Source organism: Pleurodeles waltl, chromosome 4_1 (genome assembly GCF_031143425.1).
Source record: "Pleurodeles waltl isolate 20211129_DDA chromosome 4_1, aPleWal1.hap1.20221129, whole genome shotgun sequence".
NCBI lineage: Eukaryota > Metazoa > Chordata > Amphibia > Caudata > Salamandridae > Pleurodeles > Pleurodeles waltl.
Window position 1 is genome coordinate 1,017,838,760 of NC_090442.1, and position 72,089 is coordinate 1,017,910,848.

The following is a 72,089-nucleotide window of genomic DNA, read 5'->3' on the forward strand; positions in this document are numbered from 1 at the left end:
AACCCATTGCGCTACATCATACCTGTGCCAGGCATAATGTATGCAAAGGGGGTGTTCCGGGGCTGGGAGGCCCGAAAATTTTCCACAGTCAAATTTTCAACATTTCACTGCGCCATTTTTTGCAACAGTTTTAACACCTGCTCAGAGCAGGCATTAAAATGACTCACCAATTATGTTCAATGTGCCTCCCTGTGCTTTGCAGCACTAGCTTAAAAAATGTTAATGCTAGTGTAGCAAGGCGCCACAATAGCGTAAAAAATGTTGACGCTATTTTGCTAACGACCGCCATGGTGCACCATATTGTAACTCTGATGCAACCATGGTGTCATTAGGTGCCGGTAGGGGGGGGGTGCAAGAAAAGAGGCGTATCATTTATGATGCACCACCTTCTTGTAAATATTCCCCTTTGTGTACATTACCAATCCTTACCCTGGACTTTGGGTCAGCCCATTGCTTATCATTGGCTGGCTTTCTTGTCAATCCCATTTGCTTGCTTCATATTCAATGCCTTTCTTTCTTCTGCTTCTCAGTGCCCCTATTCTGGAGCATAGTTTATTTACTATCATGTTGGTTGGATGACATCTATCCTTCCACAGCAGACATAAGGGAACTTCTTTTTCCCTTTCTTTCAGCTCTCCATGGAATTGTAGTAGTTTTCTTGCTCTCTCCCAACGTCCTGCTTTCTACCTTAATCCTTCACCCCCACATTATCCATTTTGCTCCACTCCTCTGTCGCTTTCCATGGAACTCCCATCTCCATTTTGCTTGGCTTCTGTTTCTGATATTTTTCCAACCTGCCCAGCTCTTCTATTGCTCCACTGCCCATCCCTGCTCACTGTTTCTCCCTGCCACTCACCGATCTCAACATGCCCTGCTTCTCATTGCTTCCTCCGTGCCCTGCTCCTCACTGCTTCCTCCGTGCCCTGCTCCTTATTCCTTCCTCCTTCTTTGGTTAGTGTTTTTCCATATTTCAAGGGACCCAGTAGATGCAATTTGCTACTGGCCCCCACTCATTTTTCACACTTTTTAGGTCTCATATACCAGACAGCACAAGCTTTCTAGTTTCAAAAGACCCATTGTGGGCTAACAAAGAATTTACAGTGGGCCCAGAACACCCTCATTGCTTACCATTGTTTGGCTTTATTGTCATTCTTATTTGCTAGTTTTTTGTTCAGTGGCTTTTCTTGTACCATCTTGTCCATCTTAAATTAGTACCTACACTAGAGTATAGCCTCTTTGCTATCCTTTTGCTTGTTTGACTTGTACTCTTCCACTGCTCACTTTTAGAGGACTACTTTTTTCTTGTTGGTTAAGTACTCCATGAGAGTGCATGGGTTTTTACACTCTCTCCTCGTGTGCTTCTCTCAAACATCCTCTAACCCCATGCTCTGTGTTGTTCTCACCAGCATTTGCTGCTCTCTCATGTGCTCCTCCACCCACCCAAAGCTCTGTGTTGCTCTCTTTCTCCTGTGTTACTCTCTCTCATCGAGTTCTCCTCCAGGCCTTACCCTCCAAGTTGCTCTTTCCCCCGTGGGCTGTTTATACACTGCCCCTCGCTTTACTTTTATTTTAACCAATTGTCCCCTAGTGATTCCTTCCAACCACTCCACCACTGCCTCCCCACTTTCACAGATATTTAGGTAACATTTTGGCCTTTATTTTAAGGGACTGGCATCTGCCATTTCTCGCCGGGTGTTACTAGAGCTTTTTAGCAGACACATTTTTTTTATTGCCCATTCTAAGTGCTCCAGTCGCCTTGGTCAATAAAAAACAGGAAATGGCACCTGAATCATTCTGTAAGAGCATGCAGGCGTGTTTTAAGGCACACGCTTACAAACTGACATGACCGTCAAATGCGGCCCGATCATTGCACCTTTTTTGTTCTTTTTTTGTCAATGCTAAACAGTATCAGAAAAAATCAGCGTGCTTTTTGCCAATGATTTTCAGCATCTCTAAAAAGCATGGGAAATCTAATAGGTCTCAAGACGAGGCCTATTGGCTTTGCCATTGCTTCTTATTTTTGGAATGGTAAATTAGCTGGAGTGAATTTTAATCATCACACTGGGTTTTATGTTTGCGCATAATGCTCAGCGTCAGCAACAAACATTCTCCTATTTTTGCTGATGCATCAGCAAAAAAAGAAAGGCCACTGCCAAGTCATGACACATATGTTGGTGACAAATGCATCATCACACTTGCAGCCATTTTTTGACTTTTATATTTCTGTTGATGCTGTCCAGCATTGGTTACAAACATTTTATGCCTTTTTCCTGATGCTGGAAAAGTCAAAAGTTCCTCAAAACCTTTTTACAGGCAAAACATAGAGGCTTTTGCCAACGTTTGCTGCATCTGGTCTCAAACAGCTTTAATTGTATGCAGTCCTTTTGTTTCCAATTCTTTAAAATATACATAGAGTGCATTTTAAGTGTGCCCCAGAGGAGCATTTTTCTCCTATTGCATGCTTTTGGCTACTTTGGTGTACCATTCACCACTTTTTGAGTGCTTGCATTGCAATGCATGAGTGACTATATCTAAAAAGTAGACTTGATTTTTACACATTCACCTAATAATGTCATACATGGATTCCGTACATGACATCATCACCACCAGCATTATCACCACCACAAGCATAAGCACCACTAACATTAATACCATCATTACCACCACCATTCCAAAGCTACCATTGCCACCACTACAATAACCACAACCCCCCCCCCCAACAACAATATCACAACTACCATCAGACTGACTGTGTGAGTGTGTGTGTGTGTGAGGACTACCATTAATTAAACAAGGATTGGTAAAGCCAACACACCCAATAGGTTTATCATATAACTGAAATAAATACAAGCCTGATCTATTGAGTTAAAAGCCACCTGTAAAATTTGTAGCATTTGTTGGGGGGAGGGTGAGAGCCCACCTCAAATAATAATCACGACCCTTATTAAGGGTGAATCACAAAAGTCACTAAATAAACTTGTGTTCAACCCCTTATAAGTTATGGCACAATGCAGCCAGGCTCAACTTAGAGGCAATGTGTGAATTATTTATGCAGGACGTCATAAACTGAAAACACAACACAAGAAAAATACCAAACCAATTTATAAAAATAGAGAATATTTTAATAAACAAAGTTACACCAAAATAATAAAAAAATAATTTGTAGAACTGGGGTTATACAGATCTAATGTATGCATTTAAAAATAGTGCCAAAAAGCACCAAGCAGCAACAACGGGCAATTGGTTGTGCTAGACCAGGACAAGAATAAGATTGAAAGCTGACCGTGATTTAGCCTGGGTCGGATACAATGGCCAGCTTTATCCCGGTCACAAAGTTACTATTTCACTTAGAAACTTTCATTATGGTAGAACATCCTTAGTGGATCCTTTAGCCAACTGTGTCTGAGTAAGCTTGTTGATGACAGGGAGCCTTTGTTCGAGGCCTCAGAGATGTCAGATACAGCATTGGTCTGGTGAAGCCATTGATGAAGGTTGTTGGGTCAATGCTTTGCATCAAGTCTATGAAGCTTTTAGTTAGGCAGGGAGGCATACACTCTGACAAATGCCAAGATCCTGGACCTTGGGGACAGTACTTGGGGGGGGTTCAGGACTCACTCCCGCAGAGGCCAGCAGAGGTATCAGGTCAGGCCCAGTTGGATCGGGTCAGCTGGAAAGAATAAAAAGGACTCTGGAAGCAGGTTGCCGCCCTGTAGCTCAAACAAGAGGTCAGCCAATTGACCCTTAGAGTCACTTCTGGAGCCCTGGCCTCAAGGTAATCAGGTCCAGTCTTCCTTCAGGCTCTTCAGAAAGCAGGGGATTCCTTCTTCTCATTCTTCTCAGGTCCAGGAATGTTCTGGGAGGGTACTGGGGATGCCACATTTATGCCTAGTGCTAGTCTGTGGGCAGGGGTAGCCTCTGGCCACACCATAACCAATGTGCTAAGAATTCCCAGAGGTCACCCTGCCCAATTTACAGCACTTTCACTGTGTTTTACTTTACCCTATCCCAAGATGCATCTCTCTCCCTAAATCCAAGATGGCATGACTTTCTTACCTTAGGCAAAGCTCCCTGGGCACACACAGAGTTGAGGCTACGATAACAGGCAAACCCTCCATTGTGGTCACTCCTAACCAGTGGAAGCTCCCCCTCCCACTGAGTTTAGGGCCAAGCCAACCAGATGGACCAAGGAAGAGGTGTGGGATCTTAATCTGCCCTCTTTGAAGTGTAACTACTTCTCGGGCACAACCCCTCAGACCATTCGGTCAAGGGAAGGCCAATAGCCCCCCACACCCAGCGCTTTTGTGTTCAGACTGGGAGCAATTCTGATTTCAGCACTGGGGAGCCACCAGCAGTCAGTTGACAGTTGAATACTGGCGTAATAGGACAGGACTGGTAACTTTTATAAAAGTACCTTTTCCAACATAGTCAGAATCCAATTTCACTATTAAATTAGATTTTGGATATCAATTAGAATGACTACTTGAACTACATTTTTAGCTGCTTCTAACCCAAAATTTTCATCATAACGTGTTATGATGGTAAGAAATGATTTCCTAAGGGGCAACTGAACCTGCCACAGTGAAACAGGCTTTATGGGGCCTTTACCAGACAGCTCATGTGTAATGTTCATTTCTACATGGCCTACTTTTAAATACCATGCACTGTGCCTTATTGGGCAATAAGGCCTACTTTAGAGGTGACTCCCAAATATTTTACAGGGAATGGATAGGCCTGTCAGAAGGTTGTTTGGCTGACTGATTTGGCAGGCTAAAAACTGCACAGCAGGCAGTAGTGGCAGGCCTGGAGACATGCTTGGGAATGCTATTGTAGTGGTTAGCACAGTGAGTTCTGTCATCCACTAGTAGCATTTAGTTTATATGCTGTGGGTACATATAGTACCATATACTAGGAAATTATGTGCAAATTAAATGTGTCAATGAGATGTATGCCAATTTCAGCGTGTTTTAAGGAAGAACACTTTACTACTGGTTAGAAGGAGTAAATTCCACAGAATCCTAAAGCTCTCAAAAAACACTTCAGGCAAAAAATCTGGGTGAATACCATGCAAAAGATGGTAATTTCCAACACCACCTATGCTGAACAACATGAAGTACACTGGTGGCGCGTTCATTTGCCTTCAGCTCTAATCTAATTGTGTTCCCCTAGTGTCTGCCCGCTGCATGGAGGTGCCTGGCCACCAACACAGTACGCAGCGCTATACTTGAATGTTAGGTCAAAGAAACTATGCAAGCATCCATGAGATCATGGGAATTGGCATAACATCCCAGCATAACACAACGGTTAGATCACCTTGACAACACCCAATTCCAACAAGTTTTCGGCATATAACACAATATTTAGATCATCATCTCTTGCAGAATCCTAATATTTTTAGGGCCATGTAACAGGACAGTTAGGTTACCATGTCACGCACAATCCGTTAAACCTGAGGTCACTTAACATAACCCTTATATCATCTTCTTACATACAGCCCCAATACTTTTGGCGGCACATAACACAGCAGAGCACAGTCTACGATCCGAAACGTTCAGGCACACATAACACAACAGTGAAGTCACCACCTCTCACACAATCTACACAAGTTCAAGCGCACATAACACCGGTAAAGCACCGTCACACACAAAATCTCAAAAGGAGGCCAGGCCACTGGGGCTGCGTTCTTGTATCTGAAGATAACTGTGACCACTAATGGTATTCGAACTGCAAAAAACACCAGAATAATACAGTATCCACATACCTGGGTTTCCTACTCAGAATATGACGCCCTTTGACCTTTCTGATGTATTTGGAAAAGCGCCCCCCCAACATGGGGGAAACGCAGCCCCTTAGAGATCGGGGACGCCGCGGGCCGGACCCTCTGCACTAGTTGTGTGGGGGCTGGCCAGTTACTTCCGCCTGCACACCTCGCGAGACGTGTAGGCGGAAGTACACGTGAGTAGGAACGTTGGGCCAACATTGTGGCCGTTCCAGTTTGGGCTGCCGCGCGCCAGTGGGGGGCTTATAAGCAGCCCCCCAGAAGGCTCGGCCTTCTTCTTTGCAGCGCAGCAGCGGCCCAGACGGACAGAGACGTTTTGTCCCACCCACCCTCTCCTTATTATTAGGCGGAAGAAGAAGTACTAAGTAACCTGAAGCAACAGAGAGATCCCCAATGGTGGGGCCCCGGTATAACACCAGAGGTAGGATCCTGAAGTCCTGGACCAACCTGGGGATGTACACACCAGATTGGGGGTATGGAGCCCAGATCACTGGGGTGGTCACGGGGCTCATGCCCTGGGCCACCCGTTACACCCCTTGGCTGATTGGTGTTTGGAGATGGGGTGGAACCCTGAGCATGTGGGCAAGGAACAGAGGAAGCAGGGATACCGCCCCCCCTAGGGATACAGGTGACGTCCAGTCCCTGTGTGGTCCAAAGGAGGTTCAGGACAGGAAGGGATCCTGTCAAAAATGATTTATGGTTACAGATGTAAATTGTACAAAATTCCTTTGATATTAATTTTGGGTTTGCAGTGCAAGTTTAATGCAGTGATTTATATAATAAATGAATAATGTTTTGATATTAACAAAGTAAATAAAATAAATACTTCTTCCATCGAAACGAGGTGTCGGTCTGTGTATGACCGGTGTTGGGGTAAGGGCCTGCAGGCGGCCTCTGAATCCTATTGGAGGTAGGTAACGAATCTACCGGCCTGGCCGGTTTTCCCTGGACATCATATAATTTTGCATATGCGCCCCGGGGTTTGGTTTTGCGTTGGCGGTTAACCCTTTGAAGCGAAACACCATAAACCCCAGGACAAATTAATCTCTAATTACCTTCCTTTCACCCTTAAATAGACAAACGAGGGCCAGTTTTGACAGCGTCATTGGAGACAGCTATTCCAGTTGTCCAAGCAGCATTCCTACAGGATCTTTCTAATTAATTTTAAAATCTCCTTAACGTGCGATAGCCCTTAAAGATGTGAAATCACGCAATTGCTGATCGTGCCTACACACTAATGAGTGTCGCTGACATCCAGTGAACTATGCGTGCTAACAATTAATTACTTCTTGTCAAGTAATCATAAGCCGTTCTCTGTTTAGTTGACACAAATTCAGAGAACCCCCAAAACTCAAGCGTAAGCCATTTTTAGTGAGATTTTGGGAATAGTGACGCACTGACAACATCTGACAAGACTGGGCACCTATATTCCGCAGCTCTGCCAAGTACGCCGTCATCTGCCTCTGTGCCATCTGAAGACATGATCTGAAGTCTTGCATCTTAGAACCAGATAAAGCATCCTGGGTTGCTCATTACCACAGGAACGCACGTTCCATTCAGTGTAATGTTCTCTTTCAAACGCAGCAGAACGAATCACTTAAGTAACCTGAGCGCCATCTTGCGTGAAGGCTTCAATCGCACCCACTGCTGACAAACTGTCAGATCAAAAACACTGTCTGATTGCGAAACGACCTGACCAACTCTGCGCTGTAACCACTGTGGGGAATAACTCCTCAGACTTGGCGCTCTTCACTGGTACTGAATCCCATGATTCATTAAATACGCCGCCAGGAACTAGTCAGCACTGGCAATGCCTACAAAGGCCAAGATCCCTTCAAACCAGGCCTACCTCACGACTTGTGCGAGAAATGGGTGAGATGCAAATAATATGCGTTCTATATTTTCATAATGAAGCATTTTAAGGCTCACATGACTAGGCTTCCGAATTACTTATAAGGTCATACAACACACATTTAAATATGCCCTCTTCTTTAACTGCCTGTGGTCTGAGAGTTAAATGTGCTTCAGCACTAAATAAAATTACGTTTTTAAGTTAGCACAAATAGGCCACAAAACTAATTTAATAGGCATTAATTAGATTGCATTGAAAACGTGGCTTTAACAAGTTGTACTGTGCACTTTATGATTTCGTTTGTACTGTATTTTCCTTTCTTCATAAATAGTCGAATTGTGGTCTGTTCTGTGCTATTTATTTTTTAGCTATAACATTTTACGAGTTTGCAGAGGAAGCCTGTTGCTGCGAGGATCATTTATATAATCATTCAATATTCAAGGTTGATGTCTTTGATAGTAGACCTGTTCCTTATTCGTAATTTCAAGCAGCATTGTTTAATATTGCAATGTCATTTCCACTTGCCTGTAGGTTAAAAGTCACAAATGACTATTCATTTTGAGAGGGTTTCTATTGTGAACTTGTTTTACGTAGTGTAACTGCTAAATATTGATTGGTTCATATAAATGTCTCTTTGTTAGTGCAACCTAGGGTGCCATTTCACACCATGGCTAGGCCCTGATTCTCTGTTGCTGAACTTCAACAAAAACTGTTGTGTAAGCGATGAGTGGCAATAATTTTTTCCAGCGGCGGCTCATCCACTATGGCGGAGGAGCGTTGCCCCCGCTAGCAGCTGCAAAACTCGAAAAATGTAACGATAATAAACCATGTTTATTAACATTTTATTTTTTTAAGGGGGGTATGGGGGATGACAGGCATGAGGGGGAGTGTTGTGCACTGTTGTCAGTGCGCATGTGGGTTTGGCTGTCCTTCTCAGGACGACCAAACCGACATGCTCACTGAGCTGTCTCCAACCGAGCTGCATTGCCGGGTTGGAGACAGCATACACAGGCTCCCAGTCTGCCTGGGAGTGCAAATCGAGGGCGCTCAGGCCCATCCCAACACTGGTCTCATGCTGCCAGCAGCATGAGAGCAGCGTTAGGATTGGCCACAGGGCAGTCTGGGAGCCTGTGCCTGCAGTGAAGCCTCAAGTGCGGTGTTGCAGCGGGTATCAGGTAATTTTTTTTTTAAATTTTTGTTCTGTTTTTGTTTTGTGCCCGCCAGTTTGCCATGACACCAGTCTCGACCGTACTTTTCCCTTACCTATGAAGGCAAGTCTGCCACACCAGACTTCTTGATCGAAAACTTAGAGGTTTTTCATGATTGTCTCTTGCTTTTAAGACTGACAACAGTCCCTTTGACATTTGTTCTTTTGGTTTATTATTTTGCTTTGTGGTGGACCATATTTGGTACTAGCTATTTATCACTTTAGGGCTCAGTTTCCAGTGGCTATGTTAATTCACAACTATTTGCATTTCAAGTATTTTGAGTAGGGGTGGGTGGAATTCGCAGAGCTTTCCTCCATGGAATTCTGCAGTGTTACAAAAACACTATGTGAAATTCCGTGGAGGTCCACCCACCTGTGGAATCAGAATAAGAAAGAAAAAGTAGATGCTGGATAACAACCGGCGCAGATAAGATGAAGTGCTAGGGTGCCTCAGCATGCCGATAGCAGGTGTTTGAAGTCCCAATTTACAGGTGGGGGACTGTACCAAGACCTCCACCCAATAACCAACTAATTCATACTGGTTCCCACTCTGACATCCCTTCCCCCTAAAGGATTGTACTTATTTTCTGGCATCCCTTCCCCCACCCTTCCAGGAGACAAAGCAGACTCAGAAACCTTCCTGCGTTAGAGAATATAACAATTCTCAGGCCGTATTTATTAACAACCACATAAACACAACATAAAAAGAACATTATCACATTTTTTCAGTATTTTTATTTTTGCATCCTTATTTACAACACCTATTTATAATATGCATCTCAAATTTGATGTAGCAAATCTCGTACACAATTTAAATTCTTAAAAGAGTCATGGTTGACCACCCCCTAAGCACCTGTGGCATCGACTGTAGACTGGGGGCCGTGTTCACCCCAAACAAGTTACACTTCAGAAGACGAAACTCACCTACCCTCTCAAGATAGAGGGGGCATGGGCCAGCATGAAACTGTCTGCCAAAACAAACCATGCCAGAGCCAACCCTAAGAAGGGTTCCCCCCGGCACATGATGGGGATGGTCCTGGGCAACAGGAGCATACCTTGGTCCCCTGGCGCAGACTCCATCTCCCCAAATTCCCAGGGCCATGTAATGGAGTACCGTGTGGGGGGGCTATGGACATTCGAGGTAACTGTCGTCCTGAGCCCCCCTTTTCTATAGCTCACAGCACCGCCACCCTGGTTTGAGCCAAAAGGCTTCTGATTCAGTCTTGAATTCGCCTGCACTAGTATTCTTGATGCCAAGGTTGTCCACCTGCTTTTGTGCCCAAACATGACTCCTTCCCTCCCACAGGCCTGGGTGGTTTCCTGACCAGTCACGTACGTTGATTCCTGCTAAATGCAGCCAAGAAACCTCAACATAGAGTGAGCCAGGGTGGAACCCTGAAAACAAACAGTTGCTTTTGAGAATCCAATCGGAACATGACTAACACAGCCCCGGGAGCACTTTCCTTAGCTTTCTAATGCGGGTTATGAAAATGATAAATTCAAATGAGCTTCTCAGTCTCAAATATGATAAGTGCCCAGTGTGCTAGTTTTCATCTCTAGCATATGTAGCACTTCTTAAGAAGGCTGGGGGCACAATTACCACCTCCCCTGTCAACCCTGCCATCAGCACTGTTCTCCACTACTCAAATTATCCCTTCGCTTACAGTGCTTCAATATTGCAGCTGCTGTGCGTCTGTACTTAGGGAAGCGCATCCATCATAAAGTGATGTGTTTGTGCAACATATGTATGCACACTTTACCTGTGTATATTATTGAGCAGTAGCTCTGCTGTCTCCACTGAGGCTGGGATACGTGCTCTAGAAGTCTTGACCACTTGAATTTTGGGTAACTCTGGCATCTGAGGCCTTAATCTCATGGCTGTGTTCTTCCGATGGACACCTCCGTGGCATCTCTTTATACTCCTTTGAGACAACAGTGGTGGTAACGTCGATGAACCAAATCCCAGTGTGAGGCTGCCGTTTGAATTGCATTATATTGTTCATTGTTTTCGCAGAATTCACACAGTAACTACTTTGCCCCTACATGCCCCAGGTTTCCACGTATTGGTTGTGATTTAAATAAGTAGGGTTGTGTCAATATTTTCTTTGTGCATCAGAAATAGACGCACTGACTCAAAGAGGGATTACTGCTGGGCGGAAATCTTAGTGTGGTTGATGGTGTTTTAGTATTTTTCATAGTTTCCATGTGAGTTTGATTACCTGTCCTGAAACTCCAGTCTGCCTCCAGGGAGACACATACCTTGCCTATACTTGTGTATTTTGTTTTGTACTGCTGTTCAAGTCTCACTTTCAAATCATATTGTGATTGGTGGGTTGCTTGTGTTAGTAATATATACATTCAACCTAACTAAAATGGGTGCTGTTTTGAAGAAGTTAAAAATCCCTGTTTTTGAAGGATATAAGGTTCCACCTGAAGACTCACCTGCCCATTTCATGTTCTTTCATTCAGGACTTCACACTTGTTTGTGGATTAGAGACTCGAATAAGGTTACTGCTGATAACCTTCAACTTTCCCTTGAATGGTACTTTTAAAATTAAAAAGAAAGAATACCTGAGGTTTGCTATATATGAGATGAAGCCGCAGCTTACCTTTGCACAGTTTGAGGATTTGAATGAATGGGATCATGTAGTAAATGAAAAAAAGAATAAGAAAATGATGAAATATCATGCTAGAAATGCAGTGAGCAATTGTATAGAGGCAAAATGGCACATGCAAAAGAAGGCATGGAGAGAAGAAAAAGTAGAGGCTGTGCGTGTGATTGTTACAGAAACAGACAAAAACAAATAATGACAAAGATGAAACCAAAAATAAGAAGGTGAAAGATCTAGCGAGTCTGATGAGGATAGGTTTTTAGATGATTTATTGGAATTCAAGACTACCTCTTTATAATGATGAAACCAGACCCCAGTCTGAGAAAAGAGCGGTAGAGCTGAGTACTGCTTCACAAGGACCTAACACTGACACATTAGCAATATTAGCACCAAGTGAGCCAGTAACAGAAGAAATGGACATTTACAGACTTAAACTTGAATTTTGAGAAATTGTTAACGTTACTATTAGTGTAGAAAGAATATAATCAAACAATGAAGAAGAACTGAGATACTTGAGTAAGGAAGAAGCAAGGTGTGTATGTGAAGCATATTACATGATAGAAGAATTAGCAAATGAATTTAGTACTGGTTGGATTATGCACAAATTATAGAATGTATATGAGTGGAAGTGAAATGCAAAGTATAGGTGTTGTGAGTATAATAATGAATGTTACTGATTCAACGAAGAGTATAAATGAGTGGGAAGATTTGAAAAGATTTAGAGAACTGATTGAGGAAAGGAGGAAAGACACAGGAACATTTGAAAAAATAAAAAACGTTTGTATGATTCAGAGCTTGAATTGGTTGCGCGATATCTATTGAGAGAAGAGAATGGAAGAGCATATGTGCATGTATAATGGGCGAGATCTGATCTCATTATATTTGCAAAAAGCTTTCCAAATCTTAGAACAGAAAGTGGATTCAGAGGTTGAAAGGATTGTCACAATTTAGAAGATACTTTGGATAGATTGAATATTTTGTTTGATTTTGTTGTTCCTAAAGATTTGAGAATTGAGAGGAGCTGTAGGTTGGCCATACCTCAGAACAGTTAGTCTCCTATAGTAATGGAAAAATATAGTGCAGTGATTGAACATTTGAAAACTAAATATAAGATTCATTTATTGACAGGAGGCTTGTTTTCAACCAGGGCGCCTTCAAGGTGATGTCACCTACCGAATTTAGAAACAACCACCAAGCTGACGGTTGTTAATACTGGTTGTTTCTAAAGCATTGATAGGAACCTCCATCATGGTGGTTCCTGTCAATGCTTTTTGCAGTTTGGTGCAGTGCTCTGTCAACATGACGGAGCCTTGCCCCAAACTGTTTTATTTTTTCGTTTCATAAAGAAAATCTCAAAGCAGGATTTTTTTTAAATAAAAAAAGATAATACCCACCTTGCCATGCGAGTCATCTCCCATGTTGAGGGAGCATTTTCTGCCTTTAACTGTCCATTACCACCAGGGTTTGCCTGGAGGTGCTGAACATTAAAAAAGGCTATATGTTTGCCCACAGAATTGGGCGGACAAACATATGGCCAATTTTCTGATTGCGCTTACTGTGTCAGGCTGTTGGAGAAGTTTGGCTACGGCGGTGACAGAGTAGTCACTGCCATAGGCAAACCTATGATCTAGACCACTGGAATTATGCAATTGTGCGATTGTGCAGCCACAGCGATTCTCACATAGCTACAGAATTGCCACATGTGCCACATAATCCATCATCTGCCGCATAATCAGCATATTTTAACAAAAAAATTGTTTCTAGATCAAATGGTTTTAAAGTTACTAAAAGTGCGTTCCATAGGTTACCGCTCAGTTGAAGACCCTTTGCATAGTTACATTTCTGTTGCTAAATTGCATTATTTGGGAGTTAAACAGATATTAATGAAGTTTAACAACACTTGGCAATGTTAACAAGTTTGAAAATGACAAAATAATGAAGTAATACTATCACAAAATGTGGTGCATTTGTCTTTCTTGCCGCATAATTTACTCAACCCTGCTGTATAATTTGCCCCTCCCCAGCCGCATAATTCCAGTGGCCCGCCCTATGATAGCCACATTTGAATTGGGTGGGTGGACCACTTTGTTGGCAGGATGGAACTCTGTCGTCCTTGCAATGGTGTTCCCCCTCTGCCACCGTATAATTTGGCCCCTAAGATTCCACATCAAGAAATAAATTGGCCCAAAATTATGAGGGTGACACAAGAGCCAAAATATGCAGTATGTGCCTATTATGAGAGATTGATGCAGATCTACAAACAGTATAGTGGAGTTGAGGACTGTTATAAATTGGGTTCCTGGTTGGCAGAGGTATGCACCCTGTCCAAGCAGGAATCACAGTCTTAGTCAGTGTACGTCACAAGCACACCCCAAATGAACCTGTGCCCACACCGTGATAGCTTGGCACAGAGCAGTGAGGCTTAAATTAAGAGGAAATGTGTAAAGTATTTGTGCAACACTTCAAACAGTAAAACAGTGAAAACACCATACAAAAATATACTACACCTGATTAGAAAATACAGCATGATTTAATGAACAAAATAAGACAAAAACAACAAAAATTCAGTAAGTTGAACTTGAGATATTAATTTTTAAAGAGTAAACTGAAATGTTATACTTAAAAACAAAGAGCACCAACCAGGACTATCTGGTCGTGCTAGACCGGGTCAAATGTGAAAAGTTAGGTTGAACGCAATGGAGCACGGTTTGGATACAGAGGCCAGCTTTGGCTTGCTGAAAAGTAGCTTGATTGCATCAACAGTGAGGGAGATGCGTGGAGCAGAGGAAGTAATGCGTCATCGCCAATCCTTTGGATGTAGGCAATGCATCAGTTCCGAGCCACACAAAGTTGGAGATGCAACAGGAATGGAGGCGCTGCGCTTCACCTATGGCAATGCGAGATCCTTGCAGCAGCTGCGATGCATCGGCTTCGATGAAGATGCACAGAGCTGTGCAATGGCATTGATGCGTGGATTCTGGATTGTAGCAGCACTTTATACCCACTTCTAAGGGCCCTGGACTGCATTGGTACCACTTGGTTGGGTAAGAGTCACAGATGGCAGAGTCCAGGTGCTGTAGGTGATGAGTTGGAAGTCTTATGTGTCCCTGATACTTCAGAATATCAGGAGGCAACCCAGTAAGCCTTGGAGTCACTCTTGTTCTGGGTTCAAGTGATATGGGTCCAGCTCTTTTCACACAGACAAGGAGGGCAGCAGATCAGCACAGCAAGAAAGCAATTCTTCCTGCGCAGCAATCCAGCTGAGTTGCACTGCTTGTAGGAACACAGCAGTCTTTCTTCCTGGCAGAGTATCCACAGGTCCTGAAGTGTACTGATTTGGTCTGGTTAGAAGTCCAGTTCTTAAGAAGGGCTTTGAAGTGCACAGAGGTCCTCCCTTCTTGTCCCGGCTCTAGACTCACTACAGGGGGTTAAGCAGTCCTTTGTGTAGGGACAGGATATAGCCTATTCAGGTGTAAGAGTGAGGCTGTGCCCAGCTCCCCCATCCAACCTGCCCGGATGGCCCATCAGGATGTTGATGCCTCATCAGTCAGACCTAAGCTCCCTTTTGTGTGGCTGTCTAGAAGGAATGCACAAAGCCCAGCTGTCACCCCATCCCAGATTTGTATTGGAGACAGACTACCGGCACACAGGGCTAAGAGCAGAAAAATGCCAACTTTCTAAGAGGGGCATTTTCAAAATTGTAACAATAAATGTGACTTTACCATTAAAGAGGATTAATCATTATAATTCCATAGGTACTAGACATGATAGATCTACCCCATCCCCATCAGGAATTACAGTTTATTGAATGTAATAAGGAATCCCTAGTGTTATCCTAAGAGAAGGGTAGGCCAAACAGTAGTGAAAAACGAATTTGAAAGTTTTTAACTACCAGGGAGTGTAAAAAATACAAGTATATGTCCTGGCTTTTAGTTATATATTTACTCTGCCCTATGGGCTGCCTAGGGCCTACCTTAGGTGTGACATATATGTAATAAAAGTGGATTTTAAGGCTTGGCAAGGGGTTTTAGATGGCAAGTCAACATGGCTTTGTAACATGGCATTCAGGCTGCTATGGCATGCCTGGGACATGTATTAAAGTGCTACTTAAGAGGGTGGCACCAGCAGCGCTGCGGGCCCACTCGTAGTATTTAATTTACAGGCCCTGGGTACATGTAGCGCTCTTTAGTAGGGACTTATAAGTAAATTAAATATGCCAATTAGGTATATACCAATCAAACCATGTTTTTAGGAGAGAGCACATGCAATTTCACACTGGCCAGCAGTGGTAAAGTGCTCAGGGTTCTAAGGCCGACAAAAAGAATTCAGAAAAATATGAGACAAGCAGGCAAAATGTTTGTGTGAAGACTAGCCTAAGGCTATGAGGCCCCGCCAATGAAGGTGTTAGTGGATTCATCTCAGCGATCATGTTAGGTTTGGGTCCAGAAATGAGTTATCATACTCAGCAAAGTGTGATGCATTGCCAGACAAAATTGCTGTATGAGATTCTCAAGTGTGAAGTACTGTAGTGATTGTTTTCAGGGGAAACAGAGAAAGATCAAGGAATAGTAGATGGTTGCATAGATGAAGTATTAGCATAGATGAAGCATTTTCAGAAAGACAGTAAGATATGTTTCCACATGTCTGATCCTTGTTTTGATTCTGATTTTCTTGGAGATGCACATTTGACCATGTAAGGAGTTGTTGAGCAGAGTAATGATTTTTGATTTATGCAGAATGGAACAGCGTTTCAAAAGGTTGTTCCACAAAGTAGAGTAGAGATTTTACAAATAGCTTGTACATGGACAATGCTAAAATTGATATGCAAAAGAAAAATTCACCTTGTCACGTTGGTGGGAAGCTTGGCTCTGGAAACCAGAGTGTCGATACAATTGAGAAAGAGCACGAGATGAGTTACAAATGGTTCCTCAAATGTGACAGAACATTAAGAAGATGCACAGAATGGGCTGACACAGCCAACTGCCCCAGCCAAACTGGCCTCTGCTCCGAATATACAGAATCAAAGACAGTTCAATGGAAACGTGCCTATAGTCCCAATGATAAATCATAATTTACTAAATGAAATGTAGAATTTTCAAAAGACTCCAGTTCTTCAACAAAATCCTACAGTATTTAGCAAATATTTCCAAAAATTGCAGCTACACTCGAAATTCCTACTGGAGTGAGTCAGCAATAATGGCGGTGTCTGAGGGGGAAGGAGACCTGGCTAGTGCAGTCCTAGAGTTAGGCCAGAGTGGCCCTTACTCGGACTTACTCGGAGTGATGTTAGTGATCCGGTGATTTGGGACAATGAATGCATGAATGCAGTACTGGAGCTCAAACATAGCCTCTGTACTGCACCCTCTCTTAGAATGCCTCATTATGAAAACATTATTTATTTATTCTATCATGAAAAAGAAGGGTGCTCACTCTCAGTAGGCACTCAGCAACATGGAGGGGCAGAGCTGCCAGTAGCCTAGTTTTCTGCTACATTAGATCTAGTAGTTACCAGCCTTCTGGGCTGCCTGGGCTGCCTGGGCTGCCTGAACAGCATTGTTTCTACCTATGGTGCCATTCAGCAGAGCAAAGAGATTGTGATGGGTTATACACTTATTGTATTAGCCCCTAATTCAGTTGAGATTCCACTGATTTGTACTTAGATTCAGCATCTGACAAGAAACCACCTGACAAACTATGAACAAATGTTTATTGTGGCTACAAAACATTTCGATGAAACAATGCAATACCCTGATTCCCACCACATTTCTGCTTGATGGGGAGGATACTGATCGTCAGAGACAACGTTTGTGGCAATGAGTGAAAGATCTGTGTACCAAACCAAGACTAGACATTTAAGATGTACCAATTCAATTGGCTGATTTTATTTGATTTTTTATTATTTTATTTTATTTTTTTATAGATGGCCTTGTTTTAAAGAACATAAAGGAATATCAAGGACAGCATATGTAATTTGCACAATAACATATTTGTTGAAGTATCATACTTATGTACTGTAACTTCAGCAAAAGTAGCAGAATTAATTGTCATTACAAGCACATGCTGTATGATCAATGGACTAAGGGCCTGATTACGATTTCGGCAAATAGGATACACTGGGCCTCATTATGACCCTGGCGGTAGAGAACCGCCAGGGCCAACGGGGGCGGGAGCACCGCCGACAGGCCGGCGGTGCTCCCTTGGGCATTCTGACCGCGGCGCTTTGGCCGCGGTCAGAAAGGGAAAACCGGCGGTCTCCCGCCGGTTTTCCACTGCCCCTAAGCTGCGCCGCCGAGGGGATTCTGACAATCCTTACCGCCATCCTGTTCCTGGCGGCTCGGCCGCCAGGAACAGGATGGCGGTAAGGATTGTCGTGGGGCCCCTGGGGGCCCCTGCAGTGCCCATGCCAATGGCATGGGCACTGCAGGGGCCTCCGTAAGAGGGCCCCGCTAGTATTTCACTGTCTGCGTAGCAGACAGTGAAATACGCGACGGGTGCAGTAGCACCCATCGCACCTTCCCACTCCGCCGGCTCGATTACGAGCCGGCATCCTCGTGGGAAGGGAGTTTTTCCCTGGGCTGGCGGGCGGTCTTTTGGAGACCGCCCGCAAGCCCAGGGAAAAACTCATAATACCCTCCGCGGTCTTTTGACCGCGGAGCGGTATTATGGAGGGCTGAATTCTGGCGGGCGGCCTCCGCCGCCCGCCAGAATCAGAATGAGGGCCACTGTCACAAATGTGACGGATATCCCGTCCGCTGCATTACAAGTTCCATTATATCCTATGGAACTTGTAATACGACGGACAGGATATCCATCACGTTTGTGTCGGAGTATCCCATCTGCCAAGATTTGTATCAGGCCCTAAGTGTTACAATTTACACTGATAGCCAGTATGTTTTTACAGTGTTCCATGATGTTAGGCATCTGTGGTCACAAAGGAGTTTATGATATTCTCTGGCACTCTCATTAAAAATGGACCAAGAACTTTGGACCTATTGAATGTACTGCAGTTACCAAAGGAAGTTGGAGTTGGGAAATGTGCTGCACATAACAATTAAGAAATTATTTCCACACTTACAATGTTATTTGCAGAACAGGCTTACTATTGATATTCTTTTTGCAAAAGAATGTGAAGTGTGCTGTGTCTTGGGAGTCAGTGTTATACATTTGTTCATGATAATAGAAAGTTGATAAATCATATATTACCAATATTTTGTTTGAGGCAAAGTTTCTAGATCGGTGTGTATAGGAGCCTGTTGGGTCATGGTTTAGTATTATTAGAAATGGAATTACAAAATTTGATGAATGGTTTGGTGATGTTGGCGGAGGAATGATTAAAAAAGCCCTAATTCTACTAATTATACTCTTATTGGTCATAATTGGGATAATACTTAGTTTTACATTCTTTGAAGTAATATGTTCTGGGAATTTTAAATTGTTGGTGTGAGAAGGAGAAGATGACAACAGAGAAGAGAAAAAGAAACAAAATTGAGTTGGAAGATATGAAAGGAATGATGAGTTGAAAACTTTGGAAAGAAAAACAGAAGATTATAGAAGACGTTTTGTAGTGTAGTGTTGTTTTGTTACAACTACTATAATTAGAGGGAAGAATTGTTAGAGTGAATTTAAAATTAACACTTTTATGTGTTTAAACGACATTGATGAGATTCAAATAGTGTAAGTGTATTGTAGTTGCATAATGAATCATTTTAAAGTTGGCATGACTAGGCCTCAGATTTATTTGCAGTGCATAAACGGCACATATAAAATGTGCTTTCTTATTTCCCCGCCTGAGCACTGAAAGTTAAAAAGTTCCTCAGTAGTTAATAAAATTGTGGGGCATATTTATACTTTTTGGTGCAAAACTGCACTAATGCAGTTTTGCATCAAAAGGTTTTGCACTGGCTTGCACCATTCTAGAGCGCCAGCCGGGCACAATATTTATGGAATGGTTCAAGTGGCGCAAAGGGTAGGCTAGCGTAAAAAAAATGACGTTAGCCGGGTGGGGGTAGCCGTATGGGAAAAGGGGATTTTGCACCAAAAATGACGTTAGGCAAGTTAGAGTAAAAAAAAAAAAATGACTCTAACCAGCCTAGCTTCATTTTCTGACGCAAACCATCCATAGCACATGACTCCTGTCTTACAAAAAACAGGAGTCATGCCCACCACCCCAATGGCCAGCACAGGGGACCAGGGTCATGTAGGGAGGGGGCATTTCAGGGCCCCCAATGGCACTTACAAAAAAGAATACTTACCTGTACTGACCTATACGTACCTGGGATGGGTCCCCCATCCTCTGCTGTCCCTCCGGTGTGGATGGGGGTTGTCCCTGGGGCCTGGGAAGGGCACCTGTGGGCTTATTCTGTGGTGTTCGCCCATAGATATAGGCCCACAGGTCCCCTAACGCCTGCCCTGACCCATGCGTTAAATAATGGTGCAAAACAAGCTTTGCACCATTATTTGACCCCTCCTCCCCCTTGTGCGTGATTTGAGCACAGGGGATAAATATGACGCTAAGCCCATAGAGTAATTTTTTGCATGGGAATGCCTACCTTGCATCTCATTGACGCAAGGTAGGTTTCCACATCCAAAAAATGACTTTAACTCCATAACGTTTGCATTAGACGGGTCTAGCGCCAAAGTATAAATATAGAGTTAGTTTTGCACCGAATTTGAGTGACAAAAAATGACGCAAATTTGGCGCAAAACAAGTATAAATATGCCCCAGTGTGTTTGAGTTATTGTAAATGGGCCACAGGACTAATTCAATGGGCCTGAGCTTGATAGCACTGAAACATGGTTTTAAAAATTTGCACTGAGCACCATGTTCAATTTCGTTTTAACAGTATTTATCCTTTTTTTCAGAAATAGTCAAAATGTGGCCTGTTATGTGCTAATGTTTATGTTTTAGCTGTTAACAATTTACGAGTTTGCAGAGGAAGCCTGCTGCTAAGGAGTAATGCGCATATCATGGTTCATGCAGTACCATTTCCACTTGTCTGTAGGTTAAAAGTCCCAATTGACTAATAATTTTGGGAGGGTTTCTAGGGTGAGCTTGTCTTATGTAGTGTAACTACAAAGGGACAATTGGTCCATATAAGTATTGAATAGAAGATGGGAGGATGTGACTATGCCCCAGACAACAAGGATGCAGTCCAGAAACTGAATGCAAAGGTTCACCTCCACTAGCAGATATGCCCGATGCCAGGATGACTGCAGTGTTCGAAGCTGGAGGAAGAATTGTTGCATGGCAGCAAGCAAAGCTCAGAACCAATGGAAGGAATGAGTTTCATAAACCACTTGTGGGATTCTGAGTGGAGAAAAACAAAGAAAGGTGTAAGGAATGCAAACAGCGCAAACCACACATCGGAATAGATAACCCACCATGATCCAAAATGATCCACCATTTCCAGAATGTTCTGGTTTTTCTGGAATGCTCTAGCTCGTTCCACTTTGCCTTGAAAGTGATGATCTGTGTTATCCTGTGAATCCACCCTCCTTTGCCTCCCCAACTGCCACTGTGCCATTCGCCACAATCTCCATAGCTGGCCTATAACAACCTTGTATTGTGGAGTCTCAGAATTGTGATCTCAGGCCTGTGATAGTGAACTCAATCCCCAACCTGCTCGAACTCTAGGACTTCAGCCATGCATAGTAGGGATGTGTGCGTCTCATTCTCCATAGGTGTCCAACCCATGCTGCACACAGCCTTTGACTGTGCAAAGCAGGAGCGGGCGCAGGGCCTAACCACAGACCTGGCATTGCATCCCCCCTCCATGGGTATCCGACCCCTGCTGAGCACGGCCTTCGGCCATTCACAGTGGAAGGAGACTCAGGGCTCAAAGGTCATGTGCAGCGGGATGGGGTGCAGAGCTGGTCCCTGGCTAGGCCCAGCACCACCACCTATGCAGGAATCACACCTTTTGCCAGTAGACAGACTCAGATTTGATAAGCCACAGGGTCTGGCCTGCAGACAACCCACTACAGATAGCCATTTCTTGTTTGTTGTTTTGATTATAAGGTTTGTATTTTAGAACATACATTTGTGTTTTTTCTCATGAACGTTTTACTTGTTTCCATTTTTGTTAATGTTTTTTGTAATTATACTTTCAAACTTTATTTGTAATTCTTCATGTTTTTTGAAGACTGATATACATGTTTGCCTCTTCTTCAGTTGGACATTCATGGCACAAGATATTATTTACTTGTTCATCTCCCTGAACAGGTCACCTTCATGCAGTGATTGCACAAGGTGGAGAAATATTGCAACCAGCAATCCTCCTCCTCCTGTTGTTGTACCTCAGGAAGCATGGTTTCTCTTTCTCCCACCTCATGCCGCTGCCTCTGCATTTCCTCTCTCCAGTACTCATTTGGATGCTTGACCTGTATATGTTTTTTCATGCTGCTGATTCAGAACGCGAACATACTTGGATGCCCATGTCACAGCACTTGGGCAAATAATGTATGTGACTTTGTACATAACATTTTTATTCCCCTGCTGTGTGTGTAAAAAGCATCCACACTAAAGTTTCTATTTTGGGCTTTGGTGCAGCACGAGCCTTTAATAATGGTATGCACCACCATAACGTCCTCATCATTCTGGTGTGAAAAAGATTGTCCTTCCGGTGCCCTAGGTACTTCCTGCCTCCTTCCAGTTACCTGAGATGCCATGATGTTGCTGGATGCAATATAAGCATGTTTCACAATTCTGTCATATGGATGCCAATGCCAACCATCTGCCCCCCTGTCAGCCTGACTACAGGTACTCAATAGAATAAGCACCATGCGTAAGAGTGAGGGAAACAGGGAAAAAGGACAGAGGAAGGGAGAAACACTGGAATGGCCCGCAGACATCTTAGGACTGCTACCCAAGGGCGGTTCCTCCACAATGGCGGATGAGTGTCGCCCCCCGGTTAAGAGCCAGCAGCTGGAAAATAAAACAATATTTTAATATTGTTTTATTTTTCTGCTTCTGGCTCAGCCGCCAGCAGGGAGGGGTGGGGCTGGGCCATGGGAGGGAGGAGGTGGGAGGAGGAGTGGAGTGAACTAAGTGTGCATGTGTGTTCTTACCGCACTTAGGCCCGTATTTATACTTTTTTTAGCGCCGCATTTGCGCCGCTTTTTGACGTAAAACGGCGCAAACCTACAAAATACAATGGTATTTTGCAAGTTTGCGCCATTTTTGCGTCAAAAAACGACGCAAATGCGGCGCAAAAAAAGTATAAATACGGGCCTTAGGATTCTCCAGCCCACATGTGTTGCACAGCCAGGCTGGAGAAACTGCACAGCCCGGACTGCCGCTCAGACCAATCCTGACGCTTCCCTCATGCTAGATTTAGCATGAGACCAGCACGAGGATTGCATGGGGAGCCTGTGAAGAGGAGCGAAGTGGCAGGAGGCGGCAGCAGCGGCGGGAACGGTAATTGTTTTTTTTCTTTGGTTCCCCGTCCCCGTCTTCCACCACCCACACCTCCCTTGACATTTGCAGCGGCCGCCGCTGCTGCTACCCCCTGTAGTTGTTCACTATTACCATAGGGTAAAGCGTTATTCAAGGAGTGAGTAAATATGCAACAGTGGACGCAGAGGAGAGAGGGAGACGGAGAATTTCAAGAGCTGGCTCATCAGAGGGAAACAAAGGGAGTAACCAAAGCAATAAAAGTGCATACGAAGGAAAAGTCGAGTGCGACGTACAAGAGTGGAGTAAGTCCACAAAATGTACAGTTGCCATCCAAGGTGTTCTCAGTTGTGCTGGATTAAATACCCACACCTAACCTGGAATCCCCCCTCCGACAGTCACGTTAAGAGTCTCCACAGATTCCATTTCCTTTTCTTAAGCTGTAGAGTCTGATATGTGTATGACAACAATGGCAGGATATCACAACCCTGACAGGATATCTTTCTCAAAGTCCACAGGCAAAATGACGTCCTGCAAAAGTTTGGTTGCTTATCTCTAGAGGCAAAGGGCTTACTTTAATAGAGTGGATTCCTTAGCCAATCAGATGACTCCTTTCTCTTCTTTGATGTTTTGTTCAGGTCCACAGGCCCTCCATGGCACAAATCAAAACAATGCTACAGTGTTGCAGCAGTTTTGCAAGAGCAAGAAGGCGGGATTTCCTTTATTCGAGCCACAATTTTGGCCTATTTTGTTTTTTTTAAAGTTGAGTTTGATTAGAAAACAAACTTTCTTTATTTTTTTGGGAGGGCAGTGGTTTTCCAAGAGGAATATAAAACTCAGGACTATAGTAATACCTTTTAAAATATCCACGTTTATACCTTTCTTGAGTCGTGGTTCTGAGACCTGGTATCACAACTCCAGGGCATTTTATTTATGTCGTAGAGCATTCACAAATACCCGAACACCATTAAAAAAGACTTGGGCCCATATTTATACTTTTTGACGCTAAACTGCGCTAACGCAGTTTAGCGTCAAAAAGTTTTGCGCCGGCTAACGCCATTCTGCAGCGCCATGCGGGCGCCGTATTTATTGAATGGCGTTAGCCGGCGCAAGCAGACCGGCGCTGCCTGGTGTGCGCGAGAAAAACCACGTACACCAGGCAGCGCCGGCGTAGGGGGAAAATGGCGCATGGGCGTCTTAAAATGGGGCAAGTCAGGTTACGTCGAAAAAATCGTCGTAACCCGACTTGCGCCATTTATTTTCGACGCCCATCCCCCATCAACATGACTCCTATCATTGTAAAGATAGGAGTCATGCCCCCTTGCCCAATGGCCATGCCCAGGGGACTTCTGTCCCCTGGGCATGGTCATTGGGCATAGTGGCATGTAGGGGGGCACAAATCAGGCCCCCCTATGCCACCAAAAATTATTAAAAAAAAATAAAAAAAATACTCACCTGAATGTCCCTGGGGTGGGTCCGTCCAGCCTTGGGTGTCCTCCTGGGGTGGGCAAGGGTGGCAGGGGGGGTCCCTGGGGGCAGGGGAGGGCACTCTGGGCTCATTTTGAGCCCACTTGTCCCTTAACGCCATGCCTGACCCAGGCGTTAAAAAGCGGCGCAAATGCGCCGTTTTTAGCAACGCCCACTCCCGGGCGTCTCTTTTGCCCGGGAGTATAAATACCACGTAAAGGCCTGGGAGTCATTTTTTAGACGGGAACGCCTCCCTTGCATATCATTAACGCAAGGAAGGGGTTCACGCTAAAAAATTACGCACATTCCGGGAACTTTGGCGCTATTCGCCTCTAACGCCATAGTATAAATATGGCGTTAGTTGGCGTTAGTTTAGCGTCGAATTTGCGTCGAAAAAAACGACGCAAATTCGGCGCAACCAGAGTATAAATACGGCCCTTGATTGTTTCTTGGGATTATATTATTCCGTCTTTAAAGTAGTTCTTGTTCATATTATACGGATCAATACATTCATTGCTACAGGAGATCCATAGCAAATAGGACAAACTGAGTTATTTTGCTGTTCTTCCTATTTTTTGGGATTCTAAAACTTTTCCTAACTTTAACTAAGGCTTCTGGGCGGGATGGACAACAAAGGCCAAATCCAGTGCAAGCTACTCAGAGTAGCGGATGTCATCCGAGTCTATTGCATGGCAATTCTTTTCCATCCCTGCTGTGGAAAAAACAGTCATTGTAATAAAACACATGCATTATTTGACAAGAAACTCAGGGAGGGAAGTTGGGGAAAGTATTCATTTGGAATATCATCAATGCGAAAGCATCTTAATGCTTGGTATCAGAGTCAATTTAATGCTGTCACATTACGACATGCAATTCCTTGTGGTGACCGATTGCCACAGGATATCTATCCTTAAACAAGAGAGCGATGAAAGTGACACATGCTTCAAAACTAAAGGGTTGCATTATCTTGTCTGCAGGATGGTGATCTTCATTGCAGAACAGAGGCCACGAACAAAAATGTATCAAATTCTGCTACATTAGCAGGCATGCAAAAATATTTTTTTATATGTATCTATTTCACTGTTCCAATTGTAATTCTCTTTTACCCCAAAACACTAAAAGCAGAAAAAAAAGTGAATACATTTAATTAAAACCCTCTGTAATTGTTTAAAAATACATACAAATGTATATTGCTTTTTTTGGTGTCCGAAGGTGAGTTAGTGATATATATGAGGAGAGATACGAAAGTGAAAGTGTGGACCAGTCAGTGACAGACTGCAGAAAGCTAATTAAGCAAGTGAGAGGGATTTATACTGTGGAGCCTGCCGATGGGTCTTGGTCTCCGTCCAGACCCTCCATCTAACCCACCATAGGCTGACAATCCTTAATATGCACATCTTATGCCATGAGCACTGGCTGATGCCCTGCTAGGCCCTCCGCGTCACACTCGTAGCCAGACAAAAAGGCCATGCGCAGCAGGGTTGAGCTGCAGAGCTTGATTTCATGTTAGGCACTGCATACCCTCTGGGGTGGGGTGCAGGGCCTGGACTCCAGTCTGCGCCCGGCATCCAAACCCCACTGCATCTAGCCTTTGGCCAAATGCTGCAGTGGGGGTGGAACGCAGAGCCTGAAGACCATGTGCTGAGTGGGTCAGGTTGAGGGTCTGTCCTCCAGAAAGTCCATGTGCCTTACTTTGCATTAGAATCTGATCCACAGCCATAGTCCATTCATAGTGAGGTTAGGACGCATGCTCTGAAGCTGTGTCCAGTGGGACGGGGGTTGGCCTGGTCTCTGGCTAATTCTCCCACCTCGGCGCTGGCGCTCCTAAAGGTTGTCTTGCTCAATGCACAAATATGATGCAGAGGTGTGTATATTATCTAGCATACAATTTGTACTGAAAGCACACCCCTGCAGTGCAGTATCATATACCAAGGCACATCCTGAAACACTCCACACATTGTACTTGTGCTCGACAGCGCAGTATACTTTCTTATTTTTTATTGCTCTTTATTGAAAAAGTTGCATATACAAGGGAAAGTAAAAAAATAACATATCTGGTCACCGTGTACAGAATACATATAACATGACAACAACATGCATAGCCATCAATCCCAACAGTGCTGTAGTCAGACCAGGCTCATAAGGGTGATGCCTTGGAACACTGGCCTGTGAGGCACAAGGGGGGTACGGAATGCCACGGGAGGGAGGCGCCCTCCAGATTGTTCAGGAGACAGTTGTGGGGCTGTGATGGCTGCAGGGGGAAGCGGGTGGTAGGGAAGCCACCGGGTTGGGGTTGCACAGGGAGGATCTGCAAGGTCTGCGGAGGCGCTATATGTACAGGGTATGGGGGCCGTTTTTTGAGAGGGGTGAACCCAGGCTTTGGCAGTTGTATATCAGAGCCCTGTTACAACAGCGGTGGTATGGTCACCCACCCTCTGATTAGGGTACCCATCCCGATCGTGTGTCACAGTTTCCTGACTATATTGTCCTCTGTCTGAGCTCGGCTTTCCAGGCAGAGAGTGTGGAGCTGCGGCCAGAGTCCAGTTGATAGCGATCACTCACTCGCCAAGTGCAAAGGCCAGATCAATGAATTTATTCCCAGCCTTGTCCATCTTGGGATGGGGTGTCAAGCACTATAAGCGTGTCTTTGGAGTATTGTGGTGTCTGCCAGTAGTTTAGTATTTGCAGTCAGTGCTTTAAATGGACACGTGCTGTCCGGTAATGAGTACCTGCACTTCTTTAATTTAAAATGGGGATTACCTGCACTTCTCAGCATTGTTCCAATACATTTAATTGACGAACACCAGTACTTCTCTAGAGCAAACAGGTACCCTCCGGAGTGAGTACTTGTACTTCTATTTTTTCATTTAGAGCACTGACTGCTAGTCTCATTCCAGAAGGGTCTCAGAACAGGTTACTGCCATGTCATGTTGAAAAAATCTGAGTGCTCGGTGTCACATCTGAGGCATCTGTGAGAGACTGTGCCGAACATCCTCGGCAGCTTTGTCGGGGTCAGGTAAGAAGGTTAGACATAGTTAATTCAATTGCAGCAGCTTCAGGTGTGCCTTTCTGGAAACAGGCTGTGCCCTAGGATCAGTGGTCGAAGTGGGCGGGATCAGTGGGGCACGAAGTGCCCATACTTTTATGATTTATGAAACGCTGTTGCCTTACTTTTTAAAAAAAACAGGCAGTCTTCCTGGGATGGTTAATTCCGACAGTTTAAATGCCTCAGCTGTAGTGTCTTTCAGCCAGGCAGACAGCTAAACGGCCATCCTGCCTGGGTGCCTGCTTGCCTGAAAGAAATGCAAATGCACGCTATGAATCAATCTGCAAATGTAAAGGATGCTTTACCTTTGAAGGATACTGCATTTATTTGAACTAATCTCTCAAAACTTTGTGATGAAAAAGATTTAAGCCCATATTTATACTTTTTTAGCGCCTCGTTTGTGCCGCTTTGTGACGCAAAAGCGGTGCAAACTTGCAAAATACAATTGTATTTTGTAAGTTTGTGCCGCTTTTGCGTCAAAAAGTGGTGTAAATGCGGCGCTACAAAAGTATAAATATGGGACTTAATCTTTTTGAGTGGTAGTGCAAAGAGTTAACAACTGTGCTCTGAAGTGCGTGCTTTTAATTATATTTATTATTGTGCTTAATACACCTGAAGGTGTTGAACGTTCAGTAATGTAAAAAATTGCATTACATACACTCTGGGTATTACAAAAATGTATATTTTGGAAGCAAAATTTTATCTAAAACATTTTGCACATTTTATAGCAGTCTATCTCATATTGTGTGTAATGCAAGGTTAAAATAATGAATTACATCGTAGCAATAAAAATATACAATCAGAAAATTCTTGCTACTGGTTAACTCATACAAAAAATACTTAAATGAAGACGAAAATCACCTGTGCAGAATCTTTCAAAAAAGTTCCACTGAATCCAGTACCAACACATATGTGAAAAACGTGTTTTTAATGTTTTGCAAGCTGCATCGCCATATAATGGTGAATCATTTTTATAATCGTACTTTAGGAAAATAAACAAAGAATGATAGTTGAAAAAAGTGATCCCCAAGTGAGAAAAGAGACACCACACCATAAAGAAATAAATAAATCACTTATAGTTCTGTGATCTTTGGTGTTTCTCACTAAGGCAGCCTCCTTTTAAGTTATAAAGTATGCTTGTCAATACGTTGATTGATAATTCAAAAGATAATCAAAGAGGTCTTCTCTGATTAACGTGTTGATGGCGTTTCGACCCTCATACTGGATACCAGGGTCTCATCAGGGCAAAAAATGACCTGGGGAACTGTCAAGGAAAAGACTATCTGTAAGGAGTTTGCTATGATGTATAGAAACAAAAAGGGTATATTTAAAATAATATACGTATTGGCGAAAGGTTGGAATTATTAAAGCCTCAGCTGGAAGTCAAATATTAGTATCTGGAAAAAAGGGAGCTCAATTCAGTGAATATGCTTAGATTAGTATTTGTGGGAGCAAGTTATATTAAGGCGTAACTCCCAGACTGGTGCTTTTGGCACCTAAAAAGAGAAAAGCATTTATGAGCCTGTGGAAAATAAATGAATGACAGCTTGATGGGAGAAAATAATATTTTTTACCTTAATACTAGAGCTGGGTAGACTGGCAGCGTCTTCTCACAGTGGGGGACGCTGTATTTTCTTCATTCTGAAGTCTGGATACAAGGGAAAGTCAGACATGACTCTCCTTCTATAAATAGCCTCTGGAGACAAAGCCTGACTTTGGCACTCACCTGAGGGCAAAAGGTAATTAGAAACAGCTGTGGACAAGTCGAAGAGAAAGATATAATACTTTGGGCTCATTTGAATTAGGTAATATAAACAATAATTATGAGAAAGTAGAATGTGAATTGGAACAGACTTATAAGTGAGGTGAATGTAATCTATTAGAAATTAATACTGAGCAGAAATTAAAAAAAGGGGGAAAAAAAACTAGGTTGAAGGGAGAATCGTACCTAGTACCTCAGACTTAAAAGGTAACAGAATTGCCACAGAGCCATCCAGAAGATGATTGGTGTGGCTTTCTGACATAAGGGGTAAATAAATGCTTAGTGGAAATAAAAAAAGGGGAAAATAGGTCAAATGGAGAATCGAACCTAGTACTTCTGCCTTAATAGGTAATGGAATTGACACAGAGCCAGCCAGAAGATGATTAAAGTAGCTTCCCAAAATAACAGGTCAATGTCAGTTGGACGAATGGGTCGCTAATACCATTCATTCGGGAGAACTAAAGATATCGTCGGAATCCAGGAACTGCAAATGAATTATATTGAATTTAAATACTTTGTGGGAGAAAGAATTAATAACAAAAAATTTATATAAAAATGCAAAATAAATGAAAAGGGAAATGCTGGGATGAAATAAGGACTGAACCTATCTCTTGGGCTTTAGTAGATAATGGAAGTGTCACACAGCTACCAAGGAGGCAATCAAAGAAGCTTCCCAATTAATGATGAAAAATCAGAAAGGCGAAGGAGTTGCTTTACCACTGATTCAGGAGAATTACAAACATCGTTAGAGTGGATATTATTCACTCAGTCAATACGATGTGTAATTGTGGGATAGGGATTTTGTGGATATGTTCACTCAGCTGATATGAATGGCCCATTGACATATGTATAAGGAGAAGGGCAAGGGACTTGCTTATTTGGAGATCAGAGTAACATGCGGGGAGGGGCAATTGAAACGTGAAATGGACTGTCACATTAATTAACAGTTGGTACATAAAAATGCTAATTGTAATATATAATTACACCATAAAATATGACAGCTCAGTTCAGTAGTGTAATATACTTCCTCCATTCTTCCATGGAGTTAAATCCTTTTCGTATAGAATCACATTTATCAATCCATTTACATTCCATTCTCTGTAAGTTCAATGCAATGTCCCCTCTGGATGAAGGAAAGGCCTTTTCAATGACTTTGTTTCTATACATCATAGCACACTCCTTACTGATGGCCTTTTCCTTGAGAGTTCCCCAGGTCATTTTGTTGTCCTGATAAGACCCTAGAATCAAGCATGAGGGTAGAAACACCGTCAACACGTTAATCAGACAAGACCTCTTCAATTATGTTTTGAATTATCAATCAATGTATTGACAAACAAACTTTATAAGTTAATAAGAGGCTGTCTTCGTGAGAAACACCAAAGATCACAGAACTATAAGCAATTTATTTATTGCTTTATGGTGTGGTGTCTCTTTTCTCACTTGGGGATCACTTTTTTCAACTATCACTCTTTGTTTATTTTCCTAAAGTATGACTATAAAAATGATTCACCATTATATGCTGATCCAACTTCCAAAACTTTAAAAACAAGTATTTCACATACAGTATGTGTTGGTGCTGGACTCAGTGGAACTTTTTTGAAAGATTCTAGACAGATGATTTTCGTCTTCATTTAAGAATTTTTTGCATGAATTGGCCAGTAGCAAGATGTTTCTGCTATAATATTTAAATTGATTGAAAATGAGTTTCACATGGATGCGTGTTTTTTTATTATTATACCCAGGCTCACGTGGACATTCTGGGTTGCTCCTGTATTTGGTTAATGTCTAAAAATATACAAGTCAGTTTTCTCCACTGCGCCAACAAAGACTTAACTCTGTGGCTCTCTGTTTACACACAGACATCTGCAGTGCATTAACTAATTGAGGTTTCACAATGTAATATAGTGCATTTCCCAACGAGTAACAACTTTTAAAAATGTATTTTTCATTTAATCTGCATGTTATTTTATTTGTAGCTACTTGACTGTGAAAGACCCAAAAAATCAATGTGAAACAGATGTGAAATACAATATCGGGGTGAGCGGCACCCCGGACATTAGTTGAGTAAGTCACATGAGGCCAGAGGTATTTCATCTCGGGTGGAGCGTCCAGATCCATCTGGATCATGAGCCATTGTATTAGAACCAATAAGTAGTATGTCTCTTAATCTGGTGCCTCTAAGCCTCTTGCAGTCAGGGGTAGGAATAGATTATCAAGGGCTACCTAATGTCAGCCCACTGCCCAGGTCAGGTTAGAAAGCGAGCTGTTGAACTTGCTGAACACCGCTCTGGGTATTAGCAAGAGTATGTTAGTGAACTGATGCAAAAGATGTACCAGAGCCACCATTTTTGAATGGGGGAAGGGGAGCCTGTGCCAGAAAGCTTAAGAAGGGTGCAGAGTTGCTACTACCCTATCAAGTGCTGCCCTTATGAATGGCAGCCAACGCCATATAGGGTGTGGATTCCCAAATAAACATCAGTGATGCAATCAGAACCACAAATGGCCTAGTGCCCACCAAGAATGTTGTAACAGTGGGAAAATGCAGGACTTATTAACGTGAAGACCTGAGACTGAACCGAAGGAGTCTGGTGAGTTCATGATAGACGCCAGTCCAGAGGAGATGTACTTCGGGTATTTCAGAATATTATTCAAATATAATGAGGCATGGTTATGAGCTGCTTTCTGCATCCTAAACCTGGCATGCCAGATGCATATTGTGCATGCCCACAGTTCTATTTTGAGAACAAAAAGCAGTGGTGACAGTGGGCACCCCTGCCTGGTGCCTCTGTGTATATGCCATGGGTCCTAATATTCCTGCTATGTCTGGTCTAGCGCAAGTATATCTGCTTAGAGCACCTTGATCCAAAATAGTATCCAACCCCAGAATCCCATGTATCACAATGCCACAGATAAATATGACCATGGACCATAGGATGTGGTTTGCAATTACCTTCTCCAGGGTTTTATAGTCCCAGTTAAGGATAGGCAGCAGACAATATAAGCCTCTATCTAATGGGTCATGCCCATGTTTGGGGGCCATGACAATCAGGGCCTTCTGTGATGGTAGAGGCAGCATACACGCCTCCCAGACCACATTGTACACTGATGCCGATTGTTTCAGATCCACCAGGAAGCATCTGAAAACTTCAAGCGAAAGTCCATCATTCCTTGGCGGTTTTCCCACCACCAGCTGCTTGATTGTGATGGCTATCTTGTGTTCCATAATGGAACCCTCCATTTCAAGTGTATTGCCTAAGGCCAGTGTTTTTAAGGTGGCATCAGCTAAGAATTGTTCTAATTAGTCCTCATCCATCTCCTGTGGGATACTGTACAGACCCTAATAGTAGTCAGTGAAGATTGTGTAAATGTCTGCCTGCCTGGGCGTGCTGTGGCCCTCGGGTGGGAATAGCAGTGATCACAGATTGTTGGTGATCCATCCTTACGAGCCCAGCAAGAAGCATCCTGGTCCTGTCACCCTTTGCATGCCTGCCCTGTAATCATATTGAGACAGCTGGGCACTCAGATCACCATGTTGCTGTCACTTCTGCACCAGAAGGCAATGCGCCTTCATGTCCGACACAGCTCAGAGTTCCAGTGGGCGTAAGTCATCGCTAAAAGCTCAGCATTGAGTGCAGTTCCAGACAGGTGTTGAGAAGTGAGAAACATCTCTATTCTCATGTGTAAGGCCTGGATGTGGAAGAAATGGGAGTAGTCCCTCTCCGACGGATGAGATAATGCCATGCATCCAACATATTATAGTTACAGACCCAGGCACCCACACCTGCGCTGCAGATGCCATGTGTGCCTGTGCACTCTGAAGGGGTGGATGCAACCTTTCTAATGCAGTATCAAGCATACAGTTAAAATTTGCTCCTACCAACATGGCTTCAGCCATTGACTTTTCCATGAACTTGTCCAAGATGTGAAGGTGTGCGGTTTGCCCTGTGCTAGAGGAGTACAAGAGAGGCGGCTCTTCCGTTATGATGGAGGAGCATCGCCACCCGCGGACAGCAGATGTTGCAAATCCTTTAACAACGAAAGGATAATAAACTAAGTTGATTATCCTTTCATTGTTAAAGGGGCGGGGCATTGAGGATGACAGGGAAGAGGGGAGTGCACAGTGCACTACCATCAGTGCGCATGTATGTTTGGTCATCAGTCTCGGGCCGGTCAAACACACATGCGCACTGTGCTCTCTCCAGCCCAGAACTGTGTTGCCTGGCTGGAGAGAGCAGGCACAGGCTCACAGGCTGCCTGGGAGAACCCTGGCTGGCTGCTCCCGGCCAATCCTAACGCTGCTCAGAGCAGAGTCAGTATTGGTCGCAGGGCAGGCTGGGAACATGTGTCTGCCTGTGGAGGAGATGGAGGAGCGGCAGCGCGGCATGCAGGTAAGTCTTTTTTTATTATTATTTTTAGATTAATAATAGTCCTCCTCCTCGTGCACCGCCCTAACCCTTGTAACCCCGCGAGCCGTGACTGGAGTACAATGCAAGAATTTGAATGGGAGCTTGGTTGAGCCATCCGGACATAAATACATATCACCTATCAGGGTCAGTCCATTTTGCCTGCAGTTGAAAGGAAACGCTTGGCCTGACCAAGCTCGAGACCCTTCTAGAGTATGCTGAGAATGGGGTGTAATAGAGTTTGGCCCCTCCAAAGAGAATGCAGACACCACCCTTCTGTTTGAGTAAGGTGCATTCCCTGCAGTATTGCAATATGAATGTTGCACCTGGACAAGTGTGAGTGTAGGCGGTGGCAGCTGGTTGGCCCGTCCTACTGATATTCCATGTCATGAAATTGCAGGTATTAAAGTGAGGCATGTCTTGGGTTTGGCATGGTGTGGATTCTTCCTACAGCCAGCCATGAGTTCCACTCCCAGAGTCATCCATCCAATCTAAAAGCCCCGTCCGGGAACTGAATCTGAACCAAAGCATTATATATTGTACGGACCATTTGTGTGATTGCTGACAAGTTGTCTTTTAAGAGCAGAACTGAGAGATAATTTGCTAAACTCAACTCTCCACCCAGGGCTGGGTTAGGAACCATACCCCTTCCACTCTGATAATAACACAGAAAGAATGATATCTGAGAATACAGGAAATAAATGTAGAAACAGAAGGTAAAGTAACAAGGAAGAAGGAGAGACATAGAAGAGCGTGGAAAAGAAACAACTGATGTCAACGGTGGGTTGAGTGCAGCTTGGCCTCTCTCTACACCTTGCAGTTGCAGCAGGTCCGTTTGCCTCGGAGTGTATTGTAGCTCTGGGTTTGTCCTTCGGCTCCAACTGTTTCGGGAAGGGAGCACATGAAGCAGAAGTGTGTTTGAGGTGGCATGTCCTCAGTGGGTGTGGGTGGGCATGGGGGAAAGGAGGAGGGGAGAAAGGGCATGTTCAACACACATCAATGGGCAACTCATGTTGCTCCAGTTTCCACAGGATCATGCGCTGGGGGAAGTCCGACCCTGCGGAATTACAGCAAGGGTCATAATAAGTCCTCAGCTGTTTGCAGTGTGATCTTGAGAGATGGTGATGTCACATCCTCTGAGCTGGTAAAGAGTCCCCCAAGTTTCATTGTCTCTGCTTGAGCTCAATGCAAATGCAGAGTGTATCCCTGAGTGGCTGCATCTGCATGCAACGTGGATTCACTGTCTGTTTCTGCTCTAAGTCTTATCTGGCATTGAGGTTGCACGCTCATCGGCTCCATTCTGTCTCCCCTCAATCCCATGCTGGGACCTGGGAGGCCACTATCTGAGAAGAAGAGGTGTGCAAGTCTATGACCATTCTGATGCCTTCTCTGGATCTAAGAAGAAAAATGGCCTGTTGTCATTAGTGACTTTTAGCTTGGCTGGGAGTAGAAGAGCATACTTCAGTCCCATGTCCCTCAGCCTCCACTTCATCCTAAGGAAAGAGGCTCATTGCCTCTGGACCACTAGGGTATAGTCCGGGAATATACAAACTTTTCTATTGCTTACAACTTAGTTGCCGTGGCCCAGTCACAGAAATGCAGAAGCATTGCCAGTACCCTGTGTGCCCTCTCAGGTGAGAAGAAAGGATAAAGACCTTCAGGTACCACAGTCTTGACCAGCCATTTCTCCAAAAGGCCACCATATCGTGCTTCTCTATGCCTCGGAGAGTCTGCATCATGTGTGATCCACTGCATCTGCTAATCACTCCTCGAGGATACGAAGGTGGTCCGTGATATCCTGTACCTTGTAATGAAGATCCTCTGTCTGTGGCTACAGCTGTTCTATAGATTATTCTGTCTTGGTTACTCTTTCTAGCAGCTTCTTCTTGTCCTCACAGAGATGGCCCACCTCCACCATCACTGCATCAATCTTCGCCTCTACTGAGGTCGTGGAGGGGTTTACTGCTTCCAGGATTTGTGCATGTCTGGGCAGGGCACTGCAGGCACCAGGACTGGTGCTGGTGCTTCACCAGGTGCACCTGAGGTTTTTGGTTCATTTTCCAACCACTGTCAGGATGTGAGTGGGGTGAACAGCAGATAGTGTGGTAATCCTTGGCTTTCCCATGGTAGCTGTGATGATGCTGGGTCCCTGTGTTGTGAGTCCAGGTGGCAGAGATGCTGATGTTTCAAGTGCCAGGTGGGGAGGCATTTTGGGTTCAACACAGCAACCGCTGGGTCTGGGGTCGGCCCACTTAGCAGCCAGGGCCAGTACACCAGCACCTACAGCCAACCTATTGGTGTTGGGAACATCCCAAAGGTCTACTCACTTGCCTATAGAGCAGTGGTTTCAGTGGTTTAAAAACCTTCTAATGCCTAGTGGGGGAAAAAAAATATCATGCCCCCTCAGAATTTTCACAATTATTCTTTTAAGTTGATAATGTTTAAATATGTCCAGACGTATTTAAACATTGCAGCTAAGTTCTGTTACCTTTTAAAAAATGCAATAAACGTTTTTCTGCTTAAAACAAAACACTGTTATCTGCATAATGCTTCTTTTGGCGAGAGCCTAGTGCCCCCACTGTGATCACTTGAGGCCCCCCTAGGGGGGTGTACCCCCCCCAGTTTGAAGACCCCTGCTGCAGAGGGGTGAGGTGTGGCAGGTGACATATGAACAGCAAGGAAGCAAGCATGCCGGAGTCTGTTTCACTGGCACACAGGGGACATCAACATGGTGCAAGAATTTCTGGATGGAAAAGAGTGTGCCAGAGTCAGTCGCCATGAGTGACGGATTTAGCGAATGACCACGATTTGTGTGCCCTCCAACAAGGCACTGCTTATCCTGGTGTATATTCTAGTCACTGGGGCATGTGAGCAGGACCCAGAAGTCCGTGTGCAGTGTGTCCTTGGCAACATTCCTACCCTCCTTATGCATCTCATCCCCTCTGCGCATGGTGTTTGGCCATGCGTAGCGGGTGTGGGCCACAGGGCCTGGTCTCCAGCTGTGTCCTGAATTTAATCCTTCGGGTGAGCACAGCATCTGGTCTCTGAACAGGTCCGGTGCCACACTCTTCATGACCCTCGATTGCCCCTTCCGTGCATAATGTTAGTTTTTGGCCATGTGCACTGGGGATCCCTGCAAAGTCACATCTCTGGTCAAGCCCTGCACCTTGTCATTTGCTAGTGTCTAATCCCACTGCAGATGGTCTTCTTCCAAACACAACAAGTGTTGGCCACAGGATCTGACCTTCTGCCAGGCCATGAAACCCTTATCAGTGTATCACATCCTACTACACACAGCCTTTTGCCCTGAACAACAGAAATGGACCCGACAGGCTGGCATCCAGCCACTCCTTCCACCAAAGCCTCTACAGACTTCAGACCTGTGCTGTGCAGGGCCTTCGGCCATACGCTCCACCATCCATGGGCCTCTGACTCCCACTGAGCATGGTCATTGGGCAGGGGCAGTTGGAATTTGCCAAAGGAGATAGAACATATATGGGATCTGTTGGCCCAGAATTGTGTCTATAGATCCCTAATAGGCTGACAAGGCTCTTCGAAGCTTGACCAGGTTTTTGTAGTACTATAAAACTGATGCCCAAGGGCACCATGGTGCTAAGACTGGTTCCACTGCACTGGGGGAGGGTTGCAAAAAGTGAGATTTAGTTTAGATTTTGGTTTGAGGGACCTTTAGGATTCCCTCCTCCCTCCTAGGCCTTGTGGTCATGGTGCATTCATCCTGCCCCTTTACCGTTCTATTTCAGGGCATAAGGACTGAATGTCCAGATCCTGTTATTGCAGATGCAACATTTTCTTCTAAGGTTGTGGCCGGTCAATCAAATGGTCCATCTTTGGATTTGCGGTACCAAACGGCTGTGGGAGAAAAATCTTTTTCAGTCAATAAGAACATATCTTTTTTTTTTATTTTGACCAGTGGAGGTGCAGGTTTTGGGGATAGTATTCTAATCTTTAAAATGTTTTTTATGCAACGTGTTTTATTATAAATCAAATTAAATAATAGCATGTTATTCCCAACAAAAACAGACGTTTCTCAAACAAATGATAACATATCTGCAGTCTCAGGAAAACTCTCATGGATGACACTCAAATGTTATAAATCCTTATATGTAGTAGTAAATAATAAATCACTTAATGTAAACAAATATATAAGGAATAAGATTCCATAGCCACCACTCCCTTTCCAATGCTTCAGACATAAGCATCTCAGTGATACAATGACCTTGAGTGACACAGACACTGCCAATTGGAATCAAAGAGACGCCACCCAGTGATAGACCCGGTGATAGAAGTGACGCTTCATATTAGAATCAATGGGATACTACAAAGTGATAGATACACTACCTTTTGGAATCACAGAAACACTACCCAGTGATATAGACACTATCTTTTGTATCTTGCAAATAAAACCAGTGAGGAGGACACTGTCATGGTGCACTATGCACATTTAATTATGATAGATAGGGCCTCAGTTACAAGAAACTGACACATCAGCTCGATGCTTCAGATTTCTTGTGCTGCATAATGATTCACTAAAGATGCCATGGATGCACTGTATTTACTATACAGAGCTCCATGGTGCACGTCTTCACAGATGCGTCAGAAATTCTGATGCATCTGTGGAGCTAAACTGAAAATTTGCTGGACTAGCATAAAAAAATGACAAACGCCTTGCGACAGATTAACTCCTGCTCTGAGTAGGCATTCAAATTTTGACACAGTGAAGTTGCAGAATGATGCATCAGTTCTGCGTAGCTTTTTGCCTGGGAACGTCTACCTTGCATACATTATACCTGGTGCAGGTATAATGTGATGAAAGGGTTCACCAACTGACGCATTGGGCTCAATGCGTCAGTTTGTAAACCTAGAGCAATGTAAAGCACTGCTTAGCGTCACTGCTGCATAAACAAAATTATACAACGGTGGTGCAAAGGCCTTGTAAATGAGGCCCATACCTTGAGTAATGTGACTGTGGGACTTACTGATATATCCTTTGAATAACATGATTATGGACACTACCTACAAGTAGTAGTTAGTTGAGAAATGCCCATCTCACGAGCTTGTAAGCAAAGAACTGATCACAAGTGCAGTTACATGAGTTGTTCTTTCTCCTTTGTTCATTTGTGACCTGTCAAGGGCCAGATCACTCTCATATTTGATGCATACAGAGATGATCTGTGATATGATCAGTTTCTCTCTGAATAACAACTTCTTTCTATTTGATGACAAGCTGTACAAACAGATTCAGGGTACAGCAATGGGGACATGTTTTGCACCAAGCTATGCAAATCTGGTCATGGGTTGGTGGAAAGAACAAATATCCACCTTGGTACCGGATTTTGATAAGAATGTGGTTTTTTGGTGTCGTTATATAGATGACATCTTTGTGATCTGGAGGGGTGATGAGGAATCTGTGAGGAGGTCTGTGTCATCTTTGAATAATAATGAATATAATTTACATTTGAGTGAACAATGCAGCAAGGAACGAATCCAATTTTTGGATGTTGACGTGCTGGTATATGAGAAATCCTTAAGGACAAAAGTACATAGGAAGCTGACTGTTGGAAACAGTCTTTTAAATGCATATAGTGCACATCCACCAAAGCTCATTGCTAGTATACCTTTTGGAGAATTTTTGAGAGCGTGTAGAATATGTAGTACGTTGGAAGACTACCAGCAAGAAAGTGAGAATATGGTTAAACGTTTTCAGGCTAGAGGTCATAACAGTAAGGTCATCTCACAAGCCAAAAGGAAGGCAGATAATATAGAGAGGGAGCACTTGTTATACCCTAGGTTAGATACTGATAGCAATGAACATAGTGTCAGATTCATCACTACATACTCCAATCAAGCACAAACTATGAGACAGATTCTGAACAAAAGTTGACATATACTACACACTGATCCTGTTTTGAGCCATGATATACCTAATATGCCCCTGATCACTTTCCGGAAGAGCAGATCATTAAGAGAAGATCTAAGCCACAATATGGTCACAAGTATTAATATGAGGGCTAACATGTCAGATCACCCAGCTGGGTTTTTCTGCTGTAAACAGTGTAAAGCTTGTAGGTACAGTGATAATTGCTGTGAAATCAGTGGAGATAAGGGACATTGGACTTATCAGATTCAAGGACTGTAATACAGATTTTTGTATCTATTGTTTGTTCTGCCCATGTAAAAAATTGTATGTGGGCAGTACTATACATAGAGCTAGGAAAAGGGTTCTGGAGCATCTCAGAGCCATTCGCAATTATGATCATAATTATCCAGTGGCAAGACATTTTCACGAGAAACACAATGGGGATGAACGGTTATTGATTATTGGTTATTGTTATGCATCAGGTCAAATCCTCTGTTAGGGGTGGCAATAGAGAGAGAAGAATGAGGATTTTGGAATTCAAGATGATTATCAGGTTGAACACCCTGAGCTCCATAGGTTTAAATTCTAGTGAGGAAGTGTATGTACATCTGGGCTGAATCAGTTTGCTGATTCTGTTTTGCTGCTTAATAATTTTTTAACAACAATTTTTTAATAATATTCACGCATCTCAAATATTTTGGAATTATATTTATGACACAAAATTGTGGATTGGGGTTTGCACACACATTGGCAATCAAGGTTTTTTTTATACAAATTTATTTGTTTAGATTATTAGATTCATTGGGGTTTTACTAATGGTTTGGATGGCATTATTATTGGATGATCTAAATTAAGGTATAGCATAGATGTCCTGATTTATTCGTAAGCATTAGATGAATTATTTGTTTATACAGATTGTGAACAACAGGGTTTTATAGTAATGTAAAATAGAACTCTTTTTTTGTTATTTTACAAAAATGTTCTTTTCATCTTCTAAATTTAAAATTAATAGTTAATAATTGAATATTACTATTTTAGGTAACTATTAAAATGTATTTGCTTATGATAACATTTTAAATGGTACAGGAATTGCATGGTTTAAGATTTAGATTATGCACTTCTGGACATTCAAATATGGTGCCTGCACGGTTTGAGAATTGTAAGAATATGTTGCTGTTAGTCCTTTGTTTATGTTTGTGTAAGGTATGGATATTTAATGTGTGTAGTCAACTTCCCTTATATACGTGAGCAAGGCTACGGCTGAAACGTGTTGTTTTGGGAGGAGGCATTTTGGTATTAAAGTGAATATATGACCTCAACTTGCTGTCCGGGCATTCGTCTACATTTCTGGAGGAATTGCTTGTATATTTGTGGAGAGCTGGATCCACGCCTGGACCGCCATTATCAAAGCAGCCTCGGGTTTCTGGCATCTATGTGATTTATATATATATATATGTCCAAACAAAGATGAATTAAAAGAATAATCTTTGTTTGGTCATTAAGTGAGGGAAGGTCCATCCTTAACGCTAGTACCAGAAAGAACATTTGCTTCTGAGGAATATTTGCTTCTGTGATGTGAAAATGAAATAAAAGTGCCTCACTTCATTGCTAACCGGAGTACGGTGTCTCTCTTTGTGTAGAGAAATGATGGAATATGTTTGTGAGGGTGCTCCATCCCTCCAACGCCGTTGCCGCCCTGTTTGGATTAGGCTCCTCAATACGGAGAAATGTGGTGGTGATTGATTTGTTGGAGCCGGATCCGCCAGTTTCCATCATATTCATAGGTACGGGGATACCGACCATGAAATGCAGAATTGGATGAAATTGGGCAAGGGATGTGAATGTGATATTTTATCCCATTCACTGGTTAACTGTTTGTTGTGAGGCACTGAAGGAAAGAACAGATCGTATGAACTTTAATTTATGAGGCCTTCAAGCAGGACCAGCTGTAGTGCATTGGAAAAAGCGATATTCAAAGACACTTTCACAGTAAAACACGAAGATGTTTATTGCCAAGCACTCTAAAATATGGAAAAACATTGTGATGAAAACGTAGCAGTGATAACATGAGAAGCTAAAATATGTGCAATAACTCGATGAAAATTATTGACGCATAGTGTACTGTGACCTATGTAATTTATTAAGACACTACGGCAGTGAAACTTTAAACGTGAAAGAGACTCTGTGACTTTAACACTACGATATAAATGGAAGGTCAAATGATCACGTGGTTACTTTTTGAACAGGAGAATCTATGATTAAGGCTGACAATCACAGCTGAAACGCGTCAGGACTGAAAGAACATTTGCTTCTGAGGAATATTTGCTTCTGTGATGTGAAAATGAAATAAAAGTGCCTCACTTCATTGCTAACCGGAGTACGGTGTCTCTCTTTGTGTAGAGAAATGATGGAATAAATATATATATATATATATATATATATATATATATATATATATATATATACACATATATATATATATATATCAGAGTGGGTCCCTGAGTCCTGAAAACTGAGAAAATATTAATGATAAGGGGGCAGAGTAGGGGTACCCTAAACCATGTGGGGGAGTCCCAGTGAGTTTCCTCCTGAACCCAAATCTAAAGGATTTTTGGGGGGTTTCCTCATTCTCGAGGGTGTCTCACAGGAGCCAGCAAGCTGCCTAAACTCTGCAGGAGTCCCATAGTGGTGCGGGGACCTCACTGGCTCCAGTGGGACACTTACAGGATTAAAAAAAGACATAAAAAGGTTGCTGGGTCTGAGTGCCTATAGCGGTACTGAGAATTTTGAGTCAAGAGATAAGATACATTTTGTGTTTAGATTCATGCAAGGATTGAAGCCTGAAATTAGCAGGATGATTCAGAATCATTTGATTTGTTGGCAAGGAAGACTGATTGATGAGGTACTGCAGTACGCAAAATACTCTAGTGATGATATTGACCTGAAGTAGAAGAAATTAAATGAGTAAGCGATGGTGGTGCAAATTAAATCTGCCCAAGCAGCAGGAATGCAGGGTTCACAAGGGATGATGAATACAGGTGGAATGTAGGGAGTATAACAGCAGGGAATAAAACAGCAGGGCAGTTTGATACCTCAGTTTTGAGGTAGAAGTTGTGGAGCTCGAGTAGATCACAATGTCAAAATGGCTGATGTTCAGTCCATGAGGAGAATGCTTCCTTGTCATGCGTGTGACAATGTTGGACACTGGAGACAGACTGTCCGTACAATAACGTGAACAATTTGGTACAAGGTGGTGGTGATGCCCAGATGATTGACAACAGTCAATTTCAAAATAAAAGAGTTCAGAGACCCTGAAAACAAGATGCAAAGTTTCCTACTGGAGGAGCACAAATGCATATTCTCCAATAGCAGGTACAATTCCCACAACAGCAAATACAGGTCCCACTGCAAATGCAGATTCCACAAGCTCCAATGACACAGTAATAGGCAATGGTTCCTCAGCAGAAAGCAAATCAGAAAGCAAATACAAATTGAAATCAGGTAATCACACAATATCCACTCATTGATTTAAGTGATGCTGAATTGAGTGAAGAGTATCAGAGTGAGAGTTCAGAAGAAGAAGAATGTGTGCTGGCTGCCTCACTGGAGGCAGCTCATAGTGGTCCTTATGTGAATGCGTGTGTTATGGGTCACGATGTCTCATTTGTGGTTGACACTGGTGCAACCCGTTCCACTGTCAGACCTGCAGAAGTCCCTAATGTGCTCCTTTCTGGAAGGACAGTTCAAGTAGTAGGAGCAGCAAACCAACATTTGGCAAATCCAATTATGGAATATATACCAGTCAAGATAGGAACCTTTGAAGATTTACACCAATTTGTAGTGTGTGATTCAAGTCCTGTGACTCTGCTAGGAAGAGACTTACTGTGCAAGTTAAAATGTTCCATCATTTCAACTCATGAAGGGATATCTATTACCTGAGAAAATTGCAGTTGTAAAATATTTAGCACACAAGAAAACTAATGATCATATCTCGTTGGGCAATGCCTATGCTGACCAAGTTGGCAAATACTGTTTGCTCCATTGCATTACTTTCAATGAAGAATGGAGCGGTGATAGTGACCGGTGACTCAAATCAAAGTTTCCTAATGTCAGCGGTTGATACCTGGGATGAGGTTAAAAGATTGCAGAAAGAGACTACTGAGGAATAATGCAGAAGTTGGGATAGTTAGGACCAGTTTTGGTTGTGCACAGAGAGAGGGAAATTATGTTATGATTTTAAATGAAGGGAAAGTAGTCTTGTCAAATTGTTTGTTGACATCTATGGCTAGGTATTACCATGCCCAGGTTCATCTCGGCAGAGATGCAATGATTCACACATTTAAACAGACATGGTACAACCACAGATTTAGTTTAAGCGCAGAAGCAGTGTGTCACAGATGTGTGACATGTCAGCTAATAAATGTGGGAAAACGCACTGTGGTTAATTTGAGACATATAGACAGATCGGGAGGTCCATTCAAGAGAATGCAACTGTTTTTTTATTGAGATGCCTGCCTGCAATGATTTGAAATATGTATTTGTGATTGTGGGGGCGTTTTCACATTGGATAGAGGCATACCCAACACGCAGGAATAACAGTCTTGCTGTAGTGAAGCTGCTGCTCAGGAAGCTGATCCCTAGGTTTGGCTTCCCGACTTCTTGGGAATCAGATAGTGGATCTCACTTTAACAACGAGATCATAAAATTGTTGTGTCCAGCCCGGAGCAGTGAGCAAAAATTGCCCTACAGTTACAGACCAGAGGCATCTGGATTAGTGGAGCAAATGAATGGATCACTGAAATCTCAATTGGCAAAGGTCTGTGCCTCTACAACATTGAAATGGCCTGATGCATTACCACTTGTCCTCATGAGCATGCAGAGCACCCCTGACAGGAAGACAGGACTGTCACCACATGGGATTCTTACGGGGCATGCGATGAGGTTGCCAGCAGTGCCTGCCAATGCACTTGTGAGCATAACAGATGACTTAGTGCTGGATTATTGCAACGGTCTGGATGATGCGGTTTGCTTTTTGTCACATCAAGTTGAAGCTGTAACAGTTCAAATGGCCCAAGAGCGGTGTCACAGCCTGAAGTTGAATGGGTGCTTGTCAAGAAACAAGTGGAGGACTTGCCTAGAACCAAGGTGGAAAGGACCTTATCAGATCATCTTGGTAACTACAATAGCTGTGAAGTGTGCTGGTCTTCCGAACTGGATTCATGCAAGCCACACACGCAAAGTTACATGTCCTCTTGAAGACACAGAGTCTGATCCCCTAGGAGTGACTGCAGAAGCTGAAGGGATTCAGGTCAGCCAAGCTGTGAGGACTGGACAAGTGGCTTAAGCAGAGCTTGTGCAAAATGATGAAAGTGCAAGCGTTCAAAATGCAGATGAAGGTGCAAGGCAGTCAAATCAAACCCAGCTGACTCCTGCCAAGAGAGCAAATGTTGAGAATTCAGCTGCACCTGAAAAGAGAACTGTAAAAGGAGACCAATGGCCGGCACCCACACCTGAACCAGTCACTAATATGCTCCCAACTATAACAGAGGCAGCACAAGAATCAAATCAAAGTGAAGACAACATTTTTCCCGTAAGGAGAACCAAAAGGAAAAGAGTGTCAAGCTGCAAATAAATGCCACCTGAATGGATCTATTTTGTTGCAAATGAATGGGACAATGAGTTTATGGCCTTTTGTTTTGACCGTGAGAATTCAGTTAAACGTTCTGGAGCTTGAAATTGCATTCAAACTGAGTTTTGAAATAACCTTTCCAATTGATCAACAGGGACACTACACATTGGAAGTGATAATCCTTGATCATCAGGCTGTGATTTTCTAAAGTCAGAGTTTTGAAACTTTGAGAACTTTGAGTTGAGACTCAGTAGACTTTTTAAAGATCAATAATTGTTCCAAAGAGTGCAAAGAGACTTTGTAAAGACTGCTTTCTTATTTTGCTTGTTTTGCTTCAAGTTTTTTCCCTCTCTGATTCTACATAAGTCATGAACTCGGAACAGGATAACTGCAGCAAATGTAAATATGTAATAATTGATTATAAGTTTGAGTGTTACAGTGAAAGAAAATGTGCAAAGCACATCAAATCCTGTGAAGGGAATGACATTATCTAAACTTGATAAGTTTCATGAGAATGAGAGATTGCTTTATTTAGATGACACAAGGGGAGACTTATCCTCCAATGTCTGTTATAGTCTAGTGTATGAATATTTGGATACGATTAGGCCCATATTTATAGTTTTTTAGCGCTACATTTGCGCCGCTTTTTGACACAAAAACGGCGCTAGCTTACAAAATGCAATTGTATTTTACAAGTTTGTGCCGCTTTTGCGTCAAAAAATTATGCAAATGCGGCGCTAAAATAGTATAAATATGGGCCTTAATGTGCATGACTGTTATGTATGCACCCCGACTCCTTCATCAGTGCAAGAGAGGATCACTTATCACAGCTTACCATTGACTAATTGCATTAGTTGTAGCCTATTACTAACACGCCTTTATAAACAGGAATATATACAGTATTTTTATTCTAATTTCGATCTTGTTTCCTCTTTTGTTCCCATTAATCAGCATTTGAACAGAATTACAAAGGCTAAGACCATAGGTATATTAGGAGGATTCTTTGAGCCTACACTAACATTTGGCACAGCATATGCACACTGGAACAACTTAACATGTATTCTCACACAAGTAGAGGAAGAGTTCATTAATCAATTTAATGACAGAAGGCAAGCAATAAAAGAAAAGATAGATAAGGGCATAGTTTCACATGATTACAAAAAGGGTTCCACTCACAACATGCCTGGTACACAAGAACGCTTAGCTTTAGATTGGCAACATGAAAGGAAGCTTTGTATATGTAGGCCGCAGTCAAAAACTGACAATAAATTTGAATGGACTAGTGAATGCAAACGTGTTTTTGTTTAAGAGCGTGTGGTATTTTCTGTTGAATGGACAAGACCCCACTGTGCCTCGTGTATATTTTATTTCTGGGAAAAACGCTTATTACAGGTTACTGAAAGTTTGGTATGGCACATGCTATTTAGGTATGGTTTTTCCAAAAATCTATCAAGTAGACAATTTTGACAACTTAGTATGGAAGGAGAGATCCAAGACAAAAACTAAGGCCTATATTTATACTTTTTAAGCGCCGCATTTGCGCTGCTTTTTGACGCAAAAACAGCGCAAACTTACAAAATACAATTGTATTTTGCAAGTTTGCACCATTTTGTGTCAAAAAATGACGTAAATGCAGTGCTAAAAAAGTATAAATATGGGCCATAGGAGAGGAGCTAGTAGTTCAGAGATTATTTCAGATATATTTGGAGCCTTTATTCCATCAATGGGTGTGATCTTTAATGATATTAAGAAGAGGAAGTTATCAACCAATGTAGATAAGATGTCATCTGATTGTGCATGTGCAATGCTACTAATGGACACAGAAATAGTTGCAGTAAGATCAGTGGTTTTGCAGAATCGCCTTATGTTAGACATCCTTTTAGCAAAGGAAGGTGGAGTTTGTCGACTTTTAAAGGCATACTATTATTGCACTCACATACCCGACAACAGTAAGGAGATAAGGAAATACATTTCTAACCTGACAATTCTGAAAAATGACTTGAATGACTTGAAACAGACAAATATCTAGGAGACAGAAGGTGAAGGATTGTGGGTTGGAGATTTAGGGAATGGGTCTGTAAGAAAAATCCTGAAACCTCTACTGATTGTGACTGTGTGCATAAATTATGCACTTGGATTTTACAAAGCATATAATTTTTTGAAGGTGCAAACAGCAGAGAATAAACAGAGGAGGTAAGGGTTGGAAATGGAGACCATGAGAAATAGATATTACAAAAACCTGAAGAGAATTGAAAATCATACTAGAACTACATACTACATGTTAATAAACTACAAGGCTTTGAGTTGTATCATTGTAAATGAGAGTGCCCTTTTTGTGATTGCATTGATTGCTATGAGAGGAGGGATTGATACATATAGAATTTTACTAACACATTGGTGGCATAGAAGTCAGCACATGGTGACTTAAAAAATATTCATTTAAAGCGTAACAGAGAACATTAACGTGAAATGTAAAATATCCACGTTTGGAATATGACAGAGATTGTGCCCTTCATTTGTTTGAGCATTGCGTATGACCATGACAGATGTTGTGCAATTATATTTAATAAACTAATGACATGAATTCCAATGCAAAATATTATTTGACGGATATAGTTGACATTAAAATTTATTATGAGTAGTAAATGAACATGATTTAACAATACTTATGTTGATTTATATGAATTTATTTACGTAGAGCTATATATGTGTGTGCAGAGAAATAAATGCATGTTTAAATTTTCTAAGGTTATACCATATCAATGATCCCAATTAAATGATTTTATTTTTGCATATGTTTTAATTACATGGTACTCATTAGCATATGTGTTTAATAATTAGGGGTGTGTGGGGATAATGGAGTTTTTGGAACTCCGTGCTCTGCTTGGAGCAAAGAGTTAGTCCAAAAACTTTGCTAGCCCCGCCAGAGCAGCGGAGCTCACCCGGTGCGCACGGCAGCCGATAACTGGGCTGCAAGGCACACCCAAGCCTGGGAGCATGGAGCAGAGGCCAGAGGGAGGAAGCCAGGCTGCTGCAAACTTGTCAGAGGATGACGAGGAGAGGACGACCCCCCGGAAGACCCACATAAGTCCTTGTCTCTTCTTTTTTCGTTGTTTGTGCACACGGGTGCACAAACAAGGACTGAAATGGCAGCTTTCGCTGCCTACGGCCCTGGGCTGAATTCAGGCAAATGGCTGTAGGCAGTGAAAGCTGCCGTTTCAGGCCTCTTGTGCACAGGCCTGTCCCGTGTGCACTTCACACGGGGAAGGATGGTGCAAACAGGCCTGTCAGCTTTTGCTGCCTATGGCTCTAGCCTGAATTCAGGGATGTAGGGAGCTATATAAGCTGCAGTTTCAGGTGTCATGTGCCCCGGCATGCACAAGAGGCCTGAAACAGCAGCTTTCACTGCCTATGGCCCGCTCCTGAATGCGCTCGATCTCAGAAATGCTAGGCAGGGTCGGGCTTGTCTAACCAGGCCTGACCCTGCTTAGCACTACCGAGATCTGGCGCATTCAGGACTCTGCAGGTCATGGAACTCCGCCTCTGCAGAATTCCATGGAGGTTTTATTAAACTTTGCAGAATTCCACAGAGTTGGACTTTGTGAACTTCGAGCAGGCCTCTTAAGAATTAGAATTATGTATTTAAGCTTTCTTAGCCGGATTAGGCCTAAAGATTTATCTTTTCTGCAATATAGAGAAGTGCTAATTCATCATGTTTCCTTTGACCTGAATTGTTTCCTAAGTTTGTTCAGGTGTTAGAGAATGTTTTATTGCATTGAGGACTGAGATTATAGTTTATTATCCTTCAATGGACAACAACTATTGTCGAATTCATATGAGAACTGTTAGAATCATCCTGTGTACCCTGGGAAAGAATCGCAACTAAATTGTATGAGTTCATTGAGATCACTTCACACTTTCCCGGAGAAAATCTGGGATAGTTGCAAACCTGATGGACGTCTATAATTTTCATTGGATATTGATCCATTGGTGTAAAGATGAGCCACTCTGCGGACCAATCAAGACTCCATGGTATTTTCTAATTAGAAAGAGATGTTTGAACTTGAGAGGACAGTTTGTTTTTGGACACAGAAGAGTCCACTTCCTGACACCGAGAGAGTCAGTCCTTTCTAACCATCCTTGAAGCTGAACTGCTCTTGCCCTATGTGCAGCTTGGGTTCAGCACTGCCCCTGATGCTGCTGTCTACTGATGCTGTGAATCTGTGAGTGCTCTGGACTGACAAATCTTTCCTGTCTGCTGTCTCATGAGGAAAGGTGTATCATCTGCAATGTGACATTTCTTGTTGCTCTTTCAGTTTAGATGATTTACACCAGTATATTTTTAGTGAGATACTTTAGTTAGATGATTTTTCAAATTATGTTTGTCTTATCTTTCTTTTGCTTTGTGCTTGCATGTGTTAGTCTGCCCCCACACATGCAAGTCCAAATCTGGGATAGGAGTAGGAATGACCCAGCCCAAAAAAATTATTATTGTCTGAATTTGACCTATGTCACCATCAACTGCTTTGAAATCTGTTTCTGCTGCGCAAATCATTGTCTTATTATTTGTGTCATCTTAATGGAATGTCTAATAATATTGATGTTTAGTAGGCTGAATTTCTCCAGATGTTTCGGTCAGCCTATGGTTTTTATGTATGTTTATAAATTACTTTTGCGTACCATTTACATTATGTTGGCTCTGAGGTTGCAATAAAGCTTTGAAACCTAATTCAGTTTGGAGTTTTTTTTCGTGGTCCCATTGGTCATTGTGTTTAAAATTGTTTTGTTTTCTCATGTCATTGATTTGTGTTTGATATATCTGATTACCCACTCTTCTCTGAGTTCGAATATCCCATCGACCTCTAGCCTGGGTGGGATGAGCTGTTGTGTGTCCCACCATCACCACCCAGGGCACGGTTTCTGAATATGAAATTGGAAGAAAGGGATCGGGCTCCAGCACTATGTGAGAGGTGTACTATAGTTAGAGACAGATGACAAAGAGATAACAAAGGAAGACATGGCGATAGAGAGAGGAAGACATGAGAAAAAGGAAAAAGAGACAAATGTATAATAAACAACTGAGAGGCATAGGGAGATAGGTGAGATTTATTAGAATGATACAGGCCAGTGGTGGACAGGTGATAGGCAAATTAGAAAGAGGAAGCTGAGGGGGGAAAGGTGAGCTAAATGGGAACGAGTCTACTCTGAAAGAAGTAGGATACAGTGGGGAGACAGTTGAAAGAGGTGTTAGAGAAAACGGTGAAACAGCACAGAGAAGGGGAGACAGGTGTAAAAGAGGATGCTAAAAGGGTGGTTAGAAAGATGGGAATGGGGTAGAGAGGTGGACATGTGACAAAGTGATAGCTAGAAGAAGGGAGACTGCGGAAACAGTGATGTTAAAGTGACAGCTGAATTGGAGATAGTGAGGTTTACAGGTTAGAGATAGAGAGAGAGAGAGAGAGAGTTTAGGGAGAAGTGAAGAGGTGGAAGGTGGGAGATAAAAGGATGATACTGAGGAAGACACAGGCAAAGTAGTGAGAGAGGTGGGAGGCAGATGAGAGGGATGAACAAGACAGAGACAGGTGAGAAAATCAGATGAGATGTGAAAGACGTAAGAGATATTTTGAGAAGATCAGTGAGAAAGCTATAGTGAGAGTGTAGGAGACAGGATTGGTGAGACAGAAAATAGTAACAGATGAGAAAGATGAGAAAGACAATAGAAAACAGACAGTTAAAAAGCAGATGCCTGAGGGGAGGGGAGCAGTGGGTCAAAAGTCATATGACATCACTTCTTGTGATGTCATCATGGTCAGACCACATGTGATGTAATTTCTGCTATCCCTGGCATTTTGGTCCATGCTTGTGTTGCTGCGCTCTTGGCTTGGTGCACAAGTCACTGCATTGCCTTACACTGCGTCAGGGAGGCATACTATGAGAGTTGCTTGCGTGTTCCCACTCAACACCCATGGGTTTTGACGCATTCCCAGATTTACAAAAATCTGTAAACCAGTGAATGTGTCAAAATGGCACACCTTCCCAGGGCAGGCATTCTGCAACACACAGAGAAAGAGGAAACATCATCCCTGGATTGTTTTTGTGCAAGAAGGGGCCCCTTCCTGCACAAAAACAATCCTGCTGACAACGCAGACACCATGGGGCAAGGTTGCCTGTGTTGGTGCTAGGCAGTAATTTGTGCGCCAGTGCAGGGGAAAGGAAAGAAATGCACTGTATCTTGTACAAATGGTATATTTCTGCTCTGTCTATGTGGCGCATGGCAGCACAGCAAGGTCATGCGCTGCCCTGCGCCACCGGGCATGTTCATATGCCCCATTGTTTGAGAAATTCTTCTTCCGTGGAGAAATTGTGTTTGATTCTCAAAAATTCCCCATATTGGAAGTTCTAGTTAAAGTTGGGTTGATGGAAACTGTCCCTATGGTCATATATTGTTGGTTAAGATAGATTTTCTATGGAAAAATGTTTCAATCATTTCTTCTGCTATGAAGATTTCTGTATCCAAGAAGATCACCTGTGTCTCACGCAGGTCACATGTGAATCTGTGATTGAGCTTGTTCTGATATAGTCATTTGAGATATTTAGCAAACTAATTTCCTTTCCACTTCATATTTCCTCTCACGTTGCTGTCTCCTTCTCCCGCCATCCCTTTGTCAAGATCACATATCTAGGAGAAAAGGTACATCTTATCGCTATCCCTTATATTTGTTTGTACATCTTGACATTGCACAGACCCTGTAATCTCACTTCTGTAAAACTGAGGAAATCCAAACTTTCCATGTGACTGTTTAGAAACCAGGCATTTAAAATTGTGTGAACCCTGCATGCTTTTTTGAAGCAGTTCACATTCTTTTGTGGTGCAAATTACAACGTGCCCTCCCTACCCCACAGTGATCGAATTATGGATAAAATGGAATCCAAGAATCTTGCTTGGCTGAAAAGGACAAACATACACACTTGGGGTGTTTTTTACATGTGTTGTTTTAAAATAAGGAAGTTTAATGAGATTGATTAAACAAGTGTGTTTAATTTATTTCCAATTGACAATACATTTCGTCAGGGAAAAGTTTTCTGAAACAACTCTAGAAAAGAGAAAAGTAGGTGGATGTATGTATAACTCTCACAAATGCATATGAGAAGAAAAATTCAAAATAATGTTTTGAACTAAGATCATATAAACAAGAAAATAAGAAGGTGGGAAGATAAATTAGATGAGTAACAAGCAAAAGGTATTCCATATACCATATAAACCGCTTTCGCTAGTGTACACCTTTATCAGTGAGTCTCTAAAGTAATATTGTGTCTGAATTTGTTTGTATGTGTTTGATTAATTGAAAAGATTCACATATCTTGCATGAACTAAATGGAATTATATTTTTTATCGCAAACCGTTTCTCAATATACAAACCTGGTACAGTGTTGTAGAAAAAAATATTAACATACCTAGCAGTGAATACCAAAGGTCTGTAGAGGCAGTCGATTTTCTCACCATTATTAAATAAACTACTCGCCCTTCTTTTCTGTTTATAAGTGGAAACCCAGAAGCGTTTTTAATTGTATGGGTCACATAATCCATATTTACGCTTTGACTTGGGGTAGAAAAATTATAGATTAGATTAGCTCAAAGTAGTATTATGCAGATATTATATATGTTACAAGAAAAATGATAAATTATTTTCTCCCCTCCAATGTGGCATCTGTCTGATTTTCAGAAAAATGCTTCATCAAATCAGTGTAAGAGTACCCCTGCCCGGACGCAGCGGAGTTGCTCACCGCTAGTATTGCAATGTTAGAAGTAATGGGCAGAGACATTATCAACAATGCCACACTGGAGTTGAAGAGGAAGAGCATTTACCATGCTTCTTGTAACACTTATCATTAGTTACATAATAACCCAAGTTGAAGGGTAAGTATGGAGCACAGATCGATGGAATGTGTGTTGATGACAAGTGAATCAGTAATTTTGAATGGAGTATGTTTACAGACAATAGATGTATGTGATTAGTGTATGCAGAAATAATGAACAACTTCTATCTCTCAATGAGTTTGTGTGTTTTCTGTTATGTTCTTCCACTGCACCCTGTAGTTAAACTTACAGCTCATTATAAGTGGCCTCTTAATTCTGATGCGATCCTTGACTGCTGTTACCAACCCTAGTCTGAATTATGAGATCGACTGGAACACTGGTGTATTTATCGGACCACTCAGGAAGAGGGTCTACGAAGAGTAGGACTGACCTAGATAGACAGGGGACCAGGGAACAGTCCTGAAAATACCCCTACCCATTAGGTGGCATAGGCGGGGACAGACATACTTCGACTTCACTTCTTGTGTTGCATGACATTTTAGGTTAGCTGTTTTAGAGAGGCAAGAACAAGGTCTATAAAAACGAAATTAATGGAGGCCACTGTCTATGGAATTTTATTACAAGACCGGAGGCTCCTATTATGCTTCCTTTTCTTGCTTTAATGTTAACAGCAGCCAAGAAAAAAAGAACATTCCAATACGAACTACATATCCCATAAATCAACAAAATAATATGTCACAAGTGAAGTCACAAAGGAATGACCAATGGCATGCTCGCAACCCCAATAACTGTCTTATCTGCGAGCAACAAGCCCTCTTTTCTTGTGAGAGCATGTCAAGGGAAGCAAAACAATGGAATAATAATCAATATAGTGGAAAAAGCCATCAATAAAGTAAAAAAGTATTTCGCAAAGTCCAGAGCTGAAGGGGAAACCGAATTCGGCAGGTCCACAAAACGACAGGAAGAGAGAGGCCGATCTTCATGAAGAGTGACAGATGCAGAGACTTCTTGAGGATCAAACTTGGTGGAAGGATGAACATCCTCATGGAGCAGGGGAAGCCGGCACTGAAATAGAAATGGGAGGTTTAAGAAAGGTGATGGGATAATACTCGCCTCCCTGTCTTTAATAAAATCTAGACTTTCCTTCACTAAAGCTAGGAAAATCTGAATTTTATTACAAGACTGGCGGCTACTATTATGCTTGTTTAAAGCATGTTAATAACAGAATCGGCAACAGTAGAAATTGGTTTACAATAAAACGTTATAAAAGTGGAAACATTAGACCAGTCTGCCGATCCAAGAATGTCCTCCAAACGAGCCCCAGCCCAGTGGGCCTCAGAAGCCATAGCACCTCTGGCGGAATGAGCCCCAAAGGAAGTGGTGCCAACACCCGCTAGGGTCATAAGCCACTTAACCCAACGAGCAAGGGTAGGAGAAGAGACTGGTTTATAAGGTTTTAAAAAGGAAATCAGCAACTGGGGAGAGAAGGATGTTCTTAAATCTGCAGTTTTTGCTATGTAAACTTTTAAACAGTTACCAACACAAAGTTTAGGATGTGAAGGAAAGTACAGATAATGAACCATGGACAGATTTGTTTTCATTCTCCTATGAATTCTGAAAGACACATTAGTGGGAGAGAATTGGACAGAGGACACATCTAAAGCTCTAACATTGGAAACACATTTCAAAGAAACCAAACATAGCAACATTGTTAGCTTTGGCGAAAGGCATTTCAGAGAAAGAAATTCGTTATCGTGCCAGGAATTAAACAAATTCAAAACCAAATTTACATCCCATAAATGATGATATCTAGAAACAGGAGGATTGGAAAATCGTACTCCCTTCAAGAGACGACACACCAAAGGATGTTCACCGACCGGTTTTCCATCTACTTGACTGTGTTCGGCAGAAATAGCAGATCTATAGGTATTCACTGTTCTATACGCCCTACCCTGGGAGGCTAGGGAGGCCAAAAAATTAATGACTAAAGTCACATCGGCTGAAAAGGGATTTGAATTCCTGTCCAAGCACCAGCCACTCCAGACTAACCAGGTGGACTTGTAAGCTTTAGCCGTTCCTGGTGCCCAAGAGTTGCGGATATACTGGGCAGCCTCTTCCGAAATTCCGGGATTTTTCCAGGCTGTCCCGAAATCTTCCATGCCACCAGAGTTAACGTATGATTGAGAATCATATCGTGAGGACGACCCTCTGGATCTAGAAGGAGTTCGGGAAAGGTTGGAATTGGAACTGGAAAATTGATTGACTACTCCAGAACCGAAGGGAACCAGGGTTGGGTTTGCCAAAACGGAGTTAGTAGCACCAGAGAAGCCTTTGACAGTGAACCTGGGCCAAGACCCTGGCTATCATCATGAAAGGAGGAAAAGCGTAATTGAGATGGGGAGACCAATCCTGGGAAAAGCGTTTGTGCCAAGAGCTTGAGGATCTGGTCTCCAACTGTAAAACTTGGGAAGGTGAGAATTTAAGCGAGAAGCGAACAGATCCACCGTCATGACACCGAATTTCGAAGAAAGTTTGTTGAATACGAAATGGTGAAGATGCCAATCGCTGTAGTCTTTTAGATGCCGAGAACACCAATCCGCAATGGTGTTTAGTTTGCCTGGAAGATATTGCGCTCTGACCGACAACTTCCGAAGAAGGCAAAACTCCCCAAAACTTTTGCCTAGATCCGCAGGGGGGTTTGATTTCGTTCCTCCCAAGATGATTGATGTATTTTACTACGGAAATATTGTCCATCTTTAAAAGAATAGAGCAACTTACCTTGTCCTTTGCGAAGGTCTTCAATGCAAGGGAGCCTGCAAGCATCTCTAAACAATTGATGTGCAGTGCCGACTCCTTCTCTGACCATACTCCTCCAGTCGAGATGTTGCCTCCTCTTTGACGATAACCTCTGCTCCTGAACCCTCTCCCTCTTTGAGGGTAGAACTGAGGTCTGTATTCAGGGGAGTAGAAAGAGGAGCCTCTGAGGTAACTGCCACCACGGGAGGTGAAGCGGCCAGTAAAGCGGCTCCTCCCTTTACCAGCCCTGCCAAAAACCCTGGAGTTGAAGATTTTCTTTAAGGAGAACTGAGCGAAGGTAGAAACATATTTACTCTGTTCTTTAATAAAAGAGTCCCCAAAAAGAAGGCCATTAGCTTGCTGACCCTCCTCTCTAGAAGCAAGGCTGCCCAATTTAGGGTCCATTTTAAGCAAAAGACTTTTACGCCTCTCCTGGGAGATAGCGGTGTTCGCATTGCCCAAAATACATACTGCCCGTTGGGCCCAGTTAGGTAAGGTAGTTGGATCAATTTGTGAGCCTTCCAACCTGGCCTCCTCTGCTAAATCAAGAATTCTGGTTTAGGACCCATCAAACCTAAAAGCCTGTCCTGGCAAACGGACCAAGCTCTATTGACCCCTTTTTTAGGGTCCTTACCATATTTGGAGAAAAACAACCTCATATTAGGATCAATAATGGGAGTAAAAGTAATGTTATGAGGCAGGGACGGACGGGGACACTCGGAACGAAGTTTATTTCTTGTGGATTTGTCCAAAGAATGTCTTAAATGCAGAGAAACGTAATCTGCCACATGCTCAGACGGGAACCATTCAGTAGAATTCGGATGGTGTATTAACGTGGGATCAAACATTGGTTCCCCCAATCCATCCCCGACACACCCCGACTGCAAAGACGGCCAACCAAGGTGGGACACACCCACAGGCTCCACCTGAAGAAAATATTGTGCTCTGGGACGAACGTGTGAAGGACGCGGTGAAACTGCCCCCAATCCGACCTTGAAACCAACAAGAAAACCAGGAAGAAGGCAACGAGAAGGCGCGCCAAGTGTGATGTAAAGCCGGTAAGCGTTTTCTGAGGCGCGTACCTCAGAAACTGACAGAAGAATGAGAGACGAACGTTCTGGAAGAACATTCGGCTCTCAAAATGACGAGTGAACAAGACACTTGTAAGGGAGTCAAACCAAACAGAGAAATGTAGAGTGAATCATGAAAGCATGCACAACACCAATAACAAAGTAATAATAATAATAATGAAATTCAGTGAATATAATAAAACTTATGAAGATATGTATAACTTATCTTGACTGCGAGCAGCAAGAAAAGAGGGCTTGTTGCTCGCAGTTAAGACAATTATTGGGGTTAACATTAAAGCAGAAAAGGAAGCGTAATACTTGCCTCAGTGTCTTTAATAAAATCCAGACTTTCCTTCACTAAAGCTAGGAAAATCTGAATTTTGACCTATAAGTTGCCACTTAAGTAGAAACCACAGCAAATACCGACTTCTCCATCTACAACATATTCAGAAAAGGCCTTCCCCCGATAGAGGGAGCCAGCTTCACATCTAATCAAATGGTGGTAGCGCGGAGGTACCTGATGATGAAGTGTGCCACTGGAAGTGTGTGAGGGTAACCGTCCTTCTTTGAGGGGAGCAGTGCATGAAGGCTCGGCTTCCTCGATTCTCTTGACAACTAGGAGCAGCAACTCCATTAGGCACCTCTCTTTCGCCTTTATTTTGTTAAACTATGGACTAAACCACTATTACTGGGCTCCCAAAGTGTAGCCACCTACCCACCCTCAAGCTTCCCGAGTGCCTTGTCAGGGTTAGTAAGCACTGTATAATTAAACACGTTGCACCAGTTTCATTTGGATTGGTTTTAACACTAGAGCACTAGTCTACAGGACCTCGGGTGACTGCGCAGCCAGGCCGGCTCCTCATTCTCAGCTGTATCGCGGCACTACAGCTCTCGGAGCCACAGACCTGCTTGTCACAGTAATTTGAGTGCGTGGAGAACACCGTGTGATAATAGTACGCCTGCAGCAGCGTTTAGCGAATAATTGTGGTTATTACAAGCGCTCAATACAAAACACTACACTTAATTTACATGTTTAAAAATACATGTTTGCACACCTAATTAGCTGTGTAAGTACAGGGAATTAGCGACCTGAGCTCCTCCTGCCCACAAGGAGCTCTCGTATCGGTTGTATATTGCGCCCGTGACACAGCATCCCCGGCTCCCTTGGAGATTTGTATTTTTTAGCAACCGTGCCGGTTCAGCGTCACAAAGTGCTTTACAAGGGCGAGGAGAACACGGGATGCTATCTAGAAGACTCGCCGACCCGTCCGTGCACCCTTACAGGTGCGTGACCTACCGTACGTCAGAGCTGAGGCCCGTCCCGTGGGAAACACACACCCCGCTCCCCCGACCTAAGTTAGGAAGAGGACAGCGCCACCTTCTGCCAAGAAGCGATACTTGAGAATCTGTCCAAGTACACTATTAGGTATCATTATTATTATCAGTAGCAATGGTAACATTATTATTATTTTGAAACCGGTTAACGCTCGTCTAACGATTAGCACCCATGCGGGCTCCATTAGGACAATAGGCTCATTAGGGGTGCATATTTACAACAATTTGGAAAGCTCCGTTAGGATACACAGAAATATCAGCACAGGCTACTCTACTGAAAGTGAACACTTGCCCACTTCTCTGGTACTGAAATGATCAAGATCTGTGTTTACCAGACAGGCAATAGGGAACTTGTCGTGTGAAGCTAGCAGTGTGCGCCCCTAACCCTTGCTCTGTTGAGGTTCCACTTGATGTGATTAGGCTAACGAGGCTGGAGCGGTACTGACCTGATGAAGTACACGCATTCTTTTGAGAACCCTTAAAGAGACCAGCTACTCCTGCTGAAGGAGGAGAGGCACAGAAAACTGTGCCCGGGAATGCAAGAAATCCCAGGACCGCCTGTACCCACCAAAGGTGAACACTTCCTTACCTGTGATGGAGCATTTTGTATGCTCTAATTCGAGGTCATTGATCTTAAAGTCGCTGCAGGGGATTAAACATGATAGATAAAACATCAACACGCATTCAATTTACAGTGTAACCAATTAGGCCACAGAATAAAAACCCAAAATCGGAAATAAAGTTAAATGATTTTATCACAAATAAACACTCAAGTTAATGTAAACAAATCTCAAGAAAATTCTGTAAAGATACAATATTACCATAGGGTAACCAAATGTTCTTCAAAATTGAGTTGAGTTAGCACAAGACAAACCAAACACTCTGTGATAACAATACAGACTATTAACAACAGAATTTGATGTTCCAAAAACAAATGCTGGTCATTAGGATCCGGAGGCCTCCAGACGGCCCACACTCCCCCCGCCAGGAATGCACGACACGACAAGCTTTATTTGTTGGAAGAAGTATCTTTTATTTTTAAAGACATCATGTGAAATAACTCACAATTTCAACAAGCCAAACATCAAATAGCAAGCATAGCAAGGTTATTCAATAAAGAAAACATTTTTATTTACATGTTACTGAGAAATTACTTGTGACCATAACCAATCTGACAGGATCCCTTCCTGTCCTGAACCACCATTTTGGACCACACAGGTGACCCGTGTCTCACCTGTATCCGTAGGAGGGACGGTTACCCTGACTACCCGGTACCTTGTCCTCCAGTTTAGGGTTCCACCCCCCCCTCCAAACACCAATCAGCCCTGGGGTATAATGGGGGGAGCCAAGAGCTGGAGCCCCATGTTCTCCCCCAGCGATCTGAGGTCTCTTACCCCCTGATCTGGTGTGTACATCCGCTGGTTGGCTCAGAACTTCAGGATCCTATCCCAGATGTCCTCCTGGGGGCCCCACCTTGGGGACCCCCTCCTATTGTTTCTAGTCACATTTTTTATCTTAATTTCCGCCACAAGGGTGACCAGGGTCCCAAAGGTCCTTCGCCCTCCCCACCCAAAAAGAGGCTGTGGGCAAAACCCCACAAGTCACGGATAAATTGATCGGTTCCCTCATCAGACAAATGCACCTGGTCGTTGTGAAACATGTGCACGCCTTTCAGCAGTTTATGGGGGATATTCCATAGGCGCTCAGGGCCTGGGCAGAGTTTAGCCATCTCGGCATTCAGCCGGCGAAATGACACATTGATGGTTCGAGATCTTATCCCTGCCCCCCGACGTGGAACCATGTGTGACCAGGCGAATGCTGCCCCCGGGAATTGCTTTGCCACTCTTGTGATTTCAAGGAATACCGTCGCCCTAAGGGTCTTCCGGCCTAAACGCACTAAATCATTGCCCCCCAAGTGAATGATGATCAGGTCCGGAGACTGCAGTCCCCCTCGACTACTCGCCAATTCGACCAAATGTTGCAGCTGGGTGATGCCTCCTCCGCCAATGCCGCACCAACGAAAAGCCACGTTGTGCAAGTCTGCCGGTTTCGACTCACGGAGCTGTTGCAACCGGTATGCCGCCCGACGGACAAATGAATGCCCCAATACCCAGACTACTCACTGAGGCATCTGACTGAAAGAAAAGAAACATGCGCGTGAGACATCACCACTGAGCAACCCAGTCCCTGTTACACCAACTCTGGCCTGATGTAACGTTTGTAACATTCCGAAGACCAACGACCTATATTTTTTACAGCGGACGCTGGAAGGCCTGCTGCCGCCGCTACCGTGGCTGCGCCAATTCTAAAGGAATGGGATGAGTATCCTTGCTGATCCACTCCGATTGATTTTAGGGACAATTTAAAGACTTCCGCGAATTGGTAGCGCGACAGGCAGTCTCCGCAGGTGTGAATAAAGAAGGCCGTAGACTCAGCCATAGGGCGCACTGCCATATAATTGTTTGTGATTAACACAGGGCATAAGGGGGAACCAAGCGCCTCACCGAGTGTGATGCGTGTTCCCTTCTTCAGCTGGTCGGTCTTTGATTTCCGCAACATAATGTATAGAGCCCCATTGCCAACCGTTACGTCTTTCTGCTGTAGGCCCCCCAAGTGGTCACCCTTGGAAGAGCCTACTAACTCGCTGATGCGGAAAGCCCCATACAAAGCCAAAGTGAAGGCTGCGTCAAAAAGCGCCGCCTCGGCGGGTGAAGAACAGACGGTGTGGAGCGTCCCTAAAATACTCTGTAGCATGAGAGGGGTGACGGGACGTCTGGCATCAGAGCAACCCGGGGATCCCTTGGCCCAACCCCGTAAAGCCTGTCTTATGATGAAAGTATTCAGAGGCCTCTCCAAATTGACTATCTTCGCGAAGAAACGTATCGCTGCCAAGTGGGCCTTCGCGCATGACACAGGTCGACCTAGGCTACGCAGATGTTGAAGAAACGCCCCCATTGCAGGTTCAGAAAATGTGTCCGCAATATGCCGGGCATGCAAGAACCGTCTGTAAAGTAAAAAACTGTTCTCGTAAGCTGTTTTTGTGCGTGGGGCCAAGGATGATGCTACTAAGTCTGAGAGGGAGGGGCACCAATCTTCCACAGAGATTCTGGGAACTCCGTCATCTTCTCCTTCGCCTGGGGGTGATACCGCAAAAAATCCTGCATTAATGAACGAGACAATGCGTCAGCTGCGTTGTTATGCACCCCAGGTACGTGCTTCGCCTTGAATGTGATGTTGTGCTGAAGACAAGCCAGAATCAGGTGTTTCAACAGGCGCAAGACCAAGGGGCAGGAAGCCCCTTGGCGGTTGATAACTTCTACCACCGCCATGTTATCTGACCAGAAAATTACCACCCTGTCCCTGAACTCCTTTGCCCAGAGGTTCACAGCGACCACAATCGGGAATAATTCTAAGAACGCTATATTGTTGGTCCAGCCCCACCTGACCCAATCCCTAGGCCAGTCTGCCCTACACCATAAAGGGCCCAAAATAGCACCGAAGCCTATGCTACCCGCTGAGTCAGTGAAAAGGCCCAGCGTAGGGCTGGATATTGCTTTATGCGGCCAAATGACTGACCCATTAAATGTCCTGAGGAACAGGTCCCACAACCCCAGATCGTCCTTAACCTCTCTAGACAGCTGAGTGTGGTGGTGTTTTTCTTTCAGCCCTGCCATTGAGCGAGCTATTGACATAGAAAAGGGGCGACCCATGGGGATGATTCTTAGTGCAAAATTCAGCTGACCCACCAGTACCTGAAGCTGGTGCAGGGTCACCTTTTCTTGAGACAACATAGCCTTAATGGACTCCTTGAAAGCCAACAGTTTATCTAAAGGCAAGCGGCACTCCCCGGCCATGGAGTCGATTTCAATCCCCAGGAAAGTGATGCAAGTAGAAGGACCGACCGTTTTTTCGGGGGCCAACGGAACCCCAAATTCTTTGAACAATGCGATTAAAGCTTGAAGGGCCCACCTGCATCTATCAGAATTAGGGGGTCCCAGAATCAAGAAGTCGTCTAGGTAATGAATGACCTCCCGGTGTCCTGTACGTTGTGAGAATGCCCACTGAAGAAAGGAGCTGAATTGCTCGAAATAACTGCAAGATATGCTGCAACCCATGGGCATGCATTGGTCGAAGTAGTACTCCCCCCTGAATTGAAAACCCAGCAGGTGGTAGTCCTCGGGGTGCACGGGAAGCAGACGGAAGGCAGACTCAATGTCGGTCTTTGCTAACATAGACCCCCGGCCCAGCGCTCTAACTTTCTCTACCGCATTATCTACTGACGCGTAACGAACTGAACATAGCTGCGGATCGATGGCGTCGTTAACTGATGACCCCCTTGGGGCTGAAAGATTGTGGATCAATCTGAACTGACCTGCTTCCTTCTTAGGAACCATCCCCAACGGGGAACAAACAAAACCAGATAGTGGGGGATACCTGGAAGGACCGGCAAGCCTGCCCAGGGACCTCTCCTTCTCTATTTTCTAAGCAACCACCAAAGTATTCTGTAAGGCAGATATTAGGTTCTTACAGTGGTTTACCAGTGAAACATTAGGGGCGGGAATCCTGAAGCCAAAGGAAAAACCGTTAAGAAGTACCGAAGCCACGTCCAAAGAAGGGTAAGCCTGTAACCAAGGGCGCACTGCTTCTAACCTGACCGGGGAGGGGAGAGGAGAATCAATTAGATGGTTTACTGGGCTCCCGACCCTGCTCTTTAGATTTCTTAATACACTTGGATTCAGGATGGGAAGGGTGTCCACAAAAGGAACAGTTATGCTTGAATTTGCATGTTCCAGTGGGACGCGAACATGTCCTTCTGTTAAATGCCCAGCAAGACCCTTTCTTCTCACCGGACAACTGGGGCCGAAAGGGCTGCCTCCCTGGGACCTTGTTGTTAACACATTCGAGCCACACATTCACTTCTGTTTGATACCACCCAATGGAAGGATCCTCCACTTTCGCCCAATGAAAATCCCTATCATACTCCAACCAAGCGGACCCCCCGTAGGTGTGTTGAGCTTTCAATATCTTATTGGCATAATAAATCAAAGAGGTGCCCAACTCTGTTTTTTTCTCCATCAGGATTGACATAAAAACATTAAAACCAAATAGCCAATTAGTGATATTTTCTTCAATTTTTGGCTTTCTTTCACTATAGGAAGATGATTTATGTTCCTTCTCCCTCACTTCCATCTCCCTTCTTTTAGCCCTTATTAAAGAGAAAATGTCCACGAAGTCTCCCTTCCAAATTTTTTCCCTCGTTTCTGTGCTAACGTGGGCTGCCAGCTTACCAGGTCTGGATAATAACAAATCTGTCGTCCCTTCCTTGGCAGGGATGTCCGGACTCGGGAGCTTGCTTGGGTTCGGCTGGACGTCCTGAACCAGTGGGGGAGATGAGAGACAAATGCTCGGTGCCAGGGCGACACACGGGCTATTATTCGAGGACTGCAGCGGGTTTGAGGAGCGCGCTGCCACTAGGGAATCCACCTGACGCTTTAAGTCAGCTACTGTGTTTTGCCACGACCCGTCCGCCCCCCATGGTGTAGTGGGTGGTGGGGCGGTGGTGGCCGGGGCGTTAATACCTGCCAAAAGCTTAGACACCTCCATTAACTCCAGCCTAGATGGCTCTTGATCTTGCGCCCGGGAATCGACAGAGCCCCCCGGCGGTGGCCCCGCTGGCACGGGAACAGCTCCCCCCTGGTGCGGTGAACTGAAGGTGCTAAGGCCGCCAAGGAATTGCGAATATCCGCTAGGACCCCTTCTATACCCCCACCTGAGGGAGTCGTGGGGCCCGAGTTAAGAACTTGTGGTGTGGGGGGTGGCACAGTGAGCGGGGGCTGTCCTGGGGGGCTTGCTGCTGCCAGGGGTGACAGGACGATGGTGGCCAGGGCAGCTGCGGGGGGCGTTAGTACTATGGTGGCTGGTACCTGCGCTTTCCCATTCCTTCAGCGCTTAACTGGGGGGAAAGCCGCACTGGGGGCCACATGGGACCGTTTTGGACGGGAACCCCTAACCTTGTCCCCCGCCATCACGGGACCCCCGCCGCCCTCACCGGTGTCCTCGCTCCCCAATTTTTCCAAGACTAACCTTAGTAGCTGGGATAATTCTGGGTCACGCCCACTCCCATTCTGCGTGTTAGCCCTTTTTGGTGGCATCCTGTACTACCCTGAGGGAAAGTGCTAGAGGTATGCAACGCTAGTATAATCCTTGCCTCCTCTTTTTTTTTTTTTTTTCCTGGAAATAATGTAAAACACAACAACATCAAAGGCAAGAACTTGATAATCTACCAAAACAAATGTGCCACCAACACGCAATTTAGACCTTTTTTTTTTTTTTTTAATTAACACAACACTGAGCAAGGCCAAGTACAACCCAGCACTTAAAATGTTAACAGATCCTTTCTTGCAAAGACTAATGCTTTTATATTTTATTTATTTCTAAATGTATTTCTTTGCCCCACCGCGTGTCAACAAACTGCGTGCGCTTTTTAAAAAAAAAACTGCCCTCGACCTCCCTCCACCGGGTAACGTCGCCCTAAAGCACTTCAAACAAAACCCACCGCACCGCGCGTTGTCCAAACTGCGTGTGCTTTTAAAATTCTGCACTTTGTAAAAACGTGGTGCAATCGGCACAATCCTTACTTTAGACACACAAGGCTAATCCAGTTTTTAGAGGATCGCGTCCTCGGAACACCAAACAAGGCTACAACAAATGCTTATGCGAGCAAATAAAACATATTTTAAAAGCAGACCCCCCTGCTGCCGCGCCACTATTTTTTCCGTAAATTGCCCTGTGCCCAAGCAAACCAACTCACCTCCGCAACGCCAAAAGAAGTCCCGGCGGGAAAAAGGAACCGTCTCCACCTCCGCTGTACCGGCAACACCAAGGGAAGTCCTGGCGCAAGGGAAATCCAGGCGGGAACCGGAGAACAGGAACGTCAGGAAGCGAATAACAAACGCGGGCCGCACGCCAGGTCCCGCCGCCGCACACAGGTAAAGAAGGGGTTATCCCTCTTGGGGGGGCCTTTAAATAGCCCCCCACCAGTGTGCGGCGGCCAGAAACGGTGGGCGGCCAACATCGGCACCACGACATGCCCCCTGTGGCATGACTTCCGCCCCAACGCCTCGCGAGGCGTCAGGGCGGAAATCCGGCCGACTCCCGCACCCCTGGCGGAGAGGAGAAAAGGGCGGTGGAGTGCCCCAGGGCCTCGGCGGCCCCGTCCCCTAGCGCTCTACCCTAGGACCCAGAGCCCACCAAGGCAGGCCAATCCCCCACCCCCAAAACCGGCAAGTCAATGATAGGCAACAGATCAGTGTTTGGGAAGAGGGCCTTGTTTATTACAAATATCAGGTTAAACATTAAATTTTTACATTACCCAATCAAATCTGTAATCAAAACATAACGATAACTAAAAACATCTTAACCCCTCGGGGTGCCTCTGATCACGGGGAGGGGGCGAGTGTAGGAGGCTGGCCTGGTTTGTAGTGGGTACCTTGGGTACTTACACCGTATACTAGGTCCAGATATCCCTTATTAGTGAAGTAGTAGCAGCTTAGGCTGATCGAGGTAGCTATAGCAGAGCAGCTTAGGCTGAACTACGAGACATGCAAAGTTCGTGCAATACCACTTATAGTTACACAGTACTTATACACAAGTAAAGACAATACTCAGTGTTACCAAAAATAAAGGTAGTTTATTTGGGTGACACAGTACCAAAAATATCTTAGAGGCAATACTCCTTCTGGAGGTAAGTATTATACACAATATATACACTAGACACCAAACTAAGGCAAGTAATTAGACATAGGGTAGTGCAAACAATAGGAAATGCTATAGAATGCAATGGGAGAATATAGGTCTAGGGGCAACACAAACCAAATACTAAGAAAGTGGAATGCGAATCACAAATTCCCCCCTTGACAAGTGTAATGTGTGCAGAATCGAGGGGGAGTAAGAATACAGTAAAGGTAAGTAAATTACCCCACCCCAGAGCCCAGAAAAGCAGGCATAAAGTACTGCAAGTTTCCTTAGGACACACTACACCTCGTGATTGGAATATTGCAGTAACCGACCAAGTCTGCAAACAACAACTGCTGGATTCCTGGACCTGAAGACCTGCAAAAGAAGGGGACCAAGTCCAGAACTCAAAAGAAGTTCCAGGAAGGACAGGAGCCCCTGCCAACTCAGAAGAGGGTGCAAAAGAAGAGTCCCCGGTTGAACAAAGGCTGCAGAAATGCACCCTAGGAAGATGCCAGCAGGTTCCTGCATGATGAAAAAGATGTCCCACGATGTGAAGATGGATGCAGACGTGAATTTGTGTTGGAATTTGCCAACAAGCCTTGGTTACAACAAAGTTGCGTTTTGCGTCAAAGTGGTGCTGGCTGGACCCGGGAGGGACCTGGGGGCCTCAACTCTGTGTGAGGAGGAAAAAGGGGCTCCCAGCACTTTAGAAAACCCTCAGTAAACCAGACAGCACCCACGGGAGCCCCAGGACACGGGGCCAAAGGATGTGTAAAACATGGTTGGTGCAGCACTATAAAGAAAGGTCCCACACCACAGAAGGTCAACTCAGCGAGTTGAGCGTCACAGGATAGAGTGCTGAGGACCTGGGCTAGGCTGTGCATGAAGGAATTTTGCAAATAGTGCACAGAGGCCTCAGGAGGTGAAGAAGACGCAGTGCACAGGGGTACTATTGCTCTCAGGGAAGGCAAGGTCTGACGTCACCTGCTGGCACTGGCCACTCAGAGCCCTCCAGACTGCCCCCACACCTTGCAAAGCAAGATGGCTGAAGTCTGGGACACACTGGAGGAGCTCTGGGTACCACCCCTAGGATGGTGATGGACAGGGGAGTGGTCACTCCCCTTTCCTTTGTCCAGTTTTGCACCAGAGCAGGTGACAAGGAGCCCCTGAACCGGTTTAGACTGGCTTATGCAAGGAGGGCCCCATCTGTGCCCTTCAAAGCATTCCTGAGGCTGGGGGAGGCTATCCTCCCCAGCCTGTAACACCTATTTCCAAAGGGAGAGGGTGTAACACCCTGCTCTCAGAGGAAATGCTTTGTTCTGCCTTTCTGGGACTGTGCTGCTCAGACCCCATGGGGGCAGAATCCTGTCTGTGAGGTGGCAGCAACTGTAGCTGCAGTGCAAGCCTCAGAGAGCTGATTTGGCAGTACTGGGGGTCCATAGTGGAGCCCCCAGGATGCATGGAATTGGCTCCCATATACCAGATTTGGAATGGGGGGACATTTCCATGATCTTAGACACCTTACATGGCCATATTCGGAGCTACCATTGTGAAGCTACATATAGGTATTGACCTATAGGTAGTGCACACGTGTAATGGCGTCCCCGCAGTCACAAAGTCCCGGGAAATGGCCCTGAACTATGTGGTGGCATCTTAGTTAGTGCAAGGGTGCCCTCACACTTAGTAACTTTGCACCTAACCTTCAGCAAGTGAAGGTTAGACATATAGGTGACTTATAAGTTACTTAAGTGCAGTGAAAATGGCTGTGAAATAACATGTGCGTTATGTCATGCAGGCTGCAGTGGCAGGCCTGCGGAAGTGTTTGTCTGAGCTCCTTATGAGTGGCAAAAGAAATGCTGCAGCCCATAAGGATCTCCTGGAACCCCAATGCCCTGGGTACCTAGGTACCATATACTAGGGACTTATAAGGCGGGTCCAGTGTGTCAATTGAATTTGGTAAATTAAGTCACTAGCCTACTGTGACAAATTTAAAAGCAGAGAGAGCATAACCACTGAGGTTCTGATTAGAAGAGCCTCAGTGACACAGTCAAGCACTACTGACAACACACACATTAGGCCACAAACTATGAGCTCTGGGGTCCTGGCTAGCAGGATCTCAGTGAGACAGGCAAAACACACTGACATATCGGTTTTTATCTATGAGCACTGACACACACTCACAAACAGGCCAAAAGTGGGGGTAATCATGCTAGAAAGAGGCTACTTTCTCACAGCGAGAGAGGCATGAAAGGAGAGGAAAGGCCTTTCCTCTCCATTCATGTCCCTCTCTGCCTTTCTGCTGCCCGATCGCGATGCGAACGGGCAGCAGAAATGCCCACTAGACACCAGGGATTTTTTTTAAAGTTGTTGAATAAGGGGAGCAGCCCCTTGGGCAAGGGCTGCTCCCCAGGGGGGGAAAATGTTTATAGACATTTTCTACCCCCCCCCGGGGGAAGGTCAGCCTATTTTTATTAGGCCAGTCTGCCCCCAAGTGGGGCAGAAACCACTAGACACCAGAGATTTTTATTTTTTTTGCATCAATTTCAAGCAAGTGGAGCATCTCCTTAGGTAAAAGTCGTTCCCCTGAGGGCAAATTTATTTTAGGGCATCAGCCTATTTTTATTAGGCCGATCGCCCTCCAAAGAAGGCAGAAACCACTAGGCCCCGGGGATTTCTTTTTTACGCCAATTTCACGCAAGGGGAGTGACCCCTTAGGCAATGGTTGCTCCCCTGGGGTGGGGGGAATTTATTTTTTGCCATTTCTGTTCCCCTTGGGGGCAGATCAGTCTATTTCTATTAGGCAGATATGCCCCGGGGGGGCAGAAACCACTTAGGCACCAGGGATTGGTGTGTATATGTGAGTGTTTTATTTGGGGGGGCAGCCCCTTGGACAAGGGTCGCTCCCCATGGGGGCACATTACTGTTGACCATATCTGCCCCCCTCGGGGGGCAGATCGGCCTATTTTTGGAAGGCCCATCTGCCCCAAGTGGAGCGGAAAGCCCACCACAGACCAGAGAAGATTTTTTTTGTTTTTAAAAAGGGTCCATACCCCCACCCCAAATAAATGGGGCCAAAGTGAGATGGGGCAATTACCCCTGATTCACTCCCTGGGGCGGCAGAAACCTACTAGATGCCAGGTAATTAAAAAAATAATAGTATGGTGGTGGCCACCAACCAGTATAGGCATGTTTATGCCCCCACCCCAACTGAAGGGGGTAACAGTCTTTCAGCTTTCCCCCAGCACACTAAAACATCTTACCCCACAGCAAGCAAGAGGACATTTGATTATTTTGGGTCTTGATTTTACATTTGGGCCATGAGAGCTAGGCTAACTCTCAAAATCGTCCCACTTGGAATGGTGAGGGCTGCATTTTTTGGACCTTGGGACGCAGCCATGTAGAAAAATCCACAAGACCTAGACACATTTGAAAACGAAACATCTGGGTGAGTCCAGGGTGGTGTGCGTTACATGCACTTGCCCACAATGCCCTGCAAACCTCCAGCTTTGCTGGAAATCACAAATTTTTCCCTCATTTTTAGGATAGAATATTCCGGAATCTGCAGGAATCCACAAAATTCCTACCACCCAGCATTGTCTCATCTATACCAATAAACATTCTGCCCCACTTGTCAGCCTAAAGATTTTTTTCCAAACTGCCCTTTTGGACCCGCTTTGGTTCCCCATCAATTTCGACATGTTTTTGGCTCTTCCCTGTCACAGGCACTTGGTCCACCTACACAAGTGAGGCATAATTTTTACCGGGAGACTGAGGGGAACATTGGGTGGTAGGAAATCTGTCCCGGTGCGGTGATCCCACACAGAAATGTGGGAAAAATGTGATTTGTTTTAGCTAAATTTGAGGTTTGCTGAGGATTCTGGGTAAGAAAACACTGGGGGATCCATGCAAGTCACACCTCCCTGCACTCCCTCAGGTATCTAGTTTTCAGAAATGTTTGGGTTTGGTAGGTTTCCCAGTATGGCTGCTGTGCTCAGGACCAAAAACAAAGGTGCACTCCCCTCCCCCCCACCCAAAAAAAAACAGGTAGTTTTGTATTTGATAATTTTGATGTGTCCAGATAGTGTTTTGGGGCATTTCCTTTCATTGTACTAGGCCTACCCACACAAGTGAGGTACCATTTCTATTGGGAGACTCGGGGGAACACTGGGTGGAAGGAAATTTGTGGCTCCTCTCAGATCCCAGAACTTTCTGTCACCGAAATATGAGGAAAAGTGTTTTTTCGACCAAATTTTGAGGTATGCAAAGGATTCTGAGTAACAGAACCTGGTGAGAGCCCCACAGGTCATCCCATCTTGGATTCCTCTAGGTGTCTAGTTCAAAACAATGCACAGGTTTAGTAGGTTTCCCTAGATGCCGGCTGAGCTAGAGGCCAAAATCCACAGCTAGGCACTTTGCAAAAAAACAGCTCTGTTTTCTTTGGGAAAATGTGATGTGTCCACGTTGTGTTTTGGGGTATTTCCTTTCGTGGGCACTAAGCCCACCCACACACATGAAGCACCATTTTTATAGGGAGACTCGGGGGAACGCTGGGTGGAGGGAAATTTGTGGCTTCTCTCAGATACCAGAACTTTCTGTCACCAAAATGTGAGGAAAAAGTGTTTTTTGGGGCTAAATTTTGATGTTTTCAAAGGATTCTGGGTAACAGAACCTGGTGAGAGCCCCACAAGTCACCCCATCTTGAATTTCTCTAGGTGTTTAGTTTTAACAAATACACAGGTTTAGGATGTTTCCCTGGATGCCGGCTGAGCTAGAGGCCAAAATCCACAGAAAGGCACTTTGCAAAAAAAAACAGCTCTGTTTTCTATGGGAAAATGTGCTGTGTTCACGTTGTGTTTTGGGGTATTTCCTTTCATGGGCCCTAAGCCCACCCACACAAGTGAGGTACCAGTTTTATCGGGAGACTTGGGAGAGTGCTGGGTGGAAGGAAATTTGTGGCTCCTCTCAGATTCCAGAACTTTCTGTCACCGAAATGTGAGGAAAAAGTGTTTTCTTTGCCAAATTTTGAGGTTTGCAAAGGATTCTGGGCAACAGAACCTGGCGAGAACCCCACAAGTCACCCCCTCCTGGATTCCCCTAGGTGTTTAGTTTTAAAAAATGCACAGGTTTTGTAGGTTTCCGTAGGTGCCGGCTGAGCTAGAGATCAAAATCCCCAGCTAGGCACTTTCCCCCCAAAAAGTCAGTTTTCAATGTAAAATGTGATGTGTCCATGTTGCCTTTCCTGTCGCGGGCATTAGGCCTACCCATGCAAGTGAGGTGCCATATTTATTGGGAGACTTGGGGGAACACAGAATAGGAGAAAAGTATTATTTCTCCTTGTTTTTCTCTACATTTTTTCCTTCCAAATGTAAGACAGTGTGTTAAAAAGAAGTCTATTTGAGAAATGCCCTGTAATTCACGTGGTAGTATGGGCACCCCGAAATTCAGAGATGTGCAAAGAACTACTGCTTCTCAACACCTTATCTTGTGCCCATTTTGGAAATAAAAAGGTTGTCTTGGTACCTATTTTTCGCTCTTTATATTTCAGCAAATGAATTGGTGTAAACCTGGTATAGAATGAAAACCCATTGCAAGGTGCAGCTCATTTATTGTCTCTGGGTACCTAGGGTTCTTGATGACCTTATAAGCCCTATATATCCCCACAACCAGAAGAGTCCAGCAGACGTAACAGTATATTGCTTTAAAAAATTTGACATCCCGGGAAAAAGTTGCGGAGTAAAACATGGAGAAAAATGGCTGTTTTTTCACCTCAATTTCAATATTTTTTTATTTCAGCTGTTATTTTCTGTAGAAAAACCTTGTAGGATCTACACAAATGACCCCATGCTGAATTCCAAATTTTGTCTATTTATCAGAAATGTTTAGGTTTCCAGGATCCAGCATTGGTTTCACACCCATTTCTGTCACTAACTGGAAGGAGGCGGAAAGCACAAAAAATTGTAAAAATGGGGCATGTCCCAGTAAAATGCCAAAATTGTGTTGAAAAATGTGGTTTTATGACTCAAGTCTGATCGTTCCTGAAAGCTGGGAAGATGGTGATTTTAGCACCGCAAACCCTTTGTTGTTGCCATTTTCAGGGAAAAAAACCACAACCCTTCTTCTGCAGCCCCTTTTTCCCATTTTGTTTTAAAAATGAACTTTTCGCTGTATTTTGGCTAATTTCTTGGTCTCCTTCAGGGGAACCCACAAACTCTGGGTACCTCTAGAATCCCATGGATGTTGGAAAAAAAGGACGCAAATTTGGGGTGGATAGCTTATGTGAACAAAAGGTTATGAGGGCCTATGCGCGA